This window comes from Miscanthus floridulus, chromosome 15, assembly GCF_019320115.1.
Source record: "Miscanthus floridulus cultivar M001 chromosome 15, ASM1932011v1, whole genome shotgun sequence".
Taxonomy (NCBI): domain Eukaryota; kingdom Viridiplantae; phylum Streptophyta; class Magnoliopsida; order Poales; family Poaceae; genus Miscanthus; species Miscanthus floridulus.
The window spans coordinates 5700498-5772586 of NC_089594.1; the positions used below are offsets into that span (position 1 = coordinate 5700498).

Below are 72089 nucleotides of genomic sequence, written 5' to 3' on the forward strand. Positions count from 1 at the left end.
GTCCAAATATTAAGGTTCACTTAAAAAATTGAACATCGGCAACGCACGGGCATTTATCTAGTAAATAATAATTAATAAATACAATATTATGGGTCTTACCTAATAAATAAATATATTTTTACCACTAAATTGTTGTAGTTTTTTATTAGAAGTAAAAGTTATTATATTATTTGTCATGTAGAAATCGAGAGAGGCGATCCCGGTCATAATCATCAACGGATAGACCAATCTTTAACATGATGTCAACTAATCCCATTCTAACTGAAGGGACCGTGATGTCTAAGAAAAGGGTGGGATGAATTAGGCTACTTAAATCTACTTCTAACTATTGCCTCAAGTTTTCTCCTAGACAAAATCTATGCAGTAAATAATCTATCTAGATATGCAACTAAAATTTTGTTAGGTATGCTATTATTTCTACCGCAAAAGAGTTATGCAACCTAGGTTCCAATTCCGTCACTAGCCTAGAGCTAAACTAGGAAAGTAAGCACACACCTAGAAGCAATAAATAAAGTGCAAAAGCTTAATTGAGATAGAGATGCAAACCCCTATCGATGACTTCGGTATTTTTACCAAGGTATCGAGAAGCTCACGCTTCCCCCTAGTCCTTGTTGGAGCCCCTCGCAATGATGTCCTCGCAAGGGCTGAAATCTCGGTCGGGTAACTCTGTGAATAGCGCCCGGACCTTCCCTACTCGCAAGTGGGTCTCTAAGATGGCCTCTCCCAGATCGCTCCTCGCCGTCTTCACAATCGAGCTTCTGGCCAAACCATCGCGGGTCTCGTCTCCTCCGGTACACAGTGGCAGCCACACCACAAACACGGTTAGGGTGGTGTCGCAAGACTACAAGCCCCTTCGAGTACAATGACGGTGAGTGGAAGCACCTTATGGGCAAGTGGTATGCAAGCGTCACTAACACTAGGCCTAAACATAAAGCAAGTGCATTAAGCGGTGGTCTAACTAGCCCAAGCACTTCGCAAAGCACCTACACTAATCACCAAGTGATTCACTAAGCACTATGCATGTGTAGAGCACTAGAGTAGAGTCCAACTCCCTTGGTATGTTTCCCAACTCCCACACTCCAAACGATCAGTTTGGGGGTATGTATAGGCTCCCCATCCAAATAGAGCCGCTGGACAAGGATGTCCACGCTCTGCTAGACCTAGCGGTCCAACCATGGGTGCTGGTGGTCCGACCATGAGGAGCTCCAATGGCTACTTCAACAGTCACCTTTAGCCGGCAATATCACATGTCATCATCCCATTCCTAGCGGTCCCATCGGTGGTCCTCACAGTCCCACCATGAGGCTCCACTACTGTATGAGCGCATCGTCCGAGGCTTCCTTGCCACAGTCTATCGGACCAGCCAGTCCCTAGCGGTCCCACCGCCCATCATGGTGGTCCCACCGTGAGGCGCTCCAACAGCAGACCTTCTTCTTCCTCCTTTAGTATTTTTGGTATAACTTTTAGCTCCGAACTCCGATTTTGATGATCTTGGACTTTTTGGAAAGCTAATTAAAAGCTCTACAATTTTGATCTAATATCATATTAATTTGGTCAAATCCTAAATCATGAGACAAGACCAATTCATTCATCTCTTTGTCTCAGCTTCAATTTCATTTGTGTCTTTGCGTTCAGGCTTCTTCTAGGTGTCTTAAACTTCTAGCACTCTTTTAGGCCTTCAACAATGCTCATAAGGTCTTGCTTGAGGCGTTTGATTATCCGGATCACCACTTTTGCCTAAGCACAAGTCCACCTTGCATCCATTTAAACTATACCTTGTATACTAGCAAACCTGTCCAACTCTCTTCTCTTTCGACTCCAAATAGTCTTAGAACTTCCTTCACAACTCTTATCACTATACCCATTTCTAATCCCTAGTAGAAACCTAAGCCCTTGGGCTTAAGAACATGATCAAAACACCCAACTATATGTAGGGATCTTGTCTAAATTAGTATAAATCTTGAGTCGTTGAGTGCTAGGCCGTCCCAAACAAAACATGTGAAAACAAATTTGCTAGTCGACAGTACGAAACACCAACACTAGGCTTGCACTCAACCCCATATATAGCCATGGCAGATTAACCTATAAGGCTAATGATTGCTAGCACCGCTCATGATGAAACATTTTTATTGATTACAAACAACTACATGTCCTGGTAGTAGAAAAAAGCATGTCCTATAAAGAATAAAATGTCCTCAAAGAAGAAAAAAACTATCCAAGGGTGCATACGGTTTGCTAGAAGTCACACACACAACATATAACATCCACATGAGGAATTTTCTATGGTAAGCATGCATGCACCCTGTCATGCTTCAAGGTAAGTGTAGAATACTCCTAGATATTTTTGCATGTTAAAAACTATATAAGAAATGGATAAATATTAGGGAGATTATAGAAATATTCTGAGATATTTACCTGTGTGGCCTTGAAAAAATGCATCTTCCTTACATGGCCCTTTTTTATTGAACTTACCTGGATGGCCCTAAAACAAAATTTTCTTCCTTCTATGGCCTTCCGTCCGTTTTTGGCAAATGACGGTGTTAAGTCAAGGGTAAAATGACGATGTTACCCCTCAACAACAACAAAGCCTTTTAGTCCCAAACAAGTTGGGGTAGGCTAGAGTTGAAACATAACATGAGCCCCTAGTCATGGTTCAGGCACGTCAATAGTCGCTTTCCAAGCACTCATATCCAAACAACGGTCTCTAGGTATATCCAACCTTTCAAATCTCTTTTTATTGCCTCCCCTCACGTCAGCTTCGGTCTTCCTCTACCTCTCCTCACATTGATATCTCGACTTATGAATCTGCAATGCATTGGTGCCTCTGAAGGTCTCCTTTGAACATGGCCAAACCACCTCAACCGATGTTGGACAAGCTTTTCTTCAATTGGTGCTACCACTAGCCGGTCACGTATATCATCGTCCCAAACTCGGTCCATCCTTGTGTGACCATAAATCCAATGCAACATACGCATCTCCACGACACTCAGTTGTTGGACATGTCATCTTTTTGTAGGCCAACATTCTGCTCCATACAACATAGCGGGTCTAATCTCCATTTTATAAAACGTGCCTTTGAGTTTTTGTGGTACCCTCTTATCATAGAGAATGCCGGATGCTTGGCGCCACTTCATCCACCCTGCTTTGATCCTATGGCTATCGATGTTTGATCACCGATAGCCTACCACGGGGGTACTTAGGGCAGTTTGTTCGGGCTTCAGCGTATGTAGAACTCGACGGTTAATGCAAGAGACAGTCGATTTATCTTGGTTTGGGCCCTCGACCATGATCGAGTAATAGCCCTACATCCAGTCGTTGTTAGCCTTTGCATTGGATTGATCGTAAAGTGTTGTGATGCGTTATCTCTCAGTCCTATCTCTAGGAACCCTGCCCTCCTTTATATAGTCAGGAGGTCAGAATCCTAGTCGGTTTACAACGAGAGTTCCTAGTAGGATTATAGAATAATACTACTACTAAGATTACAGGAGAAGAATCCTAGTTAGACTAGATCTTCTCCCTTCCTTGCGGGATATCCCATGGGTTCCGCACCAAAAAGCCCCCGAGCACTTCATGGTTGAGCTCTAGAAGCCTCGTCTTGTTCCTTCAGGTCTTATCGAGCAGGAACAAGCGTCGCCCGAGTGCTTTCCTGAGTGAAACCGTGTAGCGCTTCATGAGATCTTCGCATGGTGTGTACCTTTTTGAAGAAAAAAGTACTCCCATTTGGATGTAGCCCCCGAGCCTCTTGCTGTTTGGCACAAGGAGCTAGAGGGTCTTCTCTTGAATTTGCTCTGATTCTTCGTCGAAGGGCTTCTGAGCATATACCCGGGTTCTTTGTCAAAAAGAGCTTGGATATAGCTATGTCTGGGTTCTTTTTGTCGTGTGGCCTTGAAGTGGTCTGTCTTGAAGAAGTCTTCTGAGTGATGTGCGCTTTTTTGAAGGAAAAAGTGCACTCACTGAGTGTAGCCCCCGAGCCTCTGGCTATTTGGAACAAAAAGTTGGAGAGTCCTGAATCTTATGTTGTTTGAAAAACTGTTGTCTTGAGGAAGTCTTCTGTGTGATGTGCGCTTTTTTGAAGGAAAAAATGCACTCACTGAGTTTAGCCCCCGAGCGTATATCCGGGTTCTTTTATTCAAAAAGAACTCGGGTGCAGGGTCTTGGCATATTCTCTGGTCGTCTGCTGTTGTCAGATGTGGTTGTATGGTAGTGGTTGAGTGTAAATGTTGTTTGCTCACGAGTTGTACACTGTTGGTATATCCTTTCGAATATGCTCGTCCTTGAGTAATGTTCCTTCACACTTGAGTCCTCTTTTATTGAATTCTGTCTTTTCATTGTGTCCTTTGTTAGGTTTGTTCCGTTGGTGCTCCCTGTCCATGTGCACAGCTTCTTTGGTCTATAAATACCCTCCTGGTGTGCTGTTTTGATTCATCGAGCACTTTGTTGCGTGGTCTGAAATCTCCATAGTCATGAATATGATAGTTACTGAAGTAGAGCAGCCCCCGGGCGTATTTTGTAGTTCTTGTGTATCTTGTCGTAGCTAGAGGGAGTCTTGTGATAGGGATTAGAGGTAGGCTAATTCTGCAGCAGCATTGTACTTGGAAGTACGTGGTGGTCGTCGGAGGGAGTCTTGTGATGTGGGATACAATTCTTCATCTGGCAGTTCTGGGTTGATCCTCGTCGCCTGCCCTGAGACTGTTTGGTGCAGATCAACACCATATCTAGCATCACATCGGACTTGGGTAGACAGATGCCTACCGGCCTTCCCTGCTCCATGTTGTCCCACTGTGCTGTTGATTTCTGCCTTGGATGCACTACGTCCGTCCTTTGAAGAAAATAGTGTAGCCGAGTGCGGTCTGTTCTGTTGAGTAGCAATTTGGAACATGTAGTCATTCCACAGCCTAGCTGTGTCTGGGTTCCTCTTTGCTACCTTGCTTGTCATAGTACCGAGTTCGTTGGGTCTTGTAAGAAGTGTAATCTTCTCTTTTTTGAAACCATTTATAATGGAAAGAATCTTGTCTTCTGAGCTGTCATTCTTTATTCTGTTGATGTCCCGGTTGTTTTATGAGATTCCGGAGTTCTTTCTATAAGGACCAGGTTGTTGCGTTCCTTGTGAGGTAACCCTTCATTTCTTCATGGTTGATGAGTTCTTTTTGCAGCAATATGATAACTCTGCCGTGGTGCTGGATGGATAAGTCTAAAATCAATCCGTTGAACTGTACCATTGTGTGGATTTGTGCCATCCGTCATTTTAGTTATGTTGGTAAATGGACCGTTGCGTCCTTATGCCGAGTTAAAATGGACCTGGTGGGCCGCATTTTTGCTGGTGTAAAATCTACTTAAAGGCCTTTCTCCTCCATTTCTTTGGTACCCTGCCTTTGCCTTGAAACCCTAGCCTTCGAAACTCCACCGTCGCCATTGCCGCCGTCATCTGAGCGCTACCGTCTGAGCCTTCTCGATCCTTAGTGCCCCATTGCTTTTGCTAGTATATGGGTAGGAAGAAGTCGGCGAGTAAGTCCTAGGCGACCTTTGTCAACGAGGAAGCATCGCTCTCCATTATTGAAAATCAAGAATTCATGGCCATGAGGGCTGCTCAGAAGATCTGGCCGGCTTTGACCATGACTGAGGACCAGTTGCATGATCTCATGAGTGATGGTCTGCTCCAGAGCAAGGAGTTTGCTGATTGGAGGGCTCTAGGCAAGCATCGGGTCCCTACTCCAGGTCCTGGTGAGATTATTCTTTTTGTCTCCTTTATCAGTTCCGGACTCTGCCTTCCTACTTCTGCTTTTCTTCACCAATTTCTTAACTATTTTGGGATTAGCTTGAACTATCTTGCTCCCAATGTTGTTCTTCATCTTTCTGTTTTCGTTCATCTTTGCGAAACTTTCCTTGGAATTCCTCCTTCTCTCTCTCTCTTTCGCTACTTCTTTCGTCTAAAGCCACAACCCCACCGCGATGACACCAATGTTCTTGGTGGCTACGGGATTTAGTTTCGCCAGGGTCTTAAGAGCAAATTCTTTGACTATGACCTGGTTGATTCTATGAGGGATTGGCGTGCCGACTGGTTTTATGCCACCAATTTGATTCCTCCTCTTTTCGTTCATTCTGGATCTGGTCCCTTGGTTAATGACCGCTGGGAAAAGAATCCTATGATGGTAGCTGAGCTCTAGGCGATCGAGCCGTTTCTTGAGAGGATTTGTACTCTAAAACAGCAAGGCTTGACCAGCTTCAGGATTATTTCTAGTTTTCTTTGCCGCCGAGTTCAACCTCTGAAGGAGAGAGAAAATTATGGTTTTGAGTACTCTAGGGCAGAGGACCCTTCTTGTATGGTCCCTGCCCTTGAGTTGACTGATGAGGAGGTGCTTGAGCATCTTTAGAAGATGCTGAAAGGAGTAAGCGTTGTCCCGCTTGCTGTCCTTGAGTACAGTGCTAACAACCTGCCCCCTGCTGTGAGTTGTTCTCTTCTTATACGGGTACTTTTGTGTGTCTTTTGTTGTACCCACTTTTTGCTTAATCTTCCTTGTCTTGTTGTTTTATTCCTTTATAGGAATTGGGGCGTAATTTTGCTGATTCGATTCCCCTTGATTGCCCTGCAAATGTGGAGGCTGGGGGTAGTCTTGCTAGATCATCGTTGACTAGTAAGTTTCAAACTACCATGATGCTTCCTGGTGTTTCTTCCGCATTTTCTGACGTATATGAAGAGTATGTTCCTCGTCTAGTTCCCCGAGCTCCTCACAGTGGTGGAAAAAGGGGACGGGTGGATTATTCTTCTTCTGCTCCATCTGCTGCCAAGAAGTCTCGCCAGTCGAGTACTCGTCTAGGTACTCTAGTAGTAGCTAGCATGCTCTTAGGTGAGCATATTAATATGCTCTGTCCTTTTGTTGTTTGTTTTTATCTTTGATCGAGTACTTTTGTCCTTTTTCAGCTGGTGCTATGGTGGCCTTGGTCGAGAGTGAGGAAGAAGAGGATGATGATGCCACCCTTGTTACTCATCGGTGAGTTGTTTTCTTGTTTTCCTGTTGTTGAACCCCTCTTTTTGTTTTGACTTTGGTTTTGTTCCCTTGCAGTAAGCGGTCATCTGGTTTGAGTTCTTCTAGGGCTCCAGTACCGGCCGCGCTACTCCCGTCGTAGGGTGGTGGTGATGTTTTTGCTGCTGTGGTTCCCCCTGTGAGGTCTTCTTTTGGTTTTATGAAGAAGAAGATAGCTGAGTGAGTGAATTCTAGTTTTATTTCTTTGCTTCTGTTCTCCTTTTTTCTTATTCTTATTGGCGAGTTTCCTTATCAACTGCCAGGCCTTCGTCTTCCCTGAACCTTCAGTCAACTTCTTGTCATACCTCTAGTGCGCCCTTGTGTATTGAGTCTCAGGACTCGGAACGCATGGTCGTCGAGGTGGCTGTGAGGGGGACAGAGTACGCAGTCGCTGATATGCTGACTCCTGAGGTGATCGTGGCCATGGCGGCAGATTCATCTGAGGGGTTGGCCGTGGCTTCCTACGAGATTGCCCTAGTCGTGCCTTCTCTGCATCGGTCGGCTTCTCCCTCTCCTCTTCTTGCTTCTAGTGGTCCGCCTTTGGCTGATGACGTGGTGCAGCAATTTGATGCCACTCATTGATTGTCGGAGTTGACCGCTGCCTGGGGAAACTTGGTGACCTTTGCGACTTCTTTCGGGGAAAAGCTCTAGGTAAGTTTTTCTGAAGCTCTTTCTTTGGATGTTTGTCTTTCTTCTGTCCTTATGTCTTGTTTTTCTCTCTCTCTTTTTGCTCAGTCTTTTTCTTATGATCATACCGGCTTCTTTTTCTCATCTAAAACTGAGAAAAAGTTGTCTTTTGAGGTGAGTACCCTAAAGGCAGAGCTTGACCTCTATCGGGCCGAGTTGGAGACCGAGCGTCAGACGCATCAGAAGGAGGAGAAGGCTCTCCATGCCTGGGTGGTTGAGGCAGAGAAGCAGAGGGATGTAGCTACCCAGGAGGCTTTGAAAAATGTGGAGGCCATGAAGAAAGAGTGCCATGGTATTGCGAGTTCTTTTTCGTTTCCTTTTGTATTCAAATTTGCCTTTCTGCTGACTTGTCTTTTGTTGCCTGGTCTAGCTCTCTGAGTTGAAAAGCAGAAGCTCTCGGAGGGTATCGAGGAGATGAAGACACTTGTTCATACTAACCACAATAAGGCTGAGGTGGTAATTACTCGAGCTGAAGAAGAACTCGTGCTTGCTAGGTTGATTAGGCGTGGAGCTGACAGGGATCTTGTGCAGGCCCAAAAAACCATTGAAGACTTGACTGGCAAGTTGGCAACGGCTACTGAGAACTGGAATGCTTTGTGGAAGTCTTTTCGGTCAGTTGCCGACCTTCTCCGGACTCCAGCAGATGATGGTCATTCTTGGGCTCAGTTTATTCCCCAAGTGTCGACCTGCTTCCAGGAGTTTGTGAAGAGGTGTGCCCATCTGTGTACCAGGAATGTTCTTGCCCAGGTCCGGGTTCTTTCTCCGGAGTTTCCTTTGTCCAAGGTTGCTGATAAAGCCGAGAGTTAAGAGTATCTGGATGCTGTTGAGAAGTTGGAGCCTGAGGTCGAAGATTTAGCCAAGAAGATTGTAGATAATCTTAACATTGATATTTCTTCTCCTAATGACAATGCTTGATGTAATCGACCTTTGTATTCCAGCTTCTATAATAGAACACTATACTTGAAAATTGAATGGAGATTCTTTATTTTTTGTTGATGTCTTCTTTGTCTGTATTTCTTTGTCTTGTAAACAACCTGGTTTAGGTAAATCATTGTCTTGACAAACTTTCTTGATCTGCCAAGTGCTTTTTTGGCTTTCGTTTGTGCCTTGTAAACAACTCAGTATAGATCGTTGTGCTTTTCTGGCTTTCGTTTGTGCCTTGTAAACAACTCGGTATACGTAGATTGATGTCTTGATAGACTTCCTAGATTTATTGAGTGCTTGTCTGGCTTTCGTCTATGACTTGTAAACAACTCGATATAGATCGTTGTCTTGACAAACTTTGTGTTCTTGTTAGTACTAAAAAGACTTAGGACATCTTCAGCTTCTTCTTTTTGGCTTAACTCAGAATGTGGTCAGCATCTGGTCCTTTCCTTGGTTGCAAAAAAAATCCTAGGATCGACAAGCCCCCCGAGTACTTCATGGTTGAGTTCTGGAAGCAAGCATCATCTGAGCACTTTCCTGGGTGAAACCATGTAGTGCTTCTTGGGATCTTCTGAGTGTAGCCCCTGAGCCTCTTGCTATTTGGAACAAGGAGCTAGAGGGTCTTGTCTTGAAATTGCTCTGATTTTTGCTCAGGCTTAGTTTCAGTTGTTTTGCTTTTTGGTTCGGGTGTTAGCTTATTAGCTACCCTCATCGGCGGGCTCAAGCATCTTTTCGGCTCTTTTGCTCTCGGCCGATATGCTCAGGCGTATTTCCAGTCATTTTGCTTTTTGGTTCGAGTGTTAGCTTGTTAGCTACCCTCATCGGTGGGCTCAAGCATCTTTTCAGCTCTTTTGCTCTCGGCCGGTATGCTCAGGCGTGTTTTCAGCCATTTTGCTTTTTGGTTCAGGTGTTAGCTTGTTAGCTACCCTCATCGGCGGGCTCAAGCATCTTTTCAGCTCTTTTGCTCTCGGCCGATATGCTCAGGCGTCTTTTCAGCCATTTTGCTTTTTGGTTCGGGTGTTAGCTTGTTAGCTACCCTCATCGGCGGGCTCAAGCATTTTTTTTTCAGCTCTTTTGCTCTCGGCCGGTATGCTCAGGCGTCTTTTCAGCCATTTTGCTTTTTGGTTCGGGTGTTTAGCTTGTTTGGTACCCTCATCGGTGGGCTCAAGCATCTTTTTAGCTCTTTTGCTCTCGGCCGGTATGCTCAGACGTCTTTTCAGCCATTTTGCTTTTTGGTTCGGGTGTTTAGCATGTTAGCTACCCTCATTGGCAGGCTCAAGCATCTTTTCAGCTCTTTTGCTCTCGGCCGGTATGCTCAGGCGTCTTTTCAGCCATTTTGCTTTTTGGTTCGGGTGTTAGCTTATTAGCTACCCTCATCGGCGGGCTCAAGCATCTTTTCAGCTCTTTTTCTCTCGGTCGATATGCTCATTGGAAACAACTCGGGGAAAGCCATAATAAGACATATGTTTGTCGGGAAAGAACCATCTTTATTGATCATGAATATTGATAGGTCATAATAGTATATATGTTGTTGATGAGCACTATCTTTATTGATCATGAACATTGATCTCTTGTGGCTTGTATATATATTTTCCCTTGAGTTGTTTTCATGCGTAGAATCTTCTTAGCTGGCTGATGTGCCATGTATTGTTGACTTCCTTTCCGTCTTCAGTTACCAACTTGTATGTGCCTGGTCCGGTGACTTTTTTGATGATAAAAGGACCTTCCCATGGACTGAGTAGTTTATGGCGTCCGTCAATTTTTTGTATTCTTCTTAGTACTAGGTCTCTGACTTGTAGTGATCGAGGCTGGGTATTCTTGTTGTAGTGGCGTCTTAATCCTTGGAGGTATCTTGCTGATTGAAGGGTAGCGTTTACTCTGACTTCTTCTATACTGTCGAGTTCTAATCTTCGGGTGTGTTCTGCTTCTCCTTCGTCATATTGTTCTATCCTTGGTGACATCGAGATCAAGTCAGCAGGTAGTACGGCTTCTGATCCATAAACTAGGAAGAAAGGTGAGTATCCGGTGGCTCTACTTATTTGAGTCCGTAGCCCCCATACGACCTTGGGTAATTCTTCAATCCATTTTGATCCATAGTCCACTAGTTCTTCATATAATCTTGGTTTTAATCCGGCTAGTATGAGTCCATTAGCCCTTTCTACCTATCCGTTGGCCTCTGGATGTGTGACTGATGCGTAATCTATGCTAAAGCTGTAGTCCTGTGCCCAACTTTGGAATTCAGTGGCTGTGAAGGGAGAACCCTAATCTATGATGATTCGATTGGGCATGCCGAAGCGGTGCATAATGTCTTGGATGAACTTGATTGCTTTGGCTGCACTGTACTTTGCGAGTGGTTTGTATTCAATCCACTTGGTGAACTTGTCAATTGGTACGAAGATATACTCGAAACCGCCTTTTGCTTTCTTGAGAGGTCTTACTTGATCCAGCCCCCAGCAGGAGAAAGGCCAAGCGGGTGGGATGCAGATGAGATTGTGAGGTGGCACATGAGCTTGTCTTGCGAACATTTGACAACCTTTGCATCTTCTGACAAGTTCTTCTGCGTCTTTCAAAGTGGTTGGCCAGTAGAATCCGGTGCGGAATGCTTTGTCGACTAGTGCTCTTGAAGCGGCGTGATTTCCACAGCAACCTGAGTGTATTTTATCTAGGATCTCTTTGCCCTCTTCAAGTGAGACACATTTTAAGAGTACTCCTAATGATGCGGCTCTTCTGTAGAGCTTGTCTCCCACCAGGACGTAGTTCTTGCTTCTACGAACAACCTGGGTAGCTTCCTCTTTATCCGCTGGCAACTTATTTTCTTTGATGTAATCAATAAAAACCTGGGTCCATGAAGTGGTGATTACCAAGATCTGGGTGCTTTTAGCTGAGATTTCAGGGGTTATCTCACCGGGTTGTTTGATAGAGGGAGCTGATAACTCCTCTATGAAAACACCAGGTGGGACCTTTGCCCTGTCCGATCCAAGCTTGGCGAGGATGTCTACCGCAATATTAGAATCGCGCAGGACATGTAGAATTTCTAGTCCTTGAAAATGTTTTTCGAGCTTTCGTATTTCAGCACAGTAAGCGCCCATGTTTTCTTTGGTGTAGTCCCAATCTTTGTTGACTTGATTGATGACTACTGCCGAATCGCCATATACGAGTAAACACTTGATTCCGAGGGTAATTGCCACTCGTAGCCCGTGGATGAGGGCTTCGTATTCTGCTTCATTGTTTGTAGCTTGCCATAATATCTGAAGGACATACTTGAGTTGTTTTCCATCTGGAGAAATGAGGAGAACGCCTGCACTGGCTCCACCTAGCTTGAGTGATCCATCAAAGTACATCTTCCAATGATCAAGGATGATATTTGACATCGGTTGTTGAATTTCTGTCCACTTGGCGACAAAATCGGCCAGGGCTTGAGATTTAATTGCTTTTCGTGGGGTGAAATCAATATTGAGAGCACCAAGTTTGATTGCCCACTTAGATATGCGCCATGTTGCATCTCTATTGTGCAGGATGTCTCTGAGTGGGAAATCTGTCACCACGGTAATCTTGTGGCTTTCAAAATAGTGGCGAAGCTTGCGTGAAGTGATCAAGAGTGCGTAGAGTAATTTTTGCACATGTGGGTACCAGATTTTTTATTCTGATAGTACTTCATTGATGTAGTATACGGGGCATTGTACTTTATATACACGCCCTTCTTCTCTTTCTATGACAATCGCTGTGCTGACCACAGTAGAAGTTACCACAATGTACAGCATCATGTCTTCATATTTTGTCAGAGGTGTGAGAACGGACAAAGAGGTGAGGTATGTCTTAAGTTTGTTGAAAGCTTCGTTGGCTTCTTCTGTCCACTTGAACTTGTCTGTCTTCTTTAGCAATTTAAAGAAAGGTAACCCTTGTTCGCCCAGTCTTGATATGAAACGATTGAGGGCTGCCATGCAGCCTGTTAGCTTCTACACATTTTTGACACTTCGAGGAGGGCCCATCTCTGTTATGGCTCGAATTTGCTTGGCGCTTGCTTCGATTCCGTGATGACTGACCAAGAATCCGAGTAGTTGTCCTGAAGGAACTCCGAATACACACTTGTTTGGATTCAATTTCCACCTCCATCTTTTTAGGTTTTCAAAGGTTTGCTTTAAGTCTTCAATTAGTGTATCCGGGTTCTTTGTCTTTACTACTATGTCATCCACGTATGCCTCTACATTTTCCCTAATCTGATCACCAAGGCACGTTTGGATAGCTCTTTGGTAAGTGGCACCAGCATTCTTGAGTCCAAATGACATGGTTTTGTAGCAGTAGGCGCCGAACGGAGTGATGAAAGATGTCTTGCTCTGGTCTTGTTCCTTTAATGCGATCTGGTGATATCCTGAATAGCAATCAAGGAAGGATAATAGGGCAGATCCTGCTGTTGAATCAACTATCTAATCAATGTGTGGTAGCCCAAACGGATCTTTTGGGCAGTGTTTGTTGAGATCTGTGTAGTCGACACACATGCGCCACTCGTCCGTATTCTTTTTCTGTACTAGAACTGCATTTGCTAGCCAATCTAGATGGGGTATTTCTCTGATGAATCCGGCTACCATTAGCTTTGCGATTTCTTTTTTAATTGTTGCCATCTTATCGGGTGAGAATCATCGTAGTCATTGCTTCATAGGCTTGGAGCTTTTATTGATCTCAATTCTGTGCTCAGCCAACTCCCTTGGGACACCTGGCATGTCGGCCGGCTTCCAAGCGAAGATATCTTTGTTGTCCCAAAGAAAGTTGGTGAGCGCGAGTTCCTATTTTGCCGAGAGGTGGGCGCTGATGGTTGCCGTTTTGGAGGGATCATCGGTGCCCAGGTCAATTTGCTTGACGTCGGCTTCTTTTGGTGGTGCGAGGATACTAGGTTTCTTAGCCGGTATCTCTAGCTCTTCTGGGTTCATTTCTGCTGCAACAGTGGCTATTTCTTTTCTTCCATCAGCGGCTTGTGCTTTTGCTGCAATTTGGATTGCCTGAACATCGCAGTCAAAAGCGCGCTTCAAATCACTCCGAAGAGAAAGGACAGTTAGGCCCTGGCATCTTAAGCAACAGGTACGGATAATGCGGTACGCCATGAATTTTGCTAGTGCTGGGCGCCCGAGGATTGTGTGATATGATGAATCAAAGTCTGCAACTTCAAACTTGATGAACTCTGTATGGTAGTTCGAGGGAGTCCCAAAAGTAACCGGTAGAGTGATTTGTCCAAGTGGCATTGCTGCCTTGCCGGGTACTATGCCATAAAAAGGCGTGCTTGTGGGTGTAATCATCCCGGCGAGTTGTAGTCCCATCTTCCTTAGAGTTTCTGAGAAAATGATGTTGAGTCCGGCTCTCCCATTGATTAGTACTTTTGTGACAGTCATACCGGCAATAGTTGGATCTAGAACTAGTGGGTAATGGCCTACGTTTCCTACGTTAGTCCATTCGTCTTCTCTTGAAAATTGGATTGGATACTATGACCAGTTGAGATATCTTGGAGTAGTCGGTTCTGCTGCCATGATGGTTCGCAGCGCTAGCTTTTCTTAATGTTTGCTTCTGGAATCTGGAACCCCGGCAAAGATTACTGCTACTGTCCCCCTGGATTTTTGGAATCCCTTGTCTTCGTGGTTGTCTTCTTCTTTTTTCTGATTGCTTTCTTTGGTATTCTTCTTACTATCTTTTCTTGTGTATCGATCTTTGAATGTGTAGCAATCTCCAATGGTGTGATTTCCTTTGGGGTGCAAGATGCAACGCATGTTTTCAATGTCGTCATACCTTCTGGGCTTGGAAAACTTCCTTGATTTGCCAGTCACCGCTACGGTGTTGTCTGCTCCACATTTTCTCTCTAGATGTCTATTGTTTTGATGATTTTGCTTGTCTGGGTTGTCTCGGTTGCTTCTATCTGGGAACCTTTCTCGTGTTTTCCCTCTGCAGTAATCATCTTTTCTACTGTTTGTCTGAATTCTTCATTGTTTCTTGGGTTTTCTTTGTAGAAATCTTGAAATTGCCACCTAGCCATGATTCTGTGAGAGAAAGCCTCAATTACTTCTCTTTCGGTGATGTCATGTACTTGAGCTCGTAGTTCGCTAAATCGTCGATAGTAATTTCTGAGACTTTCACCTCCTTTCTGCTTGAGTCCTTTTAACTCTGCATGGGTGATTGGGTGTGTAATGATACCTGTGAAATTCTCACAGAAATCTCTTTGCAAGTCCTCCCAATTTTTGATTGATCCTGGATTCAATTTGTCAAACCATTGAAGGGGCATGATTTCTAGGGCCATGGGAAAGAACAAGGTCTTGATGTCATCGTCTCCTCCGACCAATTCAATCGATTGCGAGCAAATCCTGAGCCACTGCCTTGGTTCGGTCTTGCCATCATACTTAGAGTGGTTGGACGGCTTGAACTTGTGAGGTAGTCATATTGAAGCGAGTCTGTTCGCAAAACAGGGGAATCTATCGTGTGCCCCGGCTTCTTTGTATTCTGATTTGCCACCTCCTTCTAGCCAACTATCGTCTTGATGAGAGTAGTTCTACATGGCTGTCTGAATGGGTACTTTGCTTCTGATCTTTCTTGGTTGTTTGACTCGATAGTTTTGACTATGTCCCTTCTACTTTCCTCATTGTGACTTCCACTTGGTCCAAGTCTCTTGAAAGCGGATTTCCTTTGATTTTGATCTTCTTGCGCATGAGATGTCGATCTGGCAGGTAGTTTTGAATGGGTTCTTCCGTCGTGCGTCCTTAGGGCTGTTGATCGGAGGTAGTCCCGGAGTTGTTCCTGTTTTTCACTGGGATGTGAGATTGCTCTGAGTTCTTCTAGTGCTTCTCGGATCCTGTCGTAGGGTGTATTTGCCACGCGTCCTTCTCCAACTTCTTGTTCTGATTTTCTTCTATCGTACTTAGCTAGATCTGACTCATATCTGATCCATGCTTCCTTGCGCTGCCTAGCACGATGTTGGCGTCCTTATTTCAATTTGTTTTTTCTTTCTCTGGCTTGCTTTTGATTTTTGGTCTCACCATCGTGCCCTTGGATAAAGGGTGATATGTTGGATTCAGATTCGTCTGATGACCTGATGTCAGGTGCTTCTAGAGGGGCCAATGGTGATCGAGGATGGTGAATCAAGAATACTTCTTGTGCGTGGGTTGTTCTGTCATCGGCGTTGGTTTCTGTACTGTCAGAGTTGTTGATAACTTTAGTAGAGGCTTGAAGGTCACAGATCGAGTCTCCTTCTTGGTAGGGTAGAGCTGTTGTCATTGTTGTGTCAACTAGCCGGGTACTGCTATCCTTAGAAACAGAACCTGGCCAGTGGATGATGCAGTCTTGAGATGTTATGGTTAGTATGAGGCCTTCCTGAGCTCCTATTAGTGGTATTCCAAAAACTGGATTAAGAGGTCTTTCGAGCTATGCCTGATAAGACGTTGTCATGTTGCCGAGACCGAACGAAAAAGGACCCGTCTTCTTTAAAGTACTCTAAGTGTACTCCGAGTTGTATTCTTGATAGGTTGATGTCGTGTTTCGGAGCCTTGTCGGTAAAGAACTCAATTTTCCAAAAGAACTCGGGTAAGACTCCATCTCGAAAGTGGAGCCTAATTTTGAATTGGATGCATGAAGCCGTGGAATCTGAGTTGGATTGGACATCATGAGCTGCGCGAATCTTCTGACAAGCTGATCTGTCGTTGTCGCCGAAATGGAAAGGTCTTGATGATGATCCGAATCTTCAAGGAGATGGCCTTGGAGCTTGCCATCGTCACCTGCCTCACAGATCCACAAACCAAAGATGAAGGTTGATCCCTTCGAAAAAATCATGTTGTCGAGGTCCATCGAGCTCTTGGATGCAAAGTCGCCGAAAGCCCCTACCTGGTGCGCCAGCTGTCGATGTTTGATCACCGATAGCCTGCCATGGGAGTACCCGGGGTAGTTTGTTTGGGCTTTAGCGTATGTAGAACTCGACGGTTAACGCAAGAGACAGTCGATTTATCCTGGTTCGAGCCCTCGACCGTGATCGAGTAATAGCCCTACGTTCAGTCAGCGTTAGCCTTTGTATTGGATTGATCGTAAAGTGTTGTGATGCGTTATCTCTCAGTCCTATCTCTAGGAACCCTGCCCTCCTTTATATAGTTAGGAGGTCAGAATCCTAGTCGGTTTACAATGAGAGTTCCTAGTAGGATTACAGAATAATAATACTACTAAGATTACAGGGGAAGAATCCTAGTTAGACTAGATCTTCTCCCTTCCTTGCGGGTTATCCCGTGCGTCCCGCACCGACAATGGCTAACGTCTGCATCGATATCTCCATCCTTCTATAGCATTGATCCTAGATAATAGAAAGTATCTTTCTTAGGCACCACTTGACCTTCCAAACTCACCTCTCCCTCCTTGTGTGCAACATTGCCAATGTCACATCTCATGTATTCAGTTTTAGTTCGACTTACTCTAAAACCTTTGGACTCAAGGGTCTGCCGCCACAACTCTTGTTTTCTATTTACTCCTACCTGACTTTCATCAACTAGCAATATATCATCTGCAAAAAGCATACACCAAGTAGTGGTGGAGGGAGGGGGGCTTGGCATCCCCTAACCCTCTACGGCATCTGCAGTGGCCCCTGATGGCCTGGGCCTCTATGGCTCGGCCTGGCACCCCTGGCGGCCTAGGCGCCTGTCACCCCGTCCCTGGCGGCGTGGCCCAATAAAAAATTAAGAAGCCTCTGAGGCTCTGAAGTCTAAACTCTGGCCCTGGAATCATTACGTAGCACGGACACATGGTACCAGTCACCAGTCGCCCCTCCGTTCATGTCACTTCATATCCCACTGCCGCCAGTCAAAAAGGACAAGGATGATGCCATGATGGAGCCATGCGTAGCAGCGTCTCTATGGACTATGGTTCGTTTGGTGATTCTGTGTTATTTTCTAGCTTGTTTTCTCCTATCTTCATTTTCTAGGCTATAGATCTTGGGGATTTTTTGTTTATGTGTTTCATGATGCATGTACAGATGATTTTCTTTCCAATCCAATTGAATGTCTCAAAAGCGGATGGATTCTTGCTCCAAACTTTTTATCTATCGCTGTTGAGTTCTGTTCTTTTCTTTCTCCAGTGATATTCTCTTATCTAATTAACAGTCACTAGTGATTCTAAATTTCCCTTTCTAATTTTAGACAATATGAAGAAGAGAAAGACCACCAATAGCTTTTTTAAGCCAATTGGTTCAAGTGCTAATTGTATTGAAGCCATTGCAAGCCGAGGCGGTCAGATTAACATGCAAGTGGAAGCTCCTAATCTGGAAGGGGAAACTCATAATGATCATGTACAAAATCCTAATAATCAGAGTAATGTTGCTGCTACCACTGAACCAATTGAAGCCGATGTAGCACTCGGTTTTAAGGACAAAACCAGATACACACTATATGTGAGCCTAGGAAGTCAAATCTCACATATAGCTACAAATAAAGGTAATATCAATAGACAATGCTTAATATATAACATACTTAGTATAAAGGATATAACCTTAGATAGCAAATAGTGGAAAGACAACTCCGATCTTCAGGTGAAGACTCCAATTCCATAGGGATAACTTACTGATTGATCACAAGCCCAATTCCGCCAAACTCTAGCAATCTGGTACCCATCCAAGATTTTTCTAAAGATTTAAAAAGTAAAGCAAGCGTAAGTACATGTCGTACTCAACAAATATAACATGGGGTTCATGAGACTCAAAAGGCTGACACTAGTTGAACTGCAATTAGCTTTTAATGAGTCATCTTTTAGCAATTGGGTGGCAACAAGTTTATTCACAAGCCCATATAAACACATAATCAGATAAACATGAATAATGAACAGCATAAATAGTAATCATTAGTGTACATCTTCATCATCAGTATCATCCATGTTCTTCATCTATTTTGTAAGGGTCCAAGGCCGCTCGTGACCATGAGCATGGCTGATATACCAGTTTTACACTCTATAGAGGTTGTACACTTTCACTGTGAGTCGTGATTTACCTTTTTGCTTGAGGCGGCCAATCTCTTGACCCACTACCTAGGTTCGTCTAACAAGTTAGGGCCGCTAAGGTTTCCCCATCAATAAGCATGAACCCTCCTCCAAGGAGTGACTAACAAAATACCAAGAAACCAAAGTGCACCCTCTTGGCAGGCCGAGATCATACCTGTCAGAGCCCCTCTTGCGTCATAAAGGTAACCACTAACAAGCTAGAAAAGATCCTCATACTGAGCTAAAACTAGAGCCATATAGTCCTCACAGCTATACTATAAGCCGTGGATGTTCGCTTACAGATAAGTCCTTAGGGAGAGGAATCTAGAGCACCATAAAATAGCCCAATGCTCTAGCCCCCTTGTTCTATGTTGCTAAAAAGCATCTTTTAATGTTAATTACATATACCATTAGTCAAGTTACAAGATCATAGCTTTAGTTGAGCACTAGCATCATACTATGCAATGTAATAACCCATAGGAATCAAAGAATCCAGGATATCAAATAGCTAGGAAAATTACTATGGTTGCCAAGGTAGACACATGCATATGATTAAAATAATATTAAGGTGAATAGGACAACAAGGAAGATCCCATGCTATACTTGCCTTAAACTCAAATCCTTCTTCTATTGAATTGTAACCTCTAAAGGACTTCTTCTAGATCACCAACTTCTTTTATATCACCAACGCAAAGCTCACCAACTAGACATGATCATAAAGCACCACACAAGCATCCATGCAATCATACATGAAGCAAACAATAGATCTAAATTAGAATAGTACACCAAACATAAAACCAAGATGAAAAGTTTGTAAAACAAATCTACGTCTCGCTACGAACACACAGACGTGAAAAGCACTCTAATCGGAGCTATAACAAAAAAAATTATGAATTAAACAAGATTTCCTTTAATAAAATAATAGATTAAATCTAACCTCGAATTTCAAAAGTTGAAAATATATTTAACAGTAGGATGAACATGTAGATTACTCAATTACGAATCTAACGCAACTTGAATGGATCAAAACGGAGTTAAAACGAAGATTTTATGGCCTAAATAAGACTAGTGGCAAAATTGTAAATAGATGAAAGCGTATTTTGGATCTAACCGAAGAAACTACATTTTCAAAAGAAGAAAACATATTTTGAATCTAATAGAGGGATTTTATGCTTTCTGAAAGAGAAAATGTATTCTGAATCTACTAGAAAGAAATTATGCTTTTGGAATAGGAAAACGTATTCTAAAAGTGCGCCATGGACTGCGGGTTATATTACGCGAAACTATAGGGGCTCTTTTCCAAATAAACTAGGCGAAGGGGTATGAGCGATCATGGACCATTGGATTGAATCTGGATGGCCTAGATTAGAAAGGAGAGGGAGAGAGAGAGTCACCAGTCAGAGAAGAAAACCTGTGCGGCGAAGCTCCATTACCGGCGGCGAGAAGCTCCTTGGAGCGCTTGGTTTGGGTCCTAGAGGCCACGATTTGACGAGCCGAGAGCATGGGGAATAAGAGGAGAAGACAACGAACTCACCTAGGGCCTTCTTGTGATCGACGATGGGTCTACGGCGTCGGGCAGTGCAGCGGCGACGGCGACGGCGAGAGGAGGAGAAAAATCTAATTTAATACACGAGAGATTTCCCTAACTAGGGGCTTCCCATATGGTAGTTTTGGTTTGCTTTGCCCAAGGGGTTGGTACATATTTATAGGAAGAAAAACTCCCCACATCTACATCAACTAGCAATATGGTACTAATTGATGTTGCATCCTCCACATTTACTAATAGACCTAAATAATCATTAAAGCTCATTAGTAAATAAATGCACAGGCCTTTGAAATGTATTAGGATTATTGCACATGGGCTTTGTGAGTTGGTTGGAAAATGATATATATTATTTATTTTCGAAATTAATTAATTACATGAATAAAATAATTTTAGAAAGGTCCAGAATTGATATTTAAGCCACGAAAAATACTTCGATATCTCCGAAAATTTTGGAAAATTTCCCAGAGACACTTTGGAACATGATGAACCCAAATAAAATATTTGAAGCTCATGAAAAGATTATTGGAAACTTGGAACATAAAAATTAAGGTGAAGGAGGTAGGAATTAAATTCCAAAAAGAAGCTGGAAAATTCCTAGAGATAGATATTCGTCTCCTAAACGTATTTAAAAAACACATTTTGCACATAGAAACATAAGGTGCGACCAGCATGAATGTAACAAACACGTTTCTACCTTAAGATAAATTTTAATCTAATGAAAATTTATTATTTTCCCATGTTTTCATGAGCCTAAAATTACAAAATTAAATCATTTTAGCTGTATTTCAAGAGAAGCAAATTTTAGGGTGTTATAATTCTACCCCTCTTAAGATGAATCTCGTCCTCAAGATTTGAAAGATGGTGATAAAAGAGATACAGATTTTCCACCTTTGGATTCTTCTCTACTTTGCATACCTGTTAACCATACTCCAAGTAACTTATCAAACTGATTCCAAGATTCTGAAGGTACTCCAAACAATACTCATGTAACTCCAATCACTAGGCCACCTTTCCTTTTTAGTCCATAATATCAATTCTTTTTCTTAAAATATTCACCTTCCAACGGAGCTTCCTCACTTTCTTGGTCTAAAGTAGATTCTATTACCAACTTTAAAACATTAATGACTTCAGATGCTTAGATCAAGTTGCTCAACTCTCAAACAACTATTCTTAGTCCATGGTGTCATTCAAATCTTCTTAGCATAACTCTCTCTTACTAAAGACATCGACAATGACTTTTACTTCTTCAAGTGATAGCACTTTTTCAAGTCATAATCTTGATCAATACCAAACCAATGATGATGTCATATGCTCAAAACCAACTTTGTGAAGATGTTCCTTAGATTCTTATGATCCTCATAGATGTCACTTATCATGCCCAAGTAGATAGTACCTCCATGCTCCACAATGGATAACTCCAAATCATACGTCAGATGTTCCATCTCATGTTGTCTTGCTTAAACCTCTATTTTTTCTTCTTACATAAGGACGCATCCCACACCTTGATAAGGTGCATCATAGTAGATATAAAAAACCCTTGTCGTGATCTGGCAAAGCTAATACATAGGTTTTACCTCAACCTTTTTTTTACTCCTTCAAATACTTAGCTGAGGTCTCTTGATCTGAACTTAAACCTTCTCTAGTAACACTATCAATATCTTGATGGTCTTGGATAAACTTCCTTGGATCATCTAATCAAACCTCATTATTAAAGACTCTGAGTTTCTCTCACATCTTTAACTTTCTTCAATCCAAACCTTCTTGTCATGCTTAGTATATCATTGGAATTTCCTGAGACTCCATAGAACCATCTGTAGTTATCAAATATCTCATTCCTATGTCATCAATGCCTACTTGTCCTAGGTATGTTGAAGATTGGACTCCCAGCTGAGGATAGCTCGAATTGCAGAGCCATATTGACGAATTCATCCATTCCTCATAGATGATCCAATAACTTATCAACTAAGCAAAGGATACTTACTCTGGATGATGAAACCCTTAAGTGATATACATCCTTTGGGTACCACCTTTCTTATCAGATTAACTGATTCTTCCAAGTGAGAGCTAGAGAGCATAACTAAACTTCATATGGTACCTTGAGCATTTGGACCCTTCTTAGTTAGATAGTTAGCATAAGCGTGATTGTCTATCTTATTGATCTCCTCCAAAGGTATTTGTTCCTCTAAAGGTTTCGATCCTAGGACCTATGGGTTATGGGCCCACCACGCTTCCGCTGCGCAAACTAGAACGTGTGATACTTCATCTTGCAAATTCTTCAACTTGGCTACCTCCCTTAAGAAAAATTAAACTAGGGAACACAAAAAGGGTAGCTTGCACCTTCTTCTAGATGAGCTAACTAGTATCAAGACGTTCTGACATCCCAATGATACTCTCGTGTATGAGCAAGAACAAGAAATCTAAAATTCCTCGCGAGCAGAAAAACAATAGCGCAATAAAATAGTTGTAACTCTTATTTTGTTAATCCAATAGAGCTATAGTTTATATTGTTGGAAAGCTTATCAAACTCTCCACAACTTCCTTATAGAACACTTTTCCAAATTCCATAGTTTAGGTAGTCAAAAGCAGTGCATAATAGAAACTATTCTAGGCTTCACATAGCATCGATGTATCATCTTGTGATTTTCAAAACTCCATAACCAACATAGCTATCAAGGTAATTCTTGTGGTCAGAGAAAGATATTGAAGTCTAATGTCGTCTAGAATTTTGTCATGATTTTTTGTAGTCCAAAGACAGAGATATAAACTGATAAAGATAGGTTGCTCCAAAGGCACGATAGAGAAAACAGGAGAGAACCAAAACCCAACTATTTATTTCATTAATCCTTATACCTTAGGCCAATAAACTAAATGAAATTATGGGAACACCCAATAAGATCATTGCAATCATTACAAAGATTCAAAACAAGCAGAAGCATAATGACAATTCAACAAAGCACTAAAGGTGCACAAATCAATCATTGACTCAACTTACGATACTATCGTCCTCATTGTACTAGGGATAATAGTCCTAAGACTCATCTTTAGATTACACAAGAAGGTGATGAGGGATAGTTCTAAAAGCATATCAAATCAAGTAGTGAAGATGAGAACAAAAACTTCAAAATAAGCACCAAGGTAGAGATGAATAACAAGGGTAGAGATATAGTAGAGAAGAAAATATCAAGGTTTATAGAGCAAGGGTTTTCGTAGCAACTTTTAAACCTTAAAATGACTAGTTTCTACTAGGCTTGCATCCTATAGTTAGCATTGCTCTTATACCACTTTGTAGCACCCGATTTTAAGGACAAAACCAGATACACACCATATGTGAGCCCAGAAAGTCAAATCTCACATATAGCAACAAATAAAGGTAATATCAATAGATAATGCTTAATATACAACATACTTAATATAAAGGATATAACCTTAGATAGCAAACAGCAAAAAGACAACTCTAATCTTCGAGTGAAGACTCTAATTCCACAGGGACAATTGACTGGTTGATCATAAGCCTAATTCCTCCAAATTATGAATTTCCAAAGTTGAAAATATATTTAACAGTAGGATGAACATGTAGATTACTCAATTATGAATCTAACGCAACTTGAATGGATCAAACCGGAGTTAAAATGAAGATTTTATGGTCTAAATAAGACTAGTGGCAAAACTATAAATAGATGAAAGCGTATTTTGGATCTAACCGAAGAAACTATGCTTTCTAAAGAAGAAAACATATTCTGAATCTAATAGAGGGATTTTAAGCTTTCTGAAAGAGAAAACGTATTTTGAATCTACTAGAAAGAAACTACGCTTTCAGAATAGGAAAATATATTCTGGAAGTGCACCATAGACTACGGGTTATATTACATGAAACTGCAGGGGCTCTTTTGTAAATAAACCCAACGATGGGATACAGGCGATCTTGGACCATTGGATTGAATCTGGACGGCCCAGATTAGAAACGAGAGGGAGAGAGAGTCACCGGCCGGAGAAAAAAACCGACGTGGCAGAGCTCCATTACTGGCGGCGAGAAGCCCCTCAGAGCACTTGGTTTAGGTCCTAGAGGAAACGATTTCATGAGCCGAGAGCATAGGGAATAAGAGGAGAAGTCAGCGAAGTCACCTAGGGCCATCTTGCCTAAGGGGTCTATGGCGTCGGGCAGCGCAGCGGCGACGGTGACGACGATGGCGAGAGGAGGAGAAAAATCTAATTTACTACATGAGGGATTTCCCAAACTAGGGGCTCCCTTACGATAGTTTTGGTGTGCTTTGTCCAAGGGGTTGGTATATATTTATAGGGAGAAAAACTTCCCACATCTACATCAACTAGCAATATGGTACTAATTGATGTTGCATCCTCCACATTTACTAATGGACCTAAATAATCATTAAAGCCCATTAGTAAATAAATGCACAGGCCTTTGAAATTTATTAGGATTATTGTACATGGGCTTTGAGAGTTGGGTGGAAAATGATATATATTATTTATTTTTGGAATTAATTGATTTCACGAATAAAATAATTCTAGAAAGGTCCATAATTGATATTTAAGCCACGAAAAGTACTCTGAGACCTCCGAAAATTTGGGGGAAATGCCCAGACACTTTGGAACATGATGAACCCAAATAAAGTATTTGGAGCTCATAAAAAGATTGTTGGGAACTTGGAACATAAATATTAAGGTGAAGGACGTAGGAATTAAATTCCAGAAAGAAGCTAGAAAATTCCTAGAGATAGATATTCGTCTCCTAAACGTATTTAAAAAACACATTTTTCATGTGGAAACACAAGGTGCGACCGGCATGAATGCAACAAACATGTTTCTACCTTACCATAAATTTTAATCTAATGAAAATTTATTGTTTCCCCATGTTTTCATGAGCATAAAAATACAAAATTAAATCATTTTAGCTCTATTTCAAGTGAAGCAAATTTTAGGGTGTTACAGCCGAGGTTGCCAAGCATCCACCAGTTGTTGCTACTAGATTTGAGAGACCCTGGTAAACGTGTTCAAATATTGGAACTGCCAGTTGATCAACAAGATGAAACTCGGAGATTTTATATTTCAGAGGGTCCATATCAACCTGTGTTGGCAGAGTACCCACTCAGTGAATTAGCTCATCATCGTCGATTTTAGAGTAACTGGTTCAAGCAATTTACTTGGCTAAAATATTCACCTCATACAAATCGTGCTTACTGTCTGCCATGTTTTTTTATTTTCCAAGAAGCCAATTGGGAAAGTTGGATCAGATACATTCATAGTAAAGGGGTTTCAAAACTGAAAGAAAGTTAATTGCAGAAATGGATGTTCTTTTCTAAAACACATGGGAGATGCCGGCTCAGCCCACAATTATTCTGTTCGGTGTTTTAATGATCTTAAGAACACAATGGCTCAAATTGACAATGTGATTGTTAAGCAAAAAGAGATAATGGTTGCAAAAGGAAGACGAAGGCTTGTGACTATGATTGATTGCATTAAGTAATAAGATCAATTTCTCATGTCTTTCTGTAGTATTTAAATTTAACTTGCTTTCTTTATGTACTTATAGGTGGTTGACATTCCAAGGTTGTCCCTTTAGAGGCCACGATGAATCTCTAGATTCCTTAAACATGGGTAATTTTCTTGAAATGGTCAAGCTTTTGGCTTCCTATAACACGGAGGTTAATGAGGTTGTGTTGAAAAATGCTCCCAAAAATGCAAAATACACTTCACCTTATGTCCAAAAGGAAATTCTAAGCATACTTGCTCGAAAAGTGCAAAAATCAATTAGAGAAGAAATTGGCAATAGTAAATTTTGCATAATGGTTGATGAAGCTCGAGATGAGTCCAAAAAAGAGCAAATGGTGATAGTCCTCTGATTTGTCAACAATGAAGGCCTTATAAAGGAGCGTTTCCTTGATCTGATCCATGTTAGTGATACTACAGCTTTGACACTTAAAGAGTCAATTTGTGCTGTCCTCTCAGCTAATGGCCTAAGCACACAAGATATAAGAGGTCAAGGTTACGATGGGGCCAGTAACATGAGAGGGGAGTGGAACGGATTGAAAGCTCTAATTCTCAATGAGTGCCCATATGCATATTATATTCATTGCATGGCTCATCAGCTTCAGTTGGCCCTTGTAGCAGCATCAAGGGAGGTACATGAGGTACATAATTTTTTTAGCATGCAAATTTCATCATAAATGTTGTTAGTGCTTCTCCTAAGCGCAATGATGAATTGCTAGCAAAACAAGCATAGGAAATTACCCATGAAATTGAATTGGGAGAGCTTGACACAGGGCGAGGGGCAAATCAGATTTCCTCCCTACAAAGGCCAGGGGACACTAGATGGAGTTCCCACTATAGGTATATTCTAAGCTTAAAGAAGATGTTTGGTGCCATAGTTTCAGTCCTACGTAGCATTGCTAATTATCGTTTAGTTTCAAAGTCTTCTCGGGGAGATGCCAGTGGTACCTTATGAATCATTATCACATTTGATTTTGTGTTTATTCTACTCCTAATGGAAAAGATTATGAAGATCACTGATGTGTTGTGCCAGACACTCCAAAAGAAGAACATTGATATCTTAAATGCGGTGGATTTTGTTTCTACCACAAAAGTGTTGCTTGGTGAGTTGCGAAATAATGGCTAGGAACCTCTTCTTGAGGAGGTCAAATTGTTTTGTGGAAAGCACAAGATTGATATTCCGGATCTGAGTAAGAAGTATGTTTTTCCCCAAATTATTTATTCTTTTGTAAAATTGTACTTGTTCATCAATCAATCCATATCTTCCCATTTGTAGGTATGTTGATGTGACTAAATCTCGAAACAAGAATGACAACACCACAGCCTTTCACCATTACAAAGTAGATGTGTTTAATGTTGCAATTGATCAACAACTAGCAGAGTTAGAAGATCGATTCAGTTCTTAAGCAACAGAGCTTTTGTCCCTTTGTGCTTCTTTGGATCCTAGGCTGGACACATTCAACATAGACAATATATGCACTCTAGTGGAAAAATATTATCCTGCTGATTTCTCAGGTCAAGAAAGAGCTCAATTGGAGTGTCAGCTGCCACATTTTTAAATTGATGTATGCAACAGTCCAGAACTAAAGGAATTATCAACACTTGCTGCTCTAACAAGTGGACTATTTAAAATAGGAAAATATTCATCTTATCCTATGGTGGACAGGTTATTAAGATTAGTATTAACTCTTCCAATATCAACTGCAACCACCGAAAGATGCTTTTTAGCTATGAAACTTGTGAAGACACGTCTCTGATGTGCAATGGGAGATGGATTTCTGCTAGATTGTTTAGTAATTTATATTGAGAAGGAATTGGCTGCATCATTCAGTATTGATGATATTATTATAGGGTACGATCTTACTGCTAGTCGAAGAGCTAAATTTAAGTTGATAGATATGTAATTTTTTTTGGTTAAGACTTGTGAAACATGCTATTATTATATCATTATATGTGACTAAAACCAGCTCATGTGGCTATCAGTTCTACGTTGCTTTGTCCATTGCCCCCCCTTACCTCAAATCCTGGCTCTGCCCCTGACACCAAGGGATACCCCCTTGAATGTCCCTTGTCACTTCAGCCATTACCAAGGCAAAGAGATACAGGCTCAAGGCTAAGCCTTGATGAAGTCCTATTTTAATCGGGAAGTAGTCTGTGTTACCATCATTTGTTCGGACATTAGTCACGGCATTGTTGTACATGTCCTTGATGAGGGTAACATACTTTGTTGGGACTTTATGTTTGTCCAACGCCCACCACATAACATTCCTTGGTATTTTGTCATAAGCCATCTCTAAGTCAATGAAAACCATGTGTAGGTCCTTCTTCTGCTCCCTGAACTGCTCCATAACTTGTCTTATTAATAAAATTGCCTCTATGGTTGACCTTTCGAGCATGAAATTGAATTGGTTCGTAGATACCCACGTCGTTCCTTGCAGTCAATGCTCGATAACTCTCTCCCATAGCTTCATCGTGTGGCTCATCAACTTAATTCCCCTATAAGTAGTGCAACTTTGGATGTCTCCCTTGTTCTTGTAGATTGGTATCAATATGCTTCTTCTACACTCCTCAGGCATCTTGTTCGATCGATAGATATTGTTGAACATCTTTGTTAGCCACACTATAGCTAAATCCTCGAGATATCTCCACACCTTGATCGGAATACCATCAGGGCCCATTGCTTTATCCACTTTCATCCTTTTCAAAGCTTCTCTAACCTCCTGCTCTTGGATCCTACGCACAAAGCACCTGTTGGGGTCATCAAATGAGTCGTCCAACTGAATGGTGGAGTTCTCATTTTCCCCATTGAACAGTTTATCAAAATACTCTTGCCATCTATGTCTGATCTCATCCTCCTTCACCAAGAGTTGCTCCCTCTCATCCTTAATGCACTTGACTTGGTTGAAGTCCCTTGTTTTTCTATCACGAGCCCTAGCTATCCTATAGATGTCCTATTCTCCTTCCTTCGTATTTAGACATTGGTAAAGACCCTCGTAAGCCCGCCCCTTCGCCTCTCCCACCGCTCGTTTTGCAGTCTTCTTTGCCACCTTGTACTTCTATATGTTGTCTGCACACTGGTTTTGGTACAAGCGCTTATAGCTTTCCTTCTTTTCCTTAATAGCCTTTTGCACATCCTCATTCCACCACCAAGCGTCTTTCAAGTCGCATCCACTTCCTTTGGTCACTCCAAGTACCTCCGCCGCAACCTTCCGAATGCATGTTGCCATCATCTCCCACATGTTGTTTGCATCACCTTCGTCCTTCCAAGGGCCCTTTTTCGAATGCATGTTGCCATCATCTCCCACATGTTGTTTGCTACGACTATCATCAGATCAAAAGCCGTAGCAAAGTCTAGGACATCCTCTCCCTCCTGATTCCTACTACCAAAGCCGAAACCTCCATGAGCCACCTCAAAACCTACACTTGTTGAACCTACATGGACATTAAGGTCCCTCCTATGAAGAACTTCTAGCTACTAGGTACCGCTCTAACCAAGCCATCCAAGTCTTCCAAGAATTGCCTCTTAGCACTCTTATCATGGCCTACTTGGGGGCATAAGCACTAATTACGTTTAATACCATATCACTAACAAGTTTGACTAATATGATCCTATCCCATTGCCTTCTAACCTCCACCACCCCATCCTTGAGGCTCTTATCAATCAAAACTCCTACTCTATTTATATTTGAAGTTGTCCCTGTGTACCAGAGCTTGAAGCCAGTATTGTCCACCTCCTTTGCCTTCTGTCCCTTCCATTTAGTCTCTTTGACGCACAAGATATTTACTCGCCTCCTAACCGCTGTATCAACTAACTCTCTTAACTTACTCGTGAGGGACCCTATGTTTCAGCTACCTAGATGAATCCTAGTTGGCTCGACTAGCTTCCTTACCCTTCGCACCCGTCGAGACTGGTGTGAAGACCCTTGCTCGTTTTTCACCACACCGGGGCGCCGATGTGGCGCGCCACTAAGGATGCGATGACCCGATCCTTGCTCATTTGACACTGTGCCCATATCACGACACGGTGTGTCACGGGGGTGACGACCCGGCCCTTGTTTATTTAACACCATACCTGAGTTGTGACATGGCGCGTCGTTAAGAGGGTTATGCCCCAATGGGATTCATTTGGGTTCCATCTCCATAAAAGTAGCTAAGTTTTTACATTGGCTCGCCAAGCCTAACACAACCCTCCTTCTTTACCAGGGCTTGGGACCTGCTATGCTGGAACACCATAGGTGCCTCGCCATAGGCGGAGTTGACCATGTTACCCCTGGCGAAAAAAGTAAAATGCAGAGTTTTATTTGCCTGCTGTACATTTTAAAACATTTTCAATGGCGGAGCCAGGATTTGAAACTAGGGTATTCCTATTCGACACCATAAAAAAACCAAATCCATAGGCTTAAAATATAATTTAGCGTAGTACATTGTCAATGATTAAAGTCCGCAAAATACTCAAATAACAAACTATTCAGCTAGCCAACTCTAAGATTTTGGGCTAAATTGAGTGAAAATAATGCAGAATGGTGTATTGTACATATATACATATGAGTATATATACATATATATACATAAAAGGTGTCCCAAATAGTTGGGTATTCCCAGGAATTCAAGGGAATGCCCTTGAATCCGTCCATGAACTTATTTGCGTAATATTACTCAAAACTTACCTGTACATTTTAAAACTTATTTGCGTAATATTACTCCAAACTTACTTGTACATTTTAAAACTTATTCGCGTAATATCACTCCAAATGTACAACAGACAAATAAAACTCTGCATTTTATTTTTTTGCCAGGGGTAAAATGGTCATTTTACCCTTGAGTTAACACCGTAAGTGCCAAAAACGGACAGAAGACCATAGAAGGAAGAAAATTTCGTTTTGGGGCCATACATGTAAGTTAAAAAAAAAGGAGCCATGTAAGAAAGATGCATTTTTTCTAAGGCAATGGCCTAGAAGAGTGTCGAAGGTTACCACATCATAACATAGTAATGACCATAAGCAACTATATATAGGAGTGCTCACTATCAATACTAGGCCACATGAGAAATATAATGAGCCATAGAAGTAGACACTATATCTTAAACATAATAAGACTGATATGGTTGTATTAGAGCTTATAAGCATATAAGAGTTATATACTAGAGCATGAACATGTTGATTTAAGTAGATTAATTTTATAGATGAACAAATTTATAAAAAAAATAGATTGTATGGAATGAATTGATGAATCGATGGGCTAATGGCAGCACCATATGTCGGCGACGGGTACATAAACATGGGCGGCAACGGTGGCGCCGGGTATAACAGCGGTACAACAGCAGGGGCAACGCGGCTGGTACGGGATGGCGGCATACGACAGCTGAGCTCGTACAGGCCCCCTAAACTATCTGTTCGTTTAGCTTTTAAGCCATATTTTTTTAGCCAACGAACAGTATTTTTCTCTCACAGCAAATCAACCAACAGTACTTTCAGTCATAACTTATCAGTGAAGTGAACAGGGCATATAGCCGGCGACAGCACCATACGGAGGCGACGGATACAGTACTAGGCATGGGTGGCGGCTGGCGGTGGCGGTGGCTGGTATAGGATCATAGGCGGCCGCCGAAGCGGGTACATGCTGGGACGGTGCGGACTTTCTTAATTTCTCTTTCGGGAGGGATGCAATGGAAGAGCCGTTGAATCGATCTATGTTCACGTTCATGGAGCGATTGCATATTTATGGGGTTCCAACGTGATCGACCACCCGTACTGACCGACTGCAAGTAGCAGCTCGAGTCCTACTCATATACATAGGCGGACATTAATACCCAGTAATAATCTTTAAAAAAAATCAGGTGTTCCGATTACAAGAGTGCTAGCTGCTCGGTTTCGCACAGCAGAAAGACGTACCAGATCAGAGAAGGGATCAACAAAGACCTGGGCATGTGTCCTGGGGCGAAACAGCGGCGGCGGTAGATCGAGAGAGAACGCGTGGGGACAGGGCACAGGGGTCTCCCGGTGGACATGGATGTTTATTGTTTCAACAATTATTTTGCAGATTTTGTCTACCTTTTTTAGTTTTTATTATTTCTATAATTTGTATTTATCTTTCCAAGGAATACTGTCAATTGCTAGCGGAACATTGGTTCTAAATTAGTGGAACCATGATAATACATATTGTTGGAACATTGCAAATGAGCAAAGGGAATATTTATTATTTTATTAAGGTATAATTTTTTTTCATGAACGTTCAAACAATTTTCTTTTAAACCTAGAACAAGTTTCTTATGAACCTAATATATTGTTACGTAAGGTCGTAAACTAAGGACATTTTTTTTGCTCAATAAAAAAAATATTTCATTTTCAATAGAAAATATTTTGTAAGAAAATATTATCCAAATGTATTAAGGAGTGATCTTCTTTCTAAGATTTTATTGTAAGAAGCACACTAGTGCAACCATATTTTCACTTGGATACATTATTTAGAAACCATGACTTTTATGTCTCAAATTCTTTGGTACTCCCTCCATTCCAAATTATAAGTCGCTTTGACTTTTTTTTGGAATGGAGGGAGTACATTAGAGAGGTTGGCAGTGGACAAGGTTCATTCACTTAACCAAATTAATACCAAATGATGTAGTCCTACAGCAACCGATCTGTCATGACTTCAATTCGGGTCACTCTTTGAAACTGCAAGCATTCAAAACTTGATGGGTCTGTTAGATGTATAGGAGGTGTATATGTTTTCCCTCTACTTGGAGGGCTTCTTTGCATATGTACATGGTGTATACTTGCCCTCTTGGGCCTAGCAATAGAGCTGATCGGTCATCTTCTAACATGGTATCAGAGAGCTAGGTTTTCTTACCTCGTACCAATCCCACCGATCCGTGCAAGCGGCTGCGAACTCGCGCCGCACGCTCGCGCGCCCCTGCGCGCCGGCCCGCCGACGGGGAGGAGGCGCCGGAGCCTCTGCCTCTGCCGCAGCCGCCCGCTAAGCGCGGGCGCGGAAGGCCCCCGAAGCCGCGCCCCGCGGGCTTCCCCGCAGGCGTGCCCGGAGCTGCCCCCATCGGCGCGCCTGGAGCTGTCGCGTCCCGCGCCGGCCGACGAAGAAGACGACGACTTCGCGGCCCTCCTCGACTCCGAGCTCGAGTTCGCCTCCGGCGCTGACTCCGCCTTCCCTGGTGACCCCTCCTCCGGTCGCCGTCCCCGTCGTCGTCGAGCGGGAGCGACGACTTCGCGGCCCTCCTCGACTCCGAGCACAAGTCACACGACGACTGCGCGCCGGCCCTCCTCTCCTCTCTTTCTTCTAAAAAAAAAAAAAAAAAAAAAAAAAAAAAAAAAAAAAAAAAAAAAAAAAAAAAGGAGAAGAAAAAGAAGAAAGGCTCGTTCTCTCCTCCATGGCGTCCCCCGGACGGGGACGCCCTGGCGCTATTCCGGTCCCTCGGTGCCCCGTCATTTTCAATGGCACAAATTGGGGCGATTTTGTTTTCCATATGGAGGTCCACATGGATGGGCAGCTGCTGTGGGGCTACCTCACGGGTGAGCGGATCTGTCCTCCCCGTCCTCTTCTTCCCACGCCGCCCACATACCCGCCAGATGCCGATGATGATGCCAAGAATGCTTTACTTGAGGCATTTGAGACTGAGATGGAGAGCTACCAGTCTGATCTCGGTGTCTATGAGACTTGGCTGCGCGAGGAAAAATCTGCTAAGGCTATCTTACTTGCGAGCATGGAGGTCGATCTCTCGTTATCCCTTAGAGGTCTTGCCACTTCACACCTTATGTGGGATCACCTCCGTCGCAGTTATGAGATTCGTAACGAAGCGATGTACCTTGCTGTTGTTGAGGAGGCTCAGTCGCTTCGTCAGCTTGACTCCACAGTTGAGGCCTTCCACCGTCAGATGACAGCTGTCTGGCATCGCCTGGACAGTTTGGGCGCTGAGTTCTGCGGTGGTGGTACTTGTCGGTGCTGTGACCGTCATCGGGACCAGAGAGACATTCTTCGCCTTCACGAGTTTCTCTCTCGGCTTCGTCCCGAGTTTGAGACCGTTCGAGCACAGTTGTTGACTCGTCGTCCGCGCCCATCGCTCTCAGAGGCGATGCCTGAGTTACGAGCTGAGGAGACACGTCTTCGAGCTGGGGGTGTGACTTGTGCTCCGCCGCAGCCCTCCGTCCTAGCAGCCACACCTCCCCAGGTCTCTCCGTCTCAGCCCTCTCCTGTGGTGACGGGGGCACCTTCTGGTGTTCAGTGTGGCTACTGCAAGCTCTATGGCCATGAGGAGAAGGATTGTCGCAAGAAGCAGCGCGACCGATCAGGGCGTCGTGGCAGACGCTCTTTTCAGGGCTCTGGTGGTTCCTCTACTTCACAGAGCACTCGTTCCGTGTCTGCAGCGGAGCAGGAGGTTCTTACCCTGTTTCGTCGCCTCACTACTGCAGCTCAGGCCTCCGGTCACGGGACTACAGCTCAGGCTTCTAGTTCCGCTCCTCCTCCGTCAGGTATATCATCCCCATGGTTCCTCGACTCTGGTGCCTCTTTTCATATGACACCTCATGCAACACACTTGTCCTCTCTATCTTCCCCCGATCCACCTATTTCTGTTCGCACCGCAGATGGCACTTCTCTTCCTGTTGCTGGGAGAGGTGTTCTTTCGACCTCTTCGTTTAATGTTCCTACTGTTTCGCATGTTCCCAAGCTCACTATGCAACTCTTGTCTGCGGGTCAAATCACTGATCATGGCTGTCGCATAATCCTTGAGTCTGATTCTTGTTGTGTTCAGGATCTCCGTACGGGCCTTTTGGTGGGAACTGGGCCTAGGTGTCGGGACTCTCAACGCCTCTGGGAGCTTGATTGGTTGCGTCTTCCTTCACCCGTTTTGGCTCCCACATCCTCCAGTTCTCCAGCATCCGTGTCAGCTGCTTCGTCTACCACATCTTTTGCGCAGTGGCATCGGCGTCTTGGCCACCTCTCTGGTTCTAGATTGTCCACTCTTGTTGGTAGTGGTGTGTTAGGTTCTGTTTCTGGTGACACTACTCTTCATTGTATGGGTTGTAAACTTGGGAAACAGTTGCAACTCCCCTACCCTTCTAGTGAGTCTAAGTCCCAGAAACCTTTTGATCTTGTTCACTCTGATGTATGGGGTCCTGCACCTTTTGTTTCAAAAGGAGGTCAATCATATTATGTTATTTTCATTGATGACTATTCGAGATTTACCTGGATTTATTTGATGTCTTCTCGTGGTCAATTTCTTTCTATTTACCAGCAATTTGCCACCATGATCCGTACCCAGTTCAACTCTCTCATTCGAGTTTTTCGTGCGGATTCTGCTGGTGAGTACATCTCCACTGCTCATCGTTCCTACCTTGCTGAGCAGGGTACTCTTGCCCAATTTTCATGTCCTGGTGCTCATGCTCAAAATGGTGTTGCTGAGCGCAAGCATCGCCACACTCTTGAGACTGCTCGTGCTCTCTTGATCTCTTCTATGCTTGCTCCTCATTTTTGGGCTGAGGCGGTTTCTACAGCTGTTTTTCTTATAAATCGCCAACCCTCTACTTCTCTTCGGGGTTGCACTCCCTATGAGCGTCTTTTCGGCACCCCTCCTTCCTATAGCCATCTTCGTTGTTTTGGGTGTGTCTGTTACGTCCTACTTCCACCTCGTGAGCGCACCAAACTCACTGCTCAGTCTGTTGAGTGTGTTTTCCTTGGGTACAGTACGGAACATAAGGGTTATCGCTGTTATGACCCTGTTGCTCGTCGGATGAGGATTTCTCGGGATGTCACTTTCGATGAGTCCCGGCCTTACTATCCTCGTTCCCCTTCCGGTTCTTCTAGTACCGCTGAGTCCCTCTCATTCCTCACTTTACCTGAGTGGTATCTTCCGCTGTCGTCTCCATCCTCTTCACCACCTCAGGCATCTTTTACTCCGCCTCCACCATCACCACCTACTTCTCCATCTTCACCACCTCCTACCTCTCCACCACCAGTCCCTCCTCCACCATCATCGTTGCATCCTTCCCGTGAGATCACTCACTACTACACTCGTCGTCCGCGCCCTGCGCCACCACTTGACTCTTCTCCGTCCGTCCTTGGACCTCATCCTAAGTCTCCTCCTCGCTATTCTCTTCGTGACCGCAGCACCCTTCATCCTCCCGATCGCCTTGGCTTCACTGCTGCCGTCTTGGCTGAGCCCGCGACCTATCGGGAAGCTGCCGTTCATCAGGAGTGGCAACATGCTATGGCTGAGGAGATTGCTGCCCTAGAACGTACTGGCACCTGGGATCTTGTTCCTTTGCCACCTCACGTCACTCCTATCACTTGCAAGTGGGTGTATAAGGTAAAGACCCGCTCGGATGGCTCCCTTGAGCGCTACAAGGCTCGTCTTGTGGCACGCGGCTTCCAACAGGAGCAAGGTCGTGACTATGAGGAGACCTTCGCTCCTGTCGCGCACATGACTACTGTTCGTACTCTTCTTGCAGTTGCTTCTGTTCGTCAGTGGTCGATATCCCAGTTGGATGTCAAGAACGCCTTCCTCAATGGCGAGCTGCGAGAGGAAGTCTATATGCAGCCACCTCCAGGATACTCTGTTCCTGATGGCCTGGTTTGTCGGTTGCGCCGTTCTCTCTACGGCCTCAAGCAAGCTCCTCGGGCCTGGTTTGAGCGTTTCTCCTCTGTTGTCATCGATGCTGGTTTTACACCAAGTGATCATGATCCTGCTCTTTTTGTTCACACTTCCCCTCGTGGTCGCACCCTTCTTCTTCTCTATGTCGATGACATGATCATCACGGGCGATGATTCCCAGTACATTGATTTTGTGAAGCAGCGTCTCAGTGAGACATTCCTTATGTCTGATTTGGGTCCCCTTCGTTACTTCCTTGGTCTTGAGGTCACCTCCACATCTGATGGTATCTTTCTCTCTCAGGAGAAATATACTCAGGACCTCCTTTCCCGTGCTGCTCTCACTGATCACCGCACTGTTGATACTCCTATGGAGATTGGTGTTCACCTACGACCCACTGATGGTGTACCACTTGCTGATCCTACTCGCTATCGTCAGCTTGTTGGGAGTCTTGTCTACCTTGGGATCACTCGTCCTGACATTTCTCACTCTGTGCATATCTTGAGTCAGTTTGTCTCAGCTCCTACCCACCTCCACTATGCTCACCTCCTTCGTGTTCTGCGATACCTTCGTGGAACTATCTCTCGGCGCCTTTTCTTCCCTCGTTCTAGTTCCCTTCAGCTTCAGGCGTATTCTGATGCGACCTGGGCGAGTGATCACTATGATCGCTACTCTCTCTCTGCCTATTGTGTTTTCCTTGGCTCCTCCTTGATTGCCTGGAAAACCAAGAAGCAGACTGCTGTTTCTCGCTCGAGTGCTGAGGCTGAGCTGCGTGCTATGGCGACTGTGACTGCGGAGGTGACGTGGCTACGATGGCTTCTTGAGGATTTTGGTGTGCCTGCCACTGCACCCACTCCTCTCTCTTCTGACAGCACCGGTGCGATCAGTATTGCTCGAGACCCAGTCAAGCATGAGCTCACCAAACACATTGGCGTTGATGCTTCCTACATGAGATCGCAGGTGCATGATCTGGTTGTGACGCTCCACCATGTGCCTTCAGAGGTTCAGCTAGCTGACTTCTTCACCAAGGCACAGACTCGGGCTCATCATAGATTCCTACTCTCCAAACTCAGTGTTGTAGATCCACCATGAGTTTGAGGGGGGGTGTTAGATGTATAGGAGGTGTATATGTTTTCCCTCTACTTGGAGGGCTTCTTTGCATATGTACATGGTGTATACTTGCCCTCTTGGGCCTAGCAATAGAGCTGATCGGTCATCTTCTAACAGGGTCAACAATCTAAATGCTACACCAAGAGAAATTGAGAAAACAGGCCAAACGAACATGGGCTAAAAGATCCACAACTCCTCCAACATGTGATCTACCCAGGAAGCACATGATCGGCGTTACAAAATGATCCAAACAATCAATGAGCTAAGGTGGTGATGAATCCAATGGTCCGGGCAGCCTCAAATAAGACATTCGGCTCCACACCTATTCCATGAGATTAACAATCAGGAGCGTCAATGGGAAAGGAGGTGACACATGCCGAATATCCCAACCAACCAGCCTTAAGTGGCTTCGACGAAACCTAACTTTGGCACCATCCACTCCATCCTTGCTTACAAATACACCCTTTCTATGATCTGATCTATGGAGACTATAAATATAAATACCCCATTCGGTCACCATTCTAGACACCAGGAAGAAAATGCAAGACCAGGCGAAGGCGACTACATGTTTTAAAATTACCCGATGTGGTATCTAGGTTGAATACCTCGGTGACGAGTACCTGTTCCCCGGGTACCCTTACCAACTGGAGATCTTGGTCATAGCCACCCCAAGCCCCATCAGAACAAGACTCAAGCAAATGTGACTGGACTTAGGGGCATCCAAGGTGAGAAATTTTTATATTTCAAATGGCTTGAAAATTGGGGGTTAAATGTTGAGGATCGTGTGAATTCGGGGTTAAATATCGAAATTTCCAGAGGCGTGTGAATTCAGGGTTATCCAAGGTTGATACACGCCCACGACTGGCCTGGCCCCAGCAACTAATCAGGCACATCCCGACTAGCTGGGCACTCGGACGAAACCTCAATAGACGAAGTCAGCTTGTTGACTCTAAGCTCGGGAAGGATACAATAACCTCCGACCCCTGTAGCTGAAGAGTTTGCTTAGGGCGTGATTGATTTTTACATAAAACCAGCATGGCTTACACATGCAATGAATTGAGTGATTGACTATACTTCTTAAGACAAATTGCAAATGAACGTTTTTCTTTATTGTTAGAAGGGGAAAAGAAAAATACAATGCACACAAAGAGTGTTGGAGCTCAGGTTCCTAAGGTTGTAGCGGTGGTGAATGGGTGGACGAGGCTTGAAAGCGCGGCGACGAACCTGTGGCGCCGTGCTCGGTGCCAGAGCTAGGTCTGCGTGAAAAGCAAATGACGAGTAGTAGTAGGCAAGGGCTGGGTGCCCAAGGGAGATAAGAGTATCTCAATCCCAGGCCAATCCATTGAATCGTAATTGTTCAATACTTATACAAGCAAATCCTCAACCGACTCAACTCTAAGTTAATCAAGTAACAAACTCGAGAGATAGGTATCCTAGATTCTAGGACTTGATAACTAACTGGACCGAATCGTGCAGTATAGGCCCATGACGACCGCACACCAACTCAGTCAGGCTCCTAGCCACGGTGCCTGCGCCTGTAGACCGTACCGGTCATAACATCTCTCCCCTCCTTTGGAAACAGCTCGTCCTTGAGCTGAAACGAAGGAAAGTGAGCACAGAACTCATCCACGGGTTCCCAAGTGGCGTCATCTTCAGGTAAGTTCTCCCACTGAACTAGCACATGCCACACACCGCGCCGCAACTGAGAACGAAGCACGCGTGCAGGCCGATGAAGCACTCGGCCATGACGAAGAGGAGGAAGCGCCGGGGTAGTGGAGGGCGGAGTGCCCCGAAATGGCTTGAGAACCGCAACATGGAACACATCATGAATCTGAGCTCCCTCCGGAAGACGCAGGCGATAGGCCACTTCGCCAATGCGCTCAATGACCTAAAACGGACCAGCAAATCGTGGACTTAGCCTGCCACGGAAGCCCGGCACCAGGGATTGCGCCGGCCAATGAAGAAGGCGCAGGAGAACCCAATCGTCAACGTCAAACTGAAGAGGTCGGTGGTGAGCATCATAATGTCGTTTGGCATATTCCTGAGCTTGCAGCAGCCGATCACGAACATCGGCGAGAAACGCGTCACGATCACAGAGAAGCTTGTCCACCTTGTCTGTCTGTGCCATGCCGGCAGTGTAAGGCAATAGAGGCGGTGGAGGCCGGCCATACACCACCTCAAACGGCGTCATTCGAAGGGAGCAGTGGAATGAAGTGTTGTAACAATATTCTACCCCAAGGAAGCCACTAAAGCCAAGAACGAGGACGATCGCCAGTGAGACACCTCAAATACATAGCAATTGTGCGATTGACCACCTTGGACTATCCATCGGTTTGCGGATGAAAAGCGGTGCTCATCTTGAGCTTGACCCCAGCGAGCTTGAAGAGATCGCGCCAAACATGCCCCGTAAACACTGGATCGTGATCACTAACAATGGACGCCGGGAAACCATGAAGTCTGACGACGCCCTCAAAGAACACCCTGGCGATAGAAGCTACGGTGTATGGGTGACTCAGCGGAAGAAAATGCGCCTGCTTGGAGAATCTGTCAACCACCATTAAAATCACACTCTTCCCATGCACACGCGGAAGCCCCTCCACGAAATCCATGGAGATATCAGACCAAACTTGCGAGGGAACCTCTAAAGGCTGAAGGAGACCAGCTGGGTGCAGATGTTCTATTTTGTTATGTAGACACGTGAAACAAGAACTCACAAAGTCCCGGACAAGGCGACGATCATGAACTCCTGGCGAAGCCGCTGCAACGTCTTCTGTGTGCCTTCATGGCCAGCACCATGCGCCAACTGGAGAACGGCGGGGAGGACCGAGGACATTGCTGGGACAAAAACACGAGCACCGCGCATGATGAGACCGTCAGCGAGATGCTAGGGCTTGCCACGGTTCGCCACAATCGAGTCGCGCAGCGCACGCAGGTCGTCATCTAGCTACAGTTCGTCGTGGCGTAGGTCATCGAATAACTGAAAGGAAGGCTTCGTGATGGCATGAAGCAGCAGATCGTCCACCTCCCTCTGAGACAACGCATCGACAACGACATTGAGAGTGCCCGGCCGATATTCAATCGTGAAATCATACCCAAAGATCTTACTGACCCACTGATGTTGGGGAACTGTAGAGAGCCATTGATCCAACAAGAACTTCAATGCATAATGATCTGTGCACACAATAAATTGTCTGCCCCACAAATACGGACGCTAGTGCCGAACTGCTTGGACAAGGTCGATGAGTTCCCTCTCATATGCGGCTAACTTGTGGTGCCGAGCTACGAAGGGTCTACTGAAAAATGCCAGAGCACCGGCGCCTTAATGGAGTACCACGCCGAATCCAGAGCCGGATGCATCACAATCGACCATGAATGATTTGTCACAATCAGGAAGTTGGAGAACCGGTGCACTGGACAGGGCCTTCTTGAGGGCGTTGAACGCGTCCGTGGCTGTGGGCGACCACAGGAAAGCCTCCTTCTTGAGAAGCGCCGTCAACAGGGCAGCCACCGAGCTGTAGTTTTTAATGAACCGACGATAGTACCTGGCGAGGCCGAGGAACCCCTGGAGCGTACGCATGTTGCCGGGTTGAGGCCAAGTGGCGATGGCCGCAACCTTCTCCTGATCCATTGCAACACCAGCCGCGGAGATGGCATGTCCCAAGTAATGTACCGACATCGTTGCGAAGTCGTATTTAGAGCGTTTCAACCGCAGGTGATGGTCACGCAGTGCAGTCAAGACTGCGTTGATGTGCTGCAGATGCGTCGACCAAGAGGGACTATAGATCAAGATGTCATAAAAAACACAAGGACAAACTTACGCAGGAACGGCCGGAGCATTGTGTTCATGAGACTTTGGAATGTCGCCGGTGCATTGGACAGCCCGAAGGGCATGACCAAGAACTCGAAGTGACCCTCATGAGTCCGAAAAGCAGTCTTCTCAATGTCATCAACATGCATACGAACTTGATGGTACCCTAAACGCAAGTCCAGTTTGGAGAAAAACCGAGCCTCGTGAAGCTCATCCAGCAATTCTTCGACCACCGGAATTGGAAATTTGTCTTTAATGGTGAGCTTGTTCAAGGCACGGTAATCCACACAGAACCTCCAGGAGCCATCATGTTTCTTAACAAGTAAAATAGGAGCAGAGAACGCTGAGGTACTCGGACGGATCACCCCCATTTGCAGCATAGCGGCGCACTAGGATTCCAGTTCATCTTTCTAGAGTTGTGGGTAGCGGTAAGGGCGCACGGCCACTGGCGCCGCATTTGGCACGAGATGAATGCGGTGATCACAGGTGCGAGCGGGCGGCAAGCCATCGGGCGTGGCGAACACATCTTCAAATGAGTTGAGGAGATTGTCGAGCAAGGCTATTCCGGTGTTGCGGCCTGCGCCGTGGAGAGCATGGAGGCGGCGATTGGACTGCACGTCATAGCAGGTTGAGTCGATACCGCGCCAGAACACGCGCCGACCTGCCTTGGTGAACGCCATGCACAAGTCATCAAAATCCCACAATATCGGTCTGAGGGTGCGCAAGAAGTTGACACTAAGAACCATGTCCCACCGGTCTAATGGAATAGTATAACAGTCGATTGAGAAGACTTCTTCGGCAATGCGTATGCCAACGTCGCGTGCGAGCCCCTAGCAAGTGACGCGGTCACCATTTGCGACCGTGACACCGGCACCTGGGCATAGTTCAAAGTGGTTGCCAACGCAACGTGCGACGTCCCCGTTGATGAATGTGTGAGTAGAACCTGAATCCAGCAACGCCACACACTGCACGTTGCCAACTTGGACGTAAACCTGCATAGTATCTTCAATCCTGATGCCTGCAATGGCCGATAATGATATGGTGGGTTTGTCTTGGCCAGCATCTGACGTCTGTTCATCCTCATCGGACTCCGGCTCCTCAACAATATAATCTGCCACTTCGAGGTAAATCAGACGCGGACACTTGTGCCCCTGCACGTATGGTTCATCACAGTTGTAACACAAGCCCAATTTGCGGCGATCTGCCATCTCTGCCGGCGTGAGGCGCTTGAAAGGCCAGCTTAGGAAGGACGCCGAGGCTGCTGATGATGGCGTAGCGCCCGCTATCGACGGTAAGGCGGTCTGTCCGGCCGAAGCGCGCCGAGGAGGACGACTCGGTGGTGCTAGGAGCACGAGGGGGCGCTGATGCATGGCGACGCTCATATGCCTGAGCCAAGCGCATGGCGTGGTGCAAGTCCTGGGGGTCATGTAGCTCAACGTTAACCCGGATATACTCAGGGAGGCCCCTGGTGAACAGTTGTGCTTGTTGTAGCGGCGCCAGATGTCCCGCATGTGCTAAGCGCGCCTGGAAGGCTTCCATGTAAGCATCGACGGAGGCACCGAACGGTAGGCGAGCGAGCTCAGCAAGATGGTTGGTGGACAGCGCCGGCCCGAAATGCTGGTGGCAGAGCAGACGGAAGTTGACCCATGACGGTCGACCGGAGTCGCGTTCCAACACATAATACCATTGCTGTGCAGATCCCGTCATGTGGAAGGACACGAGCCAAACCTTGTCCGCCTCACGAGTAAGCTGGCCGCGGAAGAAGGACTCGCAACGGTTGAGCCATCCGAGCGGGTCTTCTTTGTCGTCGTAAGTGGGGAAGGACAACTTATGGAACTTGGGAACGCCCTAGCTGTCCCCATGGTCCTTAGGGTGATGGCGCGGTTCATGCACCATCGTAGCAGAAGAGTAGATCGGCCCGTTTAGAATGGAGGACAATGACGGTACCAGTGATGGTGATGACGGAAATGGGATCGACTGGATCGAAAGCCCTGTCGGAGGTGGCTGCGAGGTGACGCCAGCGGCCGTGGGCACCGGAAGCGGCGCCATGGACCTCGGCAGTGACGGCGAGGGCAGGATCTCTAAGACGACCGGCTCGGACGCCGGAAGGCCCTCATACCCCGACATGCCATATTGTAGGAGCGGCGTGGTGGAGTATGGCAGGCGTGGTGGCATCGAAGGACCAGGACGGCTCTCGACAGCCGCCAGGCGCAGGGACATCTCCGCCATCTACCACTGCATGCCTTGGAACATCTCTCCCATCTGCCGCTGCATGCTTGCCAAGGCGGCCAGGGAGTCTTCAAGGGTCGGTGGTGCGGGAGGCGGTGGACGGGCGCCCGACGCGGTGAGAGGAACGGACGACGATGGCATGGTGGTACCGGTGGTGGGTACAGCGGCAGCTGCAGCAGGAGCACCAGAGGAGGCCATGGTCTCTGATACCAGATTGTTAGAGCTCAGGTTCCTAAGGTTGTAGCGGTGGTGAACGGGTGGACGAGGCTTGAAAGCGTGGCGACGAACCTGCGGCGCCGTGCTCGGCGCCGAAGCTAGGTCTGCGTGAAAAGCAAATGACGAGTAGCAGTAGGCAAGGGCTGAGTGCCCAAGGGAGATAAGAGTATCTCAATCCTAGGCCAATCCATTCAATCGTAATTGTTCAATACTTATACAAGCAAATCTTCAACCGACAAAACTCTAACTTAATAAGTAACAAACTCAAGAGATAGGTATCCTAGATTCTAGGACTTGATAACTGGACCGAATCGTGCAGTCCAGGCCCATGACAACCGCACACCAACTCATTCAGGCTTCTAGCCACGGTGCCTGCGCCTGTAGACCGTACCGGTCATAACAAAGAGCGATTAGATTAGGTACAGAGATGCCAGAGTTGTCGGCATTTCATCAGGTTCTTCTTTTCTCCAATCGACGAGCCCTATAACCAGTACATAAACACTTGTACGTTTTTCGTTCTGCAATCGAAGTTCTATTAGTCAGTACATTAATTAACCACTAAATTATATGCCAGCATCAGGCATCACCCGTTTCATCTCCCAGAAATTCAAGGCCTCACTGACCTGCCCAGCAACAAGGGCATGAAAATGCTCCAAATGTAACCACATCCGGATTATGCCCTTGCAATCATTGTTTATCGATGGAGAAGCGATGAATCAAAAGGAGTATGTGGATAAACTAATTTGGTAATAATTCCCGCCTAAACATATTATCCAGACTCACGTGAGTAACAGTTACTGATACAACAAGGATGGCAAGCTTCCTATAAAACCCCTGCGCTACCATACTGTCATTACATCATCTGCGCTACTTACAACATTCTTATCAAACTACAACTTACATAACATAACCCATGTACAAAGCAGCATGACACCTTCCCAAAACAGCAAAACTACTAAGTTTCCCTTGAATTATCCCCACCAGAAAGCAACCAGCGAAGATACTCCTCTCCATCATCCAACGATGAAGCCTGGCCCGGGATGGTCACCCTCTTTCGTGTCAATGTTTCCACAGTCAATGCTTTACGCTTTCGTCCACCTCTTGGCCGGGCACGCAACTGCTCATCCATCTCCTCAAAGTCTCCCTGCAAGAAGCAGCTTGTTATCCACAAGTTCACATGGTTTAGTCACAAAACAGATGTGAATGCTTGAATCGAAGATACATACAAGTCAGGAGCTGATAGTTTGGTCTGATAGGCCAAAAACACAAAGGACGTACCCAGTGCAGAGAGCTCCCGCTCTGGGGGAAGGGTGTCACTGGCAAGCCTTACCCTCGCTTGTGCAATGCGAGGAGACTGCGACTCAAACCCAGGACCTTCCGGTCACAGGCGGTAGGACTCTACCGCTTGCACCAGGCCTGCCCTTCAGGCCAAAAACACAAACTTGGAATTAATATAGGTCAGGTAGCAGAACTCACTTCAATGTATACATGAGCACCGGATTTCTCATGGTTATCCCTGACATGCTTGTAGGTGAACGCCTTGCCACACCCGGCGATTTGGCACTTGAAAGGTTTCAGTTGGTCATGGCATGCCTTAATATGCTTGGTCAGATTTGATTTCTGCAATAGAAAGCAGGAATATGGTTGGTTAAAGAACTCGTCGGAAAATAACACTAGGCGCATTCAAAAATCTATCAATCTTGCTTACATTGGAAAAGGAGTGTTCACAACCCTCAAAAGTGCATTTCATCCTTTCACCAGAGGGCACCTTGTCATGGGATTGCAAATGCCGCTTGATGTTCTTCTTCAGGTGCTTTTCTCCACATATCTCACACTGAATATACTGATGGCAAGATTGGTTATGAGCTCTTAGATATTCAACATTTGTAAACATCTTCATGCAGCCGGGTTCACCGCACAATACCTCCACATAGTCCAATTTAACTGCAAGGAAAAACAACCCTCAAATTTTGATATCCCATACGCTGGATAAGGGAAAACATGTTACATGAACATTATGCAAATAACAATGAATAAGCTGCATTTACTATTTTCCTAATTATCTGGTAACGCTGACCTACCATGGGATTCCTCATGTTTCTTCAGCTTTGATGAATACCTAAACACCTTGTTACAGCCCTCCTCCTTACAAATAAACTGCTGGTTGCTCTTATTAGCATTTTCATCCTCATGGATTTCCTTAACATGCCGTTGCATATTTGCCTTCATACTGAACCTCCTATCACAACCATCCACGGTGCAACTAAACAATTTGCCCTCATGCTTAAGCATGTGTCGGTTCAAGTGATCTTTCCTTTTATAGCTGATGGGGCAGTCTTCAAGTGGGCAAATAAAGAGTCTCTGTACAGTCGAACAATAATGTGTTAAGACCAAAATATTTATAATGCTCTTTGTTTAACATTGTGCTAGATGCTTCAAACAATGAACCAATCAATTATCAGAACTCAGAATTATAAACACTGTACTGGATCATGATCAGAAGGACCTACAAAGGTAAAACTATTTTAATGTAATAATTAATCAAATGTGCCATCTTATTAAAAGTGAATTTTAGGAGAAATATTATGATACATAATAGAAGATAAGCTCATTAAATAAAAAGGTAAAAAAACTAAATGTCAAAGCTTTACAACAAACTATAACAAGTTCAGCACTTCCATTCAGTACAATCTGTTCTTGCACAATGACAGGATACAGGACTATTGTCACCATAGCGAGCTGTGAACCAATGAAGAATGGCCAGAGCTTTCTGAGACAACATTTTGATATTGGATCCTAAAGCATCTTCTGAAAGCTCCCATAAGGAAGCCCATGATGACATGGCAGAATGGATGGAGGATATTTCCACCCTTATCTCCAAAAGATCCATAACCCATATATAATCCTTACAGCATTATAACAAGTTCAGCACTTCGTTTCATTATACTTTTTTCCTTGCAAAATGACACGGTTTAGGACTATTGTCACCATAGCGAGCTGAGAACCAATGAAGAATGGGCCTGGCTTTCTGAGATGACATTTTGATATTGGATCCTCAAGCATTATATCAAAGCTCCCATAAGGAAGCCCATGGAGACATGGCAGAATGGAGGATACTTTCAGCCTTATCTCCAGGATCCTCACAGCACTAAAGAAAACTAGAGGTCAAGGAACTTATAAAGTAAAGCCCAAGCTTTCTGAAATATTTTGATGTTTGATCACCAGATTGACACAACTAAAGGCCCCAAAGCTAGAAGCCCAAAGAAATAAATAGAGAACAGAAAACTCCAAAATTCACTGAATTGACCCATACGAGAAGGCACAATACAAATTAGCACTGAAAACAATCATGTATGTCATGAAACGCAGTATTTAGACTATGAGCATCATGATAAAAGAGGGAACTTTGTACAAGGACAAACCTACTCAGTGAGCGTGACTGAGGCAATCTTGTTGAAGCTTCACAGGAGGTCATCCCAACCTGTTACTAGTTCAGACAAGAGTAAAAAATGCCTCGTCGCATTTTGGAGTTCTTTAAATGGGATCCAATGCTTCACGCTGTTAACTATATGCCTGCAAAACAACTGTATTTAGCATATCATATAGGGGGAAAACTCAATATTACAGCCAGCCTCATAAGTCATGCGTGCAAATCATATGTTAAAATCATGCTGTATACTATAAAACTGAAATGTAGCACATATATGTGGCCAGTGCCAATAAAATAAAAAGAGCCAGCTCATGCTAAATTCGAGATGATGAATACCAACCTCATGTGAGTGACTTTGCATGTGCTGCTTCAGATGAGCTGGTTTCTGGAAACAAGAGCCACACTCTTGGCACCTATGTTCCTCCTCGTGAACAATCTTTTCCCCATTTGAGTTGTATATTTCTGATTTATTCAGTTCATCCTGCAGATAAATTTTGGGAAAACATTAGAGATGCTATGTATTGCTCCAAAACAACAATAATACAAAGGCAAACAACAAAAGGTAAATGATGCGTCATGATATAGATGGCTCATAGCTATCTAATCAAACAAGATATATATTGACTAATGCATCTATATATCACAGAATACTTATACCTTATGATGTGCAACCATGTGAGCTTGAATTAGGCATTTCTTTGACCTGACAACAGTGCAAAATTCACATTGGTAACGCCTTATATCCTTACAACCCTTCTGTCCAACACTTGCATCTCCGCCAACATCAACTTCAGAACACATCTGACAATGAGCAAATCAAATCACAGTTATTTTTTTTTGACACGGATAATCATGTATCATACTGTAGGGACGGACCATTTCAAAATTTAGAAATTAGAATACAATGCAATAAAATAGATAAAAAAAAAGTATGATAAAAAATCTTGCTATTTAGAAGAAATTTCTCTGTAATCCAGCACTTGAATTTTAAAACCTTTAGTAAGTTTGTAAAACTTTCAGACTGGTGAAAGTAAAACCAACCTCAACATATATCTAATAATTTCTTGCCACAAACTTACAGCAGTGAATTTCTACACTATAACCTTGATCTAGAGACACTGGGAGATAAAGAAGACCAATAAGACATAAATTACAATGTGATCATCAAATTTGATTTAGGAACTAAAAGGCTATTTTGTGGGAGGACTCATGTGAATCAATCATGCAACAAATGGGCAGTATATGATTCTATGATTTCTTCATCAACAAATATGGATGAACCATGTTGTTCCCATGAGGATGATCTGAGATGTGTCTTGAGCTGCCTAGTTATGTATTCCAAGGTTTCATAAATTTCCCTTCGAGCATCATGTGTCTTGTCCTCTACCAAGAATGCATGGACAACACCATCAATTTCTATCCAACTACACCCTGGTTTTTTGAAGATCTTAAGACTCAACATTTGCTGCCTCATCTCTCGAGCTTCTCTCCATTTATTTGATGATGCATACAGGTTCCAAAGAAGCACATAAACCCCATCATCCCCAGGTTCTCTCTTTATAATTTCCTTTCCAGCAATCTCAGCTAGTCTATCATTGCCACGAACTAGACATGCACTAAGAAGTGACCTCCATATAACAATATCAGGCTCCACATTCATATCAGCTATTAGAGCTTCTGCTTCCTCTAGTAGTCCTCCCCGTCCTAACAGATCAATCATGCAACCATAGTGCTCAAGTAGGGGATCAATTTTGTATACTTGACGCATTATGTCAAACAACTCTCTACCTTCTTCTATCAAGCCAGCATGGCTGCATGCTGACAAAACAGAAACAAAGGTTACACTGTTTGGAACTACACCAGCTCTAAGCATGTCCTGAAAGAGCTCAAGAGCTTTCTTCCCATCTCCCTGGACAGTACAACATGAGATCATAGTTGTCCATGTAAAAGAATCCTTTGATTGAATTTCTTGGAACACAGAAAATGCCATCTCAATGCGCCCACTCTTTGCATACATATCCATCAGAGCATTGCTAACAATTATATTCGAGCTGGCGTTACATTTGCTTCCATATCCATGAATGACACGCCCTAGATCCAGAGCACCAATGTCAGCACAAGCTGAGAGTACACCTACAATTGTGACATGAGTAGGGCAATGGCCCTCCAGTACCATCCTACCAAAAAGCTCTAGAGCCCGTACAGGCTGCCTGCCTTGTACATGACCAGTGATCAGTGCTGTCCAAGCAACTACGCTCCTCACAGGAACCTGATCAAAGAACGACAACGCCGAATCCACACCAGCACACTTGATATAACCATGCAGCATGCTACCCCAGGTAACCTCATCTTTCAGATACATTCTATCAAACACCTTCACCGCAGACTCAAACTTCCCACACTGGCTATACATATCGATCAATGCATTGCCAACGACCACCTCACGATCCAATCCAAGCCGGAAAATAAGGCCATGCACTGCCCCACCGACCACTTGATCACCAGCACCACTAGAGGCTGACAGGGCACCAACAACCGCAAAGCCATCAAGGCGGTGGCCAGCGGCAACAACATGAGCGAACAAGGATATAGCTTCGCATTGGTGGTCTAACTTGAGATGGAGGGACATGAGGCTAGTAAAGGAGATAAGGTCAGGGTGGGGGATCTCATCGAACAGCTTGCGGGCATCAGCTATGCGGCCGAAATCAGCGTAGCAGCGAAAGATTTTGCAGGAAACAGACTGATGGTTGGGGTGGAGACCATGGGCAACGGCCAGTGCGTGGATTCTCTGGAGCTCTCTTAGCTTTTTGCACTGGGCAAGGAGGTGGTGGCAAACGCTTCTATTCATGTATCTTCCCCCTCGAGGCAACGAAATCTGTGGAGGTTTGCGTCCCTTGATGCCTCGAATGTTGACACCTGGAATTATAGCTGAAATTACTGGGAAAACAGCAACAGCTACAACTACAAAACGATCTAGTGGACTAGTAATAAAGACTATTCGCAGCTTGTTCATCGTTGTTTTGCTTCCCACAATAAATTCCAATTGCAGGTATTGAACGACTCAAATTAAACTAGCATTGCCAGAGGCGGCCCAAGAACAGGGCACCCGTTCATGGTAAAACGCATGTACACTACAAATAGCCGAGTAACTCAGGTTCATGGTTTGGGCGGCCGGTTTCGCACATCAGGGACGGAAAAGAAGGGGTGGGCATACCTTGAGGGTGCTCGTCGCCGGCGAAGGGCCTGACGAAGATGTACGGGCGCCCGAGATAGAGCTCGCCGTCGCAGCTCGGGCACAGCCGCGCAAAGGCTCGCCGGTGCCGTCGCCGCCCGCTAGGGATGGGGCTCGGAGGCGTGCGGCGTGCGTCCCAGCGGGCGTGCGGCGTGCGTCCCAGCGGGCGTGCGGCGAGCGCCGAGCGGGGACGCGCCGATGCAGCTGGGGGGAAGGGGAAGAGCGATGGCCGTGCAGTGTGCGCCGCCGCACTCGTAGTGTCTGAGGGCGTGCGGCTGCTGGAGTGCTGATGCTGAGGGGTTCAAGCTGAGTGGCTTGGCTTTTAAATACCTAGGGTTCCACAATGCACTGGGCCGCTGCTTCCCGCTGCTTGGTGGGCTGAAACTGATGTTGGGGCCATTAATTTCGGGGGCCCGTGGTGCGTACCAGCAACCTATACTTTCCTACACCTTCCCAGCTTTGTTCGTGCTCGCAGCAGCCACAAACTAACCTATTCAACATGGCATATGCATGATGCTGCTTAGACAGCTTAGAGCATCTTCATCATCAGATTGAGAAAACTCAATCTCCTTTCTCTATAACTAGTGATAAAAAGGAAAAGGATTTGCTAGAAAAAACTAGCTCCAGCGGATCCCCTTTTCGAATCCCCTCTCCTTATTTTTTTTTTCTCAATCCCTCAAGATCTCTCCTCGATCCCTTAAAGAAAGGGGAAGAAGCTCAGATTTTTCTCAATCCCTTTCCTTCCATCGTTCGCGAGCACCGTTGGATTTCCGGCATCCACAGCCAGCGTGCCTCCGCTGGTAAAGACCAGCGGACGGCCGCACGGACCAGGCACCGCCGCGCCAGGGTACCGCACAGGGCCACGTTGCCGCTCGCGCTAGGGAGAGAGGAGAGAGAAGCGCCAAAGGGCCCTAGCACGTTGTCGTCTCACCAAAGATAGAGGAGAGAGAAGCACCTGCGGAGCGTGGGCGAGCGATGACGCTCCACGCGACCAGAGCGAGCATGGGAGAGAGGGAAAGAGAAGGGAGAGAAAAAAGAATGAGATTGACAAGTGGGTCCATTTAATAAAAGTGATGAGATTTTTCTCAATCTGCTGCAACAATCCTCTCCTATAGCTCACAATTGTTTTCTCAATCCCCTATAGCAGATTTTAAGAAAAAGAGGAAAGGGGATCTGGTGGAGATGCTCTTAGTTCTAGCATATATTATATTACCATGATAGTAGTAGGCATTAGGGGCTTTCGCTGATGGGTAACCTGCTACCTTAGCAATGTATTCCCTTCAAAGATGGCTAACAATTTGTTGTGTTCTGGTAAGACTATTGTTTAGTGCTATACACCACATTAATTTATAATATAAGTTGTTGATATATAGTTACCCTATGAATAGCAATGTGCAGTAGAGCACAGTATACATAAAAGGAGATATAGTTGTCCTTTATTTGCAGGGGTTGTAGACACGACCACTTGATTTTAGTACCTTGAACACACACACTTTGCCTAAGTGGTCTTGCTCCCTAGCTAATTGATGTTACAAACTTACAATCAAGGTGCATGATTTTCAAATGGTGTCACTACTGGAGGCGGGCTCTTTGCCGAGTGCCTGTTGCACTCGGCAAAGGCAGTTTTGCACTCGACAAAGCCTTTGCCGAGTGCAACACTCGGCAAAGAGCCTCCGTCGAATCCCCTTCCGGTAAATGTTGCTTTGCCGAGTGCCAAATTTCAGGCACTCGGCAAAGATTTGACGCCGACGGCCGACGCCGCCTATTTTTTTTAAAAAAAAAACTCTTTGCCGAGTGCCACAGCTCCGGCACTCGGCAAAGAAATCTGCTTTTTTTTAAACCTCTTTGCCAGTGCCACAGCACCGGCACTCGGCAAAGGGTGTTTTTTATTTATTTTTAATTTTCTTTGCCGAGTGCAATGAACATTGCACTCGGAAAGCATATTTTTTATTTTTTTTTAAATTTTCTTTGCCGAGTGCAATGGTCATTGCACTCGGCAAAGCCACCTCTAAATTTCTTTTTTGTTTGTTTTTTGCTTTTCCATTTAAACAACAATGCATATATATATAATAGAAACCACAATTCAACAGCAATAAATTACAACCCACATTTATATATTACAAACGACCAAATTTGTCCGAAATCCACAATTTATTACAAACCACAAGTTCATAGTCCACAAGTTCATAAGTTCGATACATAGAAACTACTCCGCAAGCGGCTCACGGCGACTGCGCCCCAGCATGCGATCCCGGTGACGGTCCGGGTGCGGATGGCCTGACTTGCGATGCCGGCGACCCTCCGACCTGGTTCGACGCTGCCCCCGATGTCCGCTGCACAAAAAAGAAGATATAGCACGTGAGTGACAAGATAAAAATGTAAGGAGTTTAAAGAAAAGTTGAAAATTTCGGCAGCACCTCCCCTGCACGGGGACGTTTCCAAAACCTGCAAGAAAAACGTCGGCACGAAGGCCGACAACCACATTTTCGGCACGAAGGCCGATACATCAACTTACCCAGCACGAAGGCCCACACATCAACAAATCTGGCACGAAAGCCATCTCTAGGTTTGATACTAAGCATGAGCACAGAAAGTAAAACATACTCACCGGAGTAGACTGTGGTGGTGGCTGTGGTGCAAGCAGGTGTAGTGGGATCTGCCAACCTTGTTGCTCCCCAAGTTGTTGCACGAACCTGAGCAAACCTTCTTGCTGGGCATCAACAGCTTGTAGCCTCTGACGCTCGGCCTCCCGCTCGGCCCGCTCAGCCGCCCGCTCAGCTTCCTAGGCCTCCTGCTGGGCCCGAAGTTGCTGCAGCTCGGCCTGCAACATTTGACCCCAATGTTTCAATATTGCAGAGCTAAGGAACGTAAAAGTCAAAGAACGACGAATGAAACTGGAATACTTACCTGGAGTGCCGCCACCGTTGTCGGCCGTTGGCTTATGGGCACGCTAGAGCTCGTGCTCGCTGCTCGGAGGCGGTTCAGAGGAGGAGTAGAGCCCGTGTTGAGGACGCCGTCACCAAGCCAGAACCGCCCATGCTTCTTGCCTTCCCCACCCGCATCATGATCTCATGATCAAGGCGCTCCTCAGTCCTCAGATCGTAGGCCGGCCCGTGGACTGACCTTGTCGCCTCCATGTAAGAAGTGAGGCAGGTGTGGACGCTGGAGTTGGTGTACGCCTCTAGGCCCGCATCCGGGTTGTACTCGATGTTGGCCCTTGCCGGGCCCATGTGGGCCAGAGCATATGCCGTGAGTTGGCCAATTGGCTGGCCACCGTGCGCCGCCGACTGCGAGAAAGACAACAACATGTGGTTAGAAATCATGCAGAATTGAGCGCGGCTAGATTAGACAAATGGTGCAGACTTACATATGTCTTTGCATACTTGCTGAGGCTGGCGCTGCCCTGATGGTGAGGGGCACCTAGCATCAGCGCTCGCTGGTCGCTTTTCTCCTGGTGCTCCTTCTGCCAGTCCGCATCTAGCCATTTGTCCACTATAGCAGCCCAGCAATCGGGGTGGGTGGCGCACCAGCTTGGAATCGCCTACAAGCCATCAGAAGATCAAATTAGGCATAGTTAATCTCAAAATAAATCAACAGGAGATGTTTTCTATTTACCTATAGGTACTGCTCCCTTGTCAGAATCTCTGTCTGTCTCCTCGCCTGTGTTTTGTTGATTCTTCTCTTACGGTAGGTGGCGTTGTAGTCAACGTGCGCCTGGAGGTGGGCCTCGTAATATAAGTCCGAGACACGCCTTTTACAGGAAGCGTAAGCCACCTGATACGCCCTTGCCTCCTGGCCCGGCTGGCATCTGAAGAAGTCCTGCATAAAGACACGAGGTATCCATTATTTTATTTGAAGAATATCCAATGAATGCAATGAATTGAGGCTTACCCACAACTCCAAAATCACCCGATCCACTAAGTTTCTGTGCGGAGCATCGGTGGCGACGAGGGCGTAGTGGTCGAACGAGGGTACCTCTGAGTCCTCATCCTCTGACGTCCACACCAGGCCAGGGAAGTGTTCCCTGCATGTACACACCCATTTTGTTTCACGAGTGTCCAGGAATTATCAACATCAAGAATATGTTTTGCCGTTGAAGTAGGGCCCCGGGGGGAGATTGAGGGGAATAGCGAACACGGGCCAACAAGTGTATGGGGCCGACATCATTCCATAAGGATTGAACCCATCCTTTGCTAGCGCAACACGTACATTACGGGCCTCTTCATCTTTGCCACGATGGTTGCCATTAAAGCTTTTCCATGCTTCACCATCTGCTGGATGTACCATCTTGTCAGGATTGTATCGAACGCCATTCTTGTGCCATGTCATCTATTTCACGGACTCCTCGGACATGAATAGCCATTGGAGCCTCGGTATGATCGGAAGGTGTCTTAGGACTTTCATAGGGATGTCCTCATTCTACTCCTTCTTTCCATCATCTTTGTCTACCTCCACATACCTAGAGGATTTACACTTTGGACAGTACTTTGCATCCTTGTGTTCTTCCCTAAATAGGACGCACCCCTTCAGACAACAATGTATCTGCTCATACGACATCTTGAGTGCCCGAAGGAGTCTCGTTGACTCGTACAAGCTGCTCGGCAGATGATGACCCTCTGGAAGCAGCCCCCCAATAATTGCCATCATAGCATCGAAGCAGGCTCGAGTCATATTGTGCTAGGACTTCAACCCTAGTAGGCGGCCAATGGCATCCAGTTGAGAAACCGTTGTCTTCTCATGTAGGACCTTCTGTGCTGAATCCAACATGGCCAAGAACGCCTTAGCGCTTGGCTCTGGCTCCTCCTCCTCATCCTCCTGCTCGTCCTCCATAGGCCTTTCAGCAAACGTCGCATCCTCATAGTCACCTAACCATCCTAGTACCCCACCATCACCATCAAATGCCTCCGAGCGTCGTCTCACGACCTCCTCTCTAGGATGATAGGCTTCACCATGGGACACCCACCGAGTATAGTTTGGCATAAATCCATACTTGCAAAGATGTTGCACCATCACTTCCCTTGTTTTTCTTTTCTTGTTTTCACATTGGCTGCAGGGACAGAACGTGTCTCTCGCTCCCTTAGCTGCCTTAAATGCATGGTCCAAGAATTTCTCAGTCTTATCCATCCATTCACGGGTGATTTGAGCCTGACTTGGGCGTCCCATGTACATCCACTCACGGTTATCCATCCTCTAGCATATACACATAACAGAGTAATATAACCATTAGTTGCATCTACACGACGTGCCTACTGTCTAATAGGTGAGGATAGGTCCTAATCCCACCCGCGGATGCGTAGATGAGGTTAGTTTCCATGCTCTACTCCGATCCGAGACATAATTTCGGTAGCACCTCCCCGCTGTTCTCCCGATACACGTCCTAGAAGGGAGAGTGTGTATCTGGCAAACAATAGTGAGGTGGTGCCGAAACTCCGTCTCGGATCCGAGCAGAACATGGAAACTAACCCATCTATGCATCCGCGGGCTGTCCAAAAAACGTGGACAATCCGAAACAGATACGGTCATAGATATACAGAGATCCACATACCTCCAACCGTATCTGTTTCAGATGTGAGACGCCTAACTGGGTTACACCGATCTACGTACTACAACGGTAAGGAAGATAGCTCAATTATACCTAGGGTGGCGGTGGAGATAGGCTAGCGGCGCAGTGGCGAGTCGGTGCAGTGGTGAGTCGGCGCTGTGCAGGCAGGACCGCAACGCCGACGAAGACGATCAGGGTCGTCGAGGTGCTCCGGGTCCCCTCCGACAGGTCCTGCTCTGCAAAAAAAGAAAAACATCACTAAAAGTTGAAAATTTCGGTAGAACCTCCCCTGCACGGGGAGGTTTCCAAAACCTGTAAGAAAAACCGTTGGCACGATGGCCGACGTCCACATTTGGGGCACGATGGCCAACACAACCACAAACCCGGCACGAAGGCCGTCAACGACATAAACGGCGCGATGGCCGACAACCCTACGACTTTACCTTCTCCTCCGGCGAGGGCGGGGATGACGGTGTGGACAAACGGCGTGGACGACATGGACGAACGGCGTGGACAACATGGACGAACGTTTGTCCCCTCCACCTTGGCTTCCTCCCCCTATCCCCTTCTCCTCCTCCTCCTTCTTCCTCCTCCTTCTTCCTTTTTCTTCTCCTTCTTCCTCCTCCTTTTTCTTCCTTCTTCTTCTTCCTTCTTTTTCTCCTTCTTCCTCCTCCTTTTTCTTCCTTCTTCTTCTTCCTTCTTCTTCCTTTTTCTTCCTCCTTCTTCCTCCTTCCTTTTCCTGCTACCTTCTTCCTCCTTCCTCCTTCCTCCTTCCTCCAGGGCCACGGCGGGCTCGCCGGGGCCGCTGCCTTGGGCTGGCGCTAGGCAGGCGGGGCGCGGCCAGGCGCGCCACTGTGGGGCGCTGAGCAGCCGGGGCACCTCGGAATCGGTGGCCGGAGGCCGACCGGGGTGGGGCGAGGCGGCGCTGGAGCAGGGTGACGGCGGGCAGGGGGCGCCTTGGATCCGGTGGCCGGCGGCCGGCCGGGGTGGGGAGGGGCGGCGCCGCGGCGGGGCGCGGCTGGGCCGGCGGCGCGCTGGCGTGGGGTTCGCGGGGCGGGTCGGTGACGGGGCGGCGCGGGGCGGTCGGGGCCGGGGTGGAGCGCGGCGGCGGAGAATGGCAGCGGGCGCGGCGGCGGCGAACGACGGCGGGCGCGGGGGTGTGCGTGCGTGAGTGTGTTGTGTGGAGTGAGTGAGTGTGTGGGCCGGCCCACACATTTAGTTAGGGTTTCCCCCTTTGCCGAGTGCTGGGCCGGGCCGGCACTCGGCAAAGGCTTTCGTTTTTTTTAAATTCTTTGCCGAGTGCCACTTCCTGGCACTCGGCAAAGGCCCTCTTTGCCGAGTGCCAGGGCCGGCACTCGACAATTTTTTTTTGTTTTTTGCCCCATTATTTTTTGCAGCCTTAATATATTATTTAAAACTCCATGTTCAAATTTGGCATATTTTTGACTTTTTTTGCTATATTTCGTTAGTTTTTTTGTTTCGTTGAATTTTATGGAATATTTCAAATTTGAACTGCAGGTGCACGGAATAATCGAATTTGGTCGTTCAAAAAATGTTATTCATGATATTTGGTGTATGTTGAGGCCGTATCCAGGAACTCACATGAAATTTCGAGCATCTTGTTGACGGAACATGACGAGGTACCTGCGGGAAAAGTGTGTTTAAATTATATAAAATCCGAACAAAGTCCGAAAATGACGAAACTTGTCGGGGCGTCGTGTTATCGCATGTAGAGTCTATGGTAAAAAATTGACAAGGTTATGTCTGGGTTTTAGGCATCCGACGTCGCAACTTGCTCGAAACCTTGTCAATTTTTTACCATAGACTCTACATGCGATAACACGACGCCCCGATAAGTTTCGTCATTTTCGGACTTCGTTCGGATTTTATATAATTTAAATACACTTTTCCCACAGGTACCTCGTCATGTTCCGTCAACAAGATGGTCAAAATTTCATGTGAGTTCCTGGATACGGCCTCAACATACACCAAATATCATGAATATCATTTTTTGAACGACCAAATTCGATTATTCCGTGCACCTGCAGTTCAAATTTGAAATATTTCATAAAATTCAACGAAACAAAAAAACTAACAAAATATGGCAAAAAAAGTCAAAATTGTCCCAAATTTGAACATGGAGTTTTAAATAATGTGGGAAGGCCTCACAAAAAAATGGGTCAAAAAAAAACAAAAAAAAATATTTTGCCGAGTGCCGGCCCTGGCACTCAGCAAAGAAGGGATCTTTACCGAGTGCAGGGCCTTGGCACTCGGCAAAGGCCCTCTTTGCCGAGTGCCAGGGCCGGCAATCGGCAAAGAATTTTTTTTTTAATTTGACGACGTGGGCGGGCTCGGCCGTCAAGTGCCATTTTTTGCCGAGTGCCACTCTTGCCGAGTGCCGCTTTTTGCCGAGTGCCGGGCACTCTATGACACTCGGCAAAGCCACTCTTTGCCGAGTGCTAGACTTTGCCGAGTGCCACCCAGTCCGGCACTCGGCAAAGAGTGGCTTCGCCGAGTGCCCGATTTTTGGCACTCAGCAAAGCTGACGGCACTCGGCAAATCTGCGTTCTTCCGTAGTGTGTCAATGTTTAAATTCACATCCTATTCAAGTGACTCAATCAATTCATGCACACTTTTAGGGAAGCGTGATCAATGGCTTGTGGTTTGAGATTAACATGTCTTCAAATGTTCCTTATGTGGTCATTTTAGTCGATGGAGTTAGATGACCATGGGAGGAGATTAAGATTAACATCATGAACAACCCATAAAAGATGACATACGGGGAAGAATGGAAGCCAATATCACCCCTATGCCTTGCGCTCTTAAGTTGTGAACACTAGCTGGTAAGGAACTTCCACATGAACACATTTACTACTAACACCCTTTTTTATATGGTTTGCCTTTTTGAGCTAGATGACAAAGTGGGTAGATGTGGTGGTCAAGAAAGCTTTCTTTGTTTGGATTAAATAATACAAGGCTGCCCCTTGACCTTGAGGATAAAAAACACCTCATGTTCTGGATCACTCATGCTCATGAATATCAATCTTTGTCTATTTCTATATATTATTAAAATATGTCAAAACCACCTCTATTCTATGTATACATCGCCACAAAAAACATCATATAGCATATCATAGTATCTCTGCGCTCCGATCATCTCATCTCATCTAGGTAATAAGATGATCCATCGAAAAAAAGGAAAGCTTAGCAATTACGAAAGGCAGCAAAACATGCCGAAGTTGGTGATAGAAATTAGATCAAAGATATAAGCAAGGAACATGCATCATCATTGATCACTAACACGTGACTGAATGATAGTGATAGGAATGTTACCACGGACACGCAAAGGGCAACGACACTAATAAAGTTGTACTAAGGGCCTGTTTAGATCTAGGTGACTAAAGTTTAGTCATCCCCTTTTAGTCTCCATTTAGTCCCTAGGGTGACTAAAGGGATTAGTCCATTAGTACCTTGGGGGGTGACTAAAGGGGACTAAAGGGCCAAAAAAGACACCCCGACCCCTCCTGACAAAACGCCGTCGTGCCTGGGTCGTGGCTCGCCATAGCCCGGGTGACCCGCACGCACCGTCTCTGGTGGAGGAGATCCATGCCGCCGCCGCTAGTGGAGACTCGAGCCGCCGCTGCCGCCACTAGTGGAGACCCGAGCCATCGCCGTCGCTGTCGGTGGAGACACGCGCCGCCGTCGCTGGTGGAGACCTGCGCCGCCACGGCTGGTGAAGGGGAGGCGCGCCGTGGCCGGTGAGGCCCACCGCTGCCAGTAGGGGAGAGGCCCGCCACGGCCGGTGAGGGGGCCCGACGCTGGTGGTTGGGGGAGCAGGAGAGGAAGGGGTGCCGCCGGTGAAATCCAGATGCGAGAAATAGAGAGGAGAGGGAAAAGTTGGAGAGAAATAAGAGGAGATTGTGTGCATTAATTAGGGGCGTTTTGGTCTTTGTACAACAACTTTGATGGCCATTAGTCTGTCCATCCAAACAGGGTAGGGACGGACTAAAGGATCCAATGAGGTCCTAAGCTAGTAGCCTTCATTTTCTCAATCCAAAGTTGTGCTGCGTGTAGTGCAATATCTGTTGTAACCGCTTTATCTTTTGTATCACTACCCTAAATACGCCATCGTTGTCAGATGCTAAAGAACAAACAGCGATATATATTGCATCTGGTGCACCGGCTGTTATGAACGAGGCACCGTGACTTGTTTTACATGGCACGGCTCAGACGACGTCAATTGGTGATGCATCTCAGTGCTGGATGGTTGTCTTCTTGGGTTTTTAGACTTTTATTAAGCCATATACCAAGTGATAGTACTACATACTATGGGCCTGTTTGGATTCAAGCCTCCCAGGCAACGCCTGGCCAGGCAAGCAATCCTGACCCGAGGCGTCTAAAATCGGACGCCTGGGAGCCATGCCTGGCTCGGACGCCTGGGAGCCATGCCTGGCTCAGACAAGTTTGTGAAGCTCCAATCCAAACAAGTCTTACATACCTGGGAAGAGATCCCTTTCTTTTGGGGCCTGGATCGGAGCGACCACCACTTTGCCTCACCCTAGGATCAGGCTTGAAACACCAGCACCAAATCTCTCCCGTGTCCAACCCTTCCAATCTTCCTTGCCACGCTCTTCATCTTGCTCTTCCTCGCCACGTCCTCCCTCTCCATCTTCTTTGTCGTGCCATTTACACCAACCATAAGAGTCGTTAGCCCTAGTCGCACGTGCGTTGTGTTGGGACTACAGTGCATTGACAAATAGCATGTACCATTGGGCTAACACGTAGGACCTAGAATATTATCACAGGCACAAGCAAAGTGCAGTCTTGAGAGTACAGTATAAATAAATAAAGTTGTGTGGTACAGGCCAAAGCACGCAGAATATAATCCCAACGGTGGAACCGAATGCTTGCATTGGTTCGGCTGTTAATCTTAAATTATAAGATATTCTAACTTTCTTGACAGTGAAAGCATCTCAAGTTTGACTAAATTTATATAATAAAATAATAACATTTATGATACTAAATAAGTGTCATTAAATTCTTCATTAATTATATTTTTTTAGTATACCTATTTAATATCATAAATCTAAGTGATTTTCTCTATAATTTTGGTCAAACTTGAGATGCTTTAACTCTCCAAGAAAATTAGAATGGCTTATAATTTAGAATAGAGGAAGTAGTAAATTGCAGCCTTCGCATCGACAGAGTATATATGTAGCGTGCGTGAAACAAAATGCATGGTTTAAAGCCATATTCCCATACATACATGATTAAAAGCACACGCGTGGTGGTAAAGTTCTGGTGAATGTGTCGAAGAAGCAGTCATTCCTACAGCAACATGTGATAAAAGGGGGAGAGAAGAGAGAGATGAGGGCAGGTAGGCAAACCCATCGAACATGGGCGGCCATTCCAACAACTGCTCGCTAGGACTCGACTCCAAAAAAAAACCTATCTATCTATAATACAATACATTGAGTGGTGATCAGATACACGTACACGGCGAGGGAGGGAGGGAGGGATCATCGACCAAGCAGCTAGCATGCATCTCTAAAGCGCTGCGCAATAGTGGGACGAGTGGCAGCTGCGCATCCTCGTCCTCGGCAGCCTGGGCCTGCAGTGGTTCCTGGTGCTGGCAGCCCCCATGCGCAAGTACACTGAGCTCAAGGATATCCTCAGGGACAACAATCTGAATCCAGAGAGCTGTTGCTGCTGCTGCCAGCAGGTGGTAGAGAAAGGGCTTCTGAAGACATTAATCAAAACAATGCGGGACAAGTCAAAGAAACAAGATCCAGAAATAGGTTCCCAAGAGGAATCAAAGGAAGGCCTGGGATCTTGCCCAAGGGTTATTGAAGCTGAGGGATGATTTCGGTGATGAGAAGATGTGGGAAGTGATCCAGGGCGTCTGGGTGGAGATGCTATGCTTCTCCGCCAGCAGATGCAGAGGATACCTTCACGCCAAGGCTCTGGGCTCAGGCGGGGAGTTCCTCTCCTATGTCTGGCTCCTGCTGTTCTACATGGGGATGGAGACCTTCACGGAGAGGCTGCAGAGGGAAAGGGAGGACCTTCCGAACCGGGAAAGAAACAACAACGCCGCTCCAGCTCCACGGGCTTCTGACGCCCACAAGACTTTATCATCTACTTCCTGGACCCCCAGTCGCGGCGCTTCATCATCTACTTCCCACCCGCACCCCGGTGTGTCTACATCCAGTTCTGAGTTTCACATTGTCGACATGCATGGATTGACAAGTGGCCCTCGCAGAGGCTAGCTATTTCGATCGACGCATGTTCGTAAGTTTTCTTTCCTTTTGCGTTCTCGTTGTTGGAGACTGTTTCCTGATCGGTGTGGACGCTTGTCGCCATCATGCTTCTCTTCTCCTGTTGCTCCTCGTCTCAATAAAAGCTATGCAACAGTGTTCCACCATGATCGCTTGAACTACTTTTCAGCAAATGAACAGTATTTTTCTCTCACAGCGAATCAGCACAAGCACCAGCATAAGCCAAACTTCAGCATAAGCAAACAGGGTGGTTCGTTTCTTGTTACTACAATGCATTCCATTTGCTATTGTTTTACTCCTTTTCCTCGACTCAGTGTAATGCTGACATTTTAATGGTTCATCGCCCACGGGGTAATTTCAGTACTGTATATGTTTTGTTTCCATCCATCCTATAAAATGTGTCAGCAATCATATTGTTGCCGCCGCATCTCAAGTTCGTTCTCAACATAGAGTGTTCTGTGGTGCGAAGATCGGCCATCCTCTTCACGCAAGGCCTCGATCTGCTGGCTGCATGGTTTACCGGTGGAGACTAGAAGAAAGAGGGCCATATTGATGCGTCGCTGCATATGGAGTTTTAATATTATTATTACATTTGTTATGGAAATTATAGAAAAAAAATACCCTGCAATGAATGAAGAAAATAGCATATAGTTGTGCCGCGGTGATGGGCGGCGCTACAAAGTCGTTTTAAACAGGTGTAGAATTGATTTTGTTAGCACTAGTTCATCAACCCGAGCAGACACTAACTAATAGAAGTTACTTAATATTAAATATTTTTATCTTGGCTAATGTTCTAAAATAATACATTCGCAAAAAAAAATGTTCTCAAAATAATAGCTATAATAGGTACTCTATAGTCTATATTCAGTTGTGAAAATCTATCAATTATTGATTTTTATGTATTTTTCATCCATATCTGTCGCCTGCCACCCATCAAAACACAACTATTTCTTTGTCTAAGGCTCCGAACAAGACATTGTTTGACTCGATTTCCTTCTCTTTCGTTTCTCATTGGAGAATCGATTTCCTTCTTTTTTCTCATTAACTACATTGCCACATTTGCTGATGTGATATAAAGGTCTAATAAATACCAAGATTTTAAATAGCCGGCTAAGCCATCTAGCTTTCTATGTCCGAAAACAGACTATAGCCGGATATAACGGGCTATAGCGGCAGCTAAGGGCTAACTTGTACATGGAAAAACTTAGCTAAATTCTGCTCAAACAGCTATAGCCGAAGATAGTGGAGGCTATAGCTGGAGATTTAAAACCTTGATAAATACACACAAATTGTTTTGTAACCTTGCGTTGGGACAGGCCTTAGGACAGCTCCGATGCCACTTCAAACCAAACTGCAATAATGGGCCCTCTAGCTACAGTATCATAATTCATTTAGATTATTTGGGCTTGTTTGGCTGATAAGTCATGGTTGAAAGTACTGTTGATTTATTTGGGGTGAGAGAAAAATAATGTTCGTTGGCTAAAAAAGTATGACTTTTATAAGCCAAACAAGCCCAGCAACAGGGCGCATACTCTGATAGCTATAGCGTTGACTTCGATTTGTAGGCGCCAAGGTAGAGTAAAATAAGTGGAAAAAAAATCTTTCATGCCTAGACTCACTGTCCCATCGCTCTTGCATGCGTGATGTCCTTTTCGATTATTTTAATTGTTTCGTTTGATCAACACTCGAACCAAGTTTGAGATAGGAACTGAAGAATATTTTTTTCTCGGTTCGATAGTCGCAGTGTGTAAAGCCAACTTTAGTCTCTTTTCTTATTCTTCCCACGGTTTGGTTTACTTTCACACTGGAGCTGCTCTGAGAGGTTTGTAGTACACGAGTATCATGTCTAGCTAGCATAGATAAGTGTGTCCTTAAAAATCAAGTTGGATATGTCCCTTTTTAGCATCGGGTCAGCCGGTCCAATGGAATTCTACAATTTTTTGAAAAAATATTGTTCATCTTTAAACTCAAACCCATTTATTTAACGAAAATCACTCATTGCTAGCTGATTTGCCCCACTGATGAGTATGGATATAATATAGGAGCACAACAAAATGAACTAGTCTAAGTTTCAAAACAAGAGAAAGGGAAGGGAAAGGAAATAAAGAAAAGAGTAAAATTCACTATAGGTCCCTAACGTTGTCTTTAGGTGTCATATAGGCTCCTAAAGTCCCAAAATGCATATTTAGGTCCCTGAAGTTAGTTCGGGTCTCGTCCAGGTCCAAACAGGCATTTACTTGATCCGATAGCTGACATGGCATGCTAACTTAGTTGTTACATATATCTGATATCTGATAGATGGGACCCACATGTCAACGGCCAGGCTTAATCTTAGAAAAGATTCTTATACGCAAATTGTAGCCCTCGATGAGATCTACAACTTTCTAGTTCTCTGTTTTATCATTTGAGGTCTTTAAGATGATCAAAAAATAATATAAAATTTTAGCAGCATATTAATCGCATACCAAGCTTGTCACCCTAGAAAAATTATATCTTTTTTATATGGTGTCGAATAAAGATATTTTGTACACAAAAATTGTAGTGCTCGATGAGATCTACAACTTTGTGGTTTTGAATTTTTTTTTCATTTGAGGTCGTTAAAATGCTCAAAAAAATATTATAAGTTTCCACAATAAATTAATTACGTGCAAAACCTGTCGCTTTAGAAAAATCATATCTTTCTTGTATGGTTTCGGATAAAGATACTTTATTTATGAAAATAGTAGCACTCGAGGAGATCTATAAATTTTTAGTTTTGGGGCTTTTCATTTGATGTCATTAAGATGCTCAAAATGTTATTATAAATATATGATGCTGAAACTTTATAATAGTTTTTAGAGTATCTTAACTATCTCAAATAAAAAACCTCAAAACTAGGAAGTCGTAGATCTCATCGAGCGCTATCATACACAAAATACCTTTATCCAATATCATACAAGAAAAATATTCGATGACATACATGTTCCATTGGTGAAAAGAAAAGGTGGTTTTTTTTATGGGATCATGGGTCCCTGAGTATGACAGAATCTTGCTACCAGAGAACATTTTTAAATTAAGTGGACCATCACACATAAGTGACGTATGAATGGATGCCATGATTGTGGGTGCTCCAAGGGTATGTACAATCTAGCGAGACACCAAAGGGCCGTTTGGTAGGGATTCGATCATCAACGGCTCCTGAAGCTGTTTTGCTCGGTTGCGGACCAAATGCCTCAAAACGCAACTGCTCCTCGTAGGAATCCCAGGCCGGAAAGGGAAACCCAGTGAGACGACCGGGATGTGTCCGACGAATCCAAAAAAAACTAGCTTCACCAGCTTCGCGGACTCATCTGCAAGCCAAGATACCCTTCGATCTGCCCTTCCCGCCGGTGCTGCAGGTGCCGGCGCGGGAGCGGTGCTGCAGGAAGCGGCGGCGCGGGAACGGTGCTGCAGGTCGCAGCGGCGTTGCTTGGTCCGGCGCGCCCCGTGCGGCCGAGGCTTCGCGTGGCCGGGATACGCGAGGAGGCTCCGTACGTGTGGCCGGGCCGCCCGGCAGCGCGGGCCCAGAGGCGCATGCGGGTGAGGGCACGCTGGTGCGCGGTTGAAGCAACGCAGGCAGCGCGAGAAGGAAAGAGACGACGAGAGGAAGAGGGATAGACCGAGTCAACGGATGTGCGGCTGGGTTAGAGAAGATAGGGTGGAGAGGAGAAGAAAGGAAAATAAAATAAATAAGAAAAAAATAAAGGAAAAACCAAAAACAAGAGTTTATAGCCACTATTTATTGCTAGGCAATTATTTTTTTATTTCAAAAACACTGAAATTAGAGGCTATAATACTTTTATTTTTTATTTAATTTCAAAAACACTAATTCAATTTTAGTGTTTTTTAATTACTAGCAAATATGCCCGTGCGTTGCAACGGGAGAAAAAAAAAGTATTAAACATTAATGAAAAACAAAGATGGGAATGCTACACAACTATTTATGTTTTACTCTTTCTATAAAATTTTATAGTTATATGTATTTTATGATAAGCATGGCACACATGTGTTAATATTGGTAATAATGTGACAATGTCCTAATAATTTTGTATCAGAATAAAATATAACCGATAATTTTTATCTACTGTTGTAAGGCATAGAAATATTTTCTCATAAATGTAACGTAACTTTGATTTGCATACTATCCATGCATGTGTCGGTATAATTAAATATTGAGACATGTGACTTTCTGTGAGGATCTATAAAAATATGTAATTTTAATTCCTGTTTAAAGCTGTCAAAAAGTTAGTTTCCGTCGTGTCAAGTATATATATGGTCTATCTGTTGATGATTTTCATATGGCAGCTCTAGTCGAGAATTGCAAGGATAAATGCGTACAATTTGGAGATACATGGTTTAGATTACATTGGATAACAAACTGGTTAAGTTTCAGTTAATAAAAAATATTATTCCTAATTAAAACTAAGTCTCACCAACTTGGCAAGAAGAAGGTCATGGGCTGCTAGCTTAGCACATAATTTAATCCTACGTATTCCTTGCGTTGGGCCGCACCTTGAAGATGTTCTTTCACCCGCGTGCTCCTGCCACGGCACGACGTGCCTCCGCCTGCCGGCTAGGTCGAGCCCGCACGCGCGCGCGTCGTCGTTCCAGCGTCTCATGCAGTCCCTGAACTTGTCCAGGCGCCGCAGCGAGCGCTGCTGGGCACGGCGAACACGTGCAGCAGGTGGTGGTCATCCGTGAGGGTGAGGTTGATCACATCAGACCTCCGACGTGCCTTCCCTCTCGCCGTCTTCGTCACCGGGTCCATGTACAAGCGCGTTTAGATACAGGTGCGGCGGCTCGTCCGTGCCGGCCTTGGTGAACTCGTACATGGTGATGTGACACATATATATTAGAATTGGACTCGGTTTTATCGTTAGACATGAGTTGTTCTAACACATGAGTATGGACCGAATATGATTTGGAATTGGACTACTCTGTATCGCGCTAGATAAGAGCTATTCTAATCTAACTCGTATGAGCACGGGTTACATATATAACAGACTGAAGAAACTTTCCATTATCCGGTAGTTACAGGAAGACGGACAAAAAAAATGGACGAATTCTAATCTAACTCGTATGAGCACGGGTTACATATATAGACGGAAGGAATCCCCATTGTCTAGTAGTTACAGGGAGACGGGCTCAAAAAATGGATGGACGGAAAAAATGGCCGAAAATTTTGCCTCTTCAGTATTAGGTATAGAGTATAGATATAAATACATATGCAAACATATATAATTTAATTGCTACAACAAGTTACATACTTAGGGGCATATTGGACATTGTCCCTATCTTAACCATTCATAACAGAAATGATGAGCTGTTTAGCCAAACGGTTTTCCAAAACAGCTTCAGTGTGCTCCACCACAAGAGCCAGAGCTAGAGCTATTTTAAGAGGAGTCGAAGCCCTACCAAACGGACCAAAATTTTCTCTTGCCACTATGTTAGAGAGAGAAATGTTTAGCACAAATCCATGAAAATGGATAGGATCTAGCAATAAAAAATGCATACATGTGGGACCCATAAATAAACAAACAAAACAAAACATATGCATTTTCATGTTGTGTTCCCATGTCGTCGAGCTGAAGCAAATGAAGTGATTTCTTTATTCTCTTAACTATGGCTTAGTGCATCTCCAAGAGTTCTACTTAAACTCACTATCTAAATCATTATTTGAAGATTCCTTTTGCATAAATCTTGTTTGTACTCTCTAACAGTTTTTTTTTATCTTGTGTTCACTCTAGAGAGTCATTATCGTTTTCTATCTTAGCGAGAAATCCGTAATAGAAGATATTTATATTTGGATAACTAATTAATGAAGTTGTTGGATGTTATTTTTTTTCACTAAAATCTCTATCTCTAACAATTAGCAAGAAATTGCTCTTAAAACCGGAAAGAATCAAGAAAAATATATTGTTAGTTCTCGTGTGTAGCATGGGTTGCACGTGCCCTAACTTCAAATGACATCATTCCCGAGAGGGAGAGGTGAACGCATAAACATCAAACGTAATTCCGGAGAGGTAGAGGTGAAAATCCAGCTGATCCATCACTACTAGACCCAATCATTAACCTTAGCGAACACGTACTCCATACAATTGTAGTAATAATATAATAGCTAATACGTCAACGGACGTGGAAAAATATAATAGCTAATATGAATGACGTGCAACGAAAATAAATAAACCAACTAGACCTATAACGACATTGCTTGGGAATATAATAATATTATCTAATATGCATGCGGCCATACATGTATACGTACTCGATCAAGTCAAGTGCTTGACGAGAAGCTCGACGAGAAGCGGGAGGCAGGTGGCCTTCATCTCCTCGAAGCCACGGGTCTTCATGACCGCCTTCGTACACCGACGAAAAACTTAAAGCTCGTTAGATCGCTCGGCTCGTGGCTGGTTTGACTCGGCTCAGCTCGGCTCGGCTCGGCTCATCTCGTTAAGATAATGAGCCGAGCCGAGCCAATATTTTAGCTCATTAGCTATAACGAGCCAACTCGAGCCAGCCCGCGAGCCGCTCACGAGCTAAACGAGCCAAGCTTCTAGGAAAAAAAGTATCATTTAAGGTTATTAGATGCATGAATACTATAGTATTTTATTATACTTGTATATATATTAGCGCATATTAATTTTTTTATTCGATTTAAGGTTGTTAGATGCATTTCTTTTATATTATTATTATTCTCAAACTTTAGATAAATACAAATATTATATTTTGTGTATTTTTTATACCTGGCTCGCGCGCGAGCTTAACGAGCCAGCTCGAACTTTTAACGAGCCGAGCCGAGCTGGCTTTCTGGCTCGTTAGGATAACGAGCCGAGCTGAGCTGAGCTAGCTCGTTATCCAGCCTTGATACACCCAGGGCGAGCCATGAATTCCAAGCACGCTGCCTTGAGAGCCTGGCACCCGTGCTCCTCCGCGGCCACCAACGTGGCCGCCACCGTGCCGACGTCGATGCGCCTGCACAGCGCCTCCTCGCACATCAGCTTCAGCCTCTCCAGCTTGTACCTGTGCGCCGCCGCGAGCAGTCCCCGCGCCATCTCCACGCCGTCGCCGTCCTGCTCCAGCTCCTGGGGCAGCGCGTCGGTGTACATGAAGTGGAGCATCGCCTTGAAAACCTTCAGCTCCATGCCTTTGATCTTCATCACACGGCGGGCGGCACCCTCCTTCTCCTTCTCCTTCTCCTTCTTGCCGCTGCTGGTTAGCGCGAGCAGCTCCGCTTCCAGCACCGGCGACCGTGCCGCCAGCAGCCAGCCGTGCGCCTCGAACGTCTCCCCGGCGACGTCGATGACCACGTCCGCTCCGTGCTTCTGCTTCCACAGGAGGTCGCTGAGTTGCTGGTGCAGGTCGGACGGTGGCACCACGACGGTACTCACCGGAGCGCCGTCGTCGTTGTCATCGGGCTCGGGCCAGTCTCTGATAGCGGTGATTTCGCACCTGATCGTGAAGCGGTCGTCCTTGAGGGCACCGGACTCGTGCAGGTCTTTCCACTTGACGAAGCCGTCGAATCCGATCGGAGCAGTCATTGATCCGGTCGGGATCAGACCACTCGGTGGGTGCAGCCAGAAGGCGCATAGTTCTTTTGAGCGGCTGTACCCGGGCACTGGGTCCCCGGCCTGATCGAGCAAGCTGAACTTGAACTGGACGGGATCGGTGTGCGGGGGGTGGTGGTGCTGGTTGGCCCACAGGATCACGGGCTCACGGGAGTTGCCCACTCAACCGATCTTGGCACCCGCTAGTATTGCCGAGTACCCACTAGCCGTGCCAACCACGAACAGACGTTGTCCATCCCCACACACTATGGCTAGAGCTAGAAGAAGAAGGGAGAACAGAGCATGCACGCACAATACAAGACACCAGCGTTGGCTGAAGCCTTGTCTGTGAGATGGCAAATCTGAGCTCTCTTTACTGAGTTGCCATGGTAGCCTATTTATACAACTCTATCCTTCTAGTCCCAGTACAGCTGCCCTGCTGCAATAATGACTAGATAACATACATGACTGACTCTGCGCCGGCCACTGCATATGCCTACAGTGCCGCAGGTGAGCCGTGCGGCGCCCACACCTGCTGCGACTACTATATCACAGCATGGAGCCCTTTCGGAGCCGCCTTCCCCTTGCTGTGTTCACACAAGGTAACAGTGGATTATCTAACAATTTTTCCATAATCCTACTGCTAACCCTTGTACACCCCTCCATGTCGATCATCTCCTTCAGCTTCGTGAGTCGAAGACGTCCGAGCGGCTTGGTGAGGACGTCTGCGAGTTGCCGACCAGTTTCGACGAACTCAATGACGATCTGCCCTCCATTAACACAGTCCCTGAGAAAGTGGAACTTTACGTCGATGTATTTACTCCGGTTGTGCAGAACCGGATTCTTCGCGAAGGCGATGGCAGGCTGGTTGTCCACCATCAGTGCTGATGGGTGAGCTTCCACACCGGTCAGCTCGCCCAGCAGCCGGCGTAGCCACACAACTTGGCACGCCGCTGTGGCCGCCGCTACGTACTCTGCCTCGCACGTAGAAAGCGTCACCACCTTCTGTTTCAGCGACAGCCTTGATATTGGAGCTGACCCAAGGAAGACGAGCACGCTAGAGGTGCTCCGTCATCCGTCGATGTCCCCTGCCAAGTCTGCATCGCTGAAGACAGTGAGCTGCAGTCTACTCCCGCTGGTCTTGGGAAAGACGATTCCGTGATCCATCGTCCCCTTGATGTAGCGTAGTAGCCGCTTCACTGCAGCCTAGTGATCCTCTCTGGGATCCTACATGAAGCGACTGACATAGCCCACGACGAACGCGATGCCCGGCCTCATGTGGACTAGGTAGCGCAAACCGCCAATGATGCTCCGGTAGAGTGTTGCATCCACCTTCGCCGCGGTACTGGCCTTCGTCAGCTTTAGCCGCTCCTCCATTGGAGTCACGCATGGCTTGCACTCAGCCATGCCGCTCCGCTCCAACAGCTTCGAGGCGTGCGTGCTCTGCCCGAGCGTAAGTGCCTCCCTCCCCTGTCTCACCTCGATGCTGAGGTAGTAGGTGAGCACCCCGAGATTGCTCATTCGAAAACGAGCTACCATCTCACGTTTGAAGCTGCTGATATCCTCTGCTCGCAAGCCGTTGACGATCAAGTCGTCCACATACACGCTGACGATGAGCTCTTCCTTCCCCCATCGTCGTGTGCAGAGCGCGTGCTCGGTTGCGCACTTCGTGAACCCAAACTCGCCCAGCGTGGCGTCAAACTTGGCGTTCCATGCTCGTGGGGCTTGTCGCAGCCCGTAGAGCGCCTTGCGCAATCGGAGCACCCTGTGCTCCTCTTCCTTGACAGCGAAGCCTGGAGGTTGCCTGACGAAGACCGTTTCCGCCAGTTCATCGTTGAGAAAGGCCAATTTAACGTCCAAGTGATGGACGCGCCAGTCTTTTGCTGCTGCCAAGGCAAGTAGCAAACGGACCGACTCCATGCGTGCTACCAGCGCAAAGACTTCCTCGAAGTCGATGCCCTCGCACTGTACAAAGCCTCGAGCCACGAGGCACGCCTTGTGCTTGACAACGGCGCCATGCTCGTCCCGCTTGACCTTGTACACCCACTTCAGGCTGATCGGACGGCATCCTGGAGGTGGATCGACGAGCTGCCAAGTCTCGTTTTCCTCGATCGCCTTCATCTCCTCCAGCATCACCCATCGCCAGTTTCCATCGCGCTCGGTAAAGCGCAAACGTGGGTGGTTCCTCAGCACTGATGAGTAGCAGCTCTGGGTCGTTGAGCAGCCTACCCGCTAAGCCTAAGGGACCTGTGTCGTCGCCGATGTCGTCCAGCCTGTGGAACCGAACCTCCTCACCTTTGTGGTAGGCGTCCACAAACTCAGTGATGTCACTTGGAGGTGAGGCGAACTCGATCAGCATCGATGGAGTTCCCTGTTCCGCCTGAGTGCTTGGCAGAGCACCTGGATAGCTCGTCTCAACTCCTGCAGAG

The 72089-nt window shown here is 45.6% G+C and overlaps 3 protein-coding genes and 2 pseudogenes across 3 annotated transcripts; 2 read left to right on the top strand and 3 right to left on the bottom strand.

Moving 5' to 3' along the window:
• The first annotated feature begins 7370 nt into the window (after positions 1-7370).
• LOC136506895 (uncharacterized) lies at positions 7371-27419 on the top strand (annotated as a pseudogene).
• A 5621-nt stretch (positions 27420-33040) lies between these two features.
• On the top strand, positions 33041-34519 carry LOC136506413 (uncharacterized; annotated as a pseudogene).
• Positions 34520-40685: 6166 nt separating this feature from the next.
• Positions 40686-41042, bottom strand: LOC136506896 (uncharacterized mitochondrial protein AtMg00860-like). The gene has a single exon (XM_066501783.1). It carries the CDS (start codon positions 41040-41042, stop codon positions 40686-40688), a length of 357 nt encoding a protein of 118 aa, XP_066357880.1.
• Positions 41043-44349: 3307 nt separating this feature from the next.
• Positions 44350-50564, bottom strand: LOC136509025 (pentatricopeptide repeat-containing protein At1g09190-like). Its single transcript, XM_066503822.1, has 8 exons — positions 50264-50564; positions 48584-49965; positions 47707-47850; positions 47390-47530; positions 45701-45980; positions 45328-45563; positions 45096-45239; positions 44350-44763 (listed from the first exon to the last, which is right to left on the bottom strand). The coding sequence occupies exons 2-8, from the start codon at positions 49895-49897 to the stop codon at positions 44575-44577; spliced, it is 2448 nt and encodes an 815-aa protein (XP_066359919.1). The 5' UTR covers positions 49898-49965; positions 50264-50564; the 3' UTR covers positions 44350-44574.
• Positions 50565-68967: 18403 nt separating this feature from the next.
• LOC136506897 (BTB/POZ and MATH domain-containing protein 1-like) lies at positions 68968-69654 on the bottom strand. Its single transcript, XM_066501784.1, has one exon. It carries the CDS (start codon positions 69652-69654, stop codon positions 68968-68970), a length of 687 nt encoding a protein of 228 aa, XP_066357881.1.
• Positions 69655-72089: the final 2435 nt, after the last annotated feature.

Bases quoted from the DNA above. Each gene is read 5' to 3' on its own strand.
- LOC136506897 (XM_066501784.1), bottom strand. From the start codon at position 69,654: ATGACTGCTCCGATCGGATTCGACGGCTTCGTCAAGTGGAAAGACCTG.
- LOC136506896 (XM_066501783.1), bottom strand. From the start codon at position 41,042: ATGTCGGTACATTACTTGGGACATGCCATCTCCGCGGCTGGTGTTGCA.
- LOC136509025 (XM_066503822.1), bottom strand. From the start codon at position 49,897: ATGAATAGAAGCGTTTGCCACCACCTCCTTGCCCAGTGCAAAAAGCTA. The intron at 45,240-45,327 runs GTAAGCAAGATT...TTTCTATTGCAG, and splicing joins GTGAACACTCCTTTTCCAAT to AAATCAAATCTGACCAAGCA. The intron at 44,764-45,095 runs GTGAGTTCTGCT...TGCTTCTTGCAG, and splicing joins GTGCTCATGTATACATTGAA to GGAGACTTTGAGGAGATGGA.